General features: G+C 33.8%; 2 protein-coding genes across 2 annotated transcripts; both read right to left on the reverse strand.

Annotated features, from left to right (window-relative positions):
* Window positions 1-11,487: 11,487 nt before the first annotated feature.
* LOC128222658 (migration and invasion enhancer 1-like) lies at window positions 11,488-15,109 on the reverse strand. Its single transcript, XM_052931760.1, has 4 exons — window positions 15,047-15,109; window positions 14,421-14,518; window positions 14,091-14,167; window positions 11,488-12,870 (listed from the first exon to the last, which is right to left on the reverse strand). The coding sequence occupies exons 2-4, from the start codon at window positions 14,479-14,481 to the stop codon at window positions 12,784-12,786; spliced, it is 225 nt and encodes a 74-aa protein (XP_052787720.1). The 5' UTR covers window positions 14,482-14,518; window positions 15,047-15,109; the 3' UTR covers window positions 11,488-12,783.
* Window positions 15,110-17,169: 2,060 nt separating this feature from the next.
* On the reverse strand, window positions 17,170-31,641 carry LOC128221465 (uncharacterized). The gene is made up of 11 exons (XM_052930072.1): window positions 31,523-31,641; window positions 31,134-31,253; window positions 29,813-29,961; window positions 25,160-25,286; window positions 24,555-24,608; window positions 23,324-23,402; window positions 22,046-22,163; window positions 20,467-20,553; window positions 19,441-19,582; window positions 18,440-18,600; window positions 17,170-17,987 (listed from the first exon to the last, which is right to left on the reverse strand). Exons 1-10 carry the CDS (start codon window positions 31,581-31,583, stop codon window positions 18,458-18,460), a joined length of 1,080 nt encoding a protein of 359 aa, XP_052786032.1. The 5' UTR covers window positions 31,584-31,641; the 3' UTR covers window positions 17,170-17,987; window positions 18,440-18,457.
* Between the last annotated feature and the right edge of the window lie 40,448 nt (window positions 31,642-72,089).

The following is a 72,089-nucleotide window of genomic DNA, read 5'->3' on the forward strand; positions in this document are numbered from 1 at the left end:
GATAATATTCACTGTTTTGAAATGTTTGCCCGCTCTCAATTCCAAATTCCAAAATCAATATTGCTATTGATGCTCATACGGTGAGATAAATTACGATATTACACCGAAACAAACAGTTATCCTCTAATTATTTGTTTATTGATGTTTATATGTCTAAATTATGACGAAAATGCGAGTGGTACTCAATTACGTATTGTTTTCAGAATGGTTTTAACGAATAGAAAACCCGCTAGTGTTAAGTAATATATGTACACAAGGTTTGATTTATATATTTCTTCATTCAGGATGTTACCTGACCAATGGCACAAACAGTACGCTCGCCCCAGGACAAGGGTCTCATCTGGGGTCTCAAATCAACTACCAAGCTTCAGGTATGAACATCTTGATTTTTAACAAAGGAGATATTGACGAGCAATTGGTCGTTATCATGCAATTTTTAATAACAAGGGTCTTTCCTTAGGCTACATACAATTTAACAATAGTTTGGTATCGTCATAATAATCGTAACTTGTACAAACCTGGCTATACGAGAATGTATAGGTTAGTGTGTATTTAAGTAATTTCTCCGTGAATAGTAATCGGAAGCGGACCGGAGCGCAGCGACTTAGTGTTATTAACTCCCAAATTGCATCACCTTTAAAAATAAACGAGCAACTGTCAAGAAGAGCTGTTAATAACTGTATGATATTATGACGTCATTTTAATCACCGCTGACACTAAAATTGCATCATTGCATTTGCAAAAGAAGGCGTGGCTGTAAAAGTATGATTAATTATATAGCTATTAACTTAATCATGAAGTTTCGTATATAGCAATTGAAAATGATTCTTCGCAAATAAGAAACTAAACACGTTAATAATCTAGCGCTCCTGATTGGCTGACAATGTAGGGCAAACTCAAAATTGATATTGCAAATCTAAAATTACTTCAAAGTAGATAGAAAAGAGTAATGTTTAGTACGAATAATTGATGTTAAATATCTTATAAAGCATCAGAACGTTGCCTCGAGTTGACAAGGAAGGGCACTATATTCGCTTTAATAAAGCGAAGAAAACTTGCTTTATTTTCGGGAATCGTTGCACACCTTGCCATTATCGTCTGATACAATAATTATAAACAAAGCGTCTACACGGTACAGAGGAAATGGTAGAAGCTAAACCCTGTATCGCATCGTATCTGTGACGTCGTGTGGTAACAGCGTGCTATCGGGTGATAGTAAGGGTCACATTGAAAATTTGTATAAGTAAATTGTATAAAGGAATGAAAGGAGTGAGGTATAATAATCTGAAATAATTCAACTAGACTGTACTAATTGTGGCAATCCTTACAAACAACCGAGTAGTCCTTGTTTACATAAAATGTAGTATGCAATTGCCTCCAAATATTGTACATATTACATTTAGGTAATGATGTTAACTGCTTCAATTGTGAGGATATGACACATCTCAAGTATTGTGACAGGGTGACAACATGTAGGGAAAACGAGGTGGGTGGTTTGATTTATGATACACGTGACCTTTGTTATATGAGTTCATGTTTATTATTGTGCCCGTATGTGTTGTTAATTATATGAAGCACCTTAATTATCATGGTCATATATGCGTTCATGTTATATGCTAGTATACGCGTTTGTGTTGTTATAAGACATGACACATCACGAGTATCGCGACAGTATGACCACGTGTAAGTAAATTGAGGTCAAGTAATGTGTTTTGCGTAAAATTTTGTCAACAAAATAAATTGACATACAGTTGTAATAACGATTTTGACATTCGTTGTGAATGAGTTTAAACTAAACGAAAGAAAAACATGAACCTTATAGCGTTAGTATCAGACATTTTTGTTCGGTTGAAATGATCGTTCGCCCGATATTATCTCGCTTGTCCCGACAGGTTCGAGCCACGAACTATACAATTTAATCTTCAGGTTTGCTACGTCCAGAGCTACTCCAAGAGTCTCAACACCGTTCGCTACAAGTCAGGCTGCACAAGTAAACTGGTAATTGTATTCATAAATACCCATTAGTAGTTACGTTATGCAAAATCAATAAGCTGCAAGGTCTTTTTTAAGATTATTATGATTTAAACGTTTTTCGGGCGTAAGGTTGAGCTTTCACGTTCCTGCATATATAACACATTTGAATTGAAACATTCGTCACAGTATTTATGTAATGTAACAAGATCTCTTACGTTCGAGATTCTGTTCTAGATTATTTTCTTTTAACATCGGCAAAAAGCTTACTACTCGCAGCGCAAGCAAAATAATGACAATGGTTTTAACCGTTTCATGATTGAATGCTTTTGAAGTAACCTCGTTCAGTGCCTTGGGCTACTGCCTTGCGACTTATCACAGAGTTTATACTATGTTCGACTACTTAAATGTAGCTGTAATTTTCATTTAGGATGGAAACCACTGCAAATAGTCATCGAAGCAATGTTGGTTAAGGCGGATAATTGCAAAACTTCTCCCCCAACCCCCCCCCCCCCCCCCTTCCCCAAACACACACATGTTTAACATTTTGAATATGTTTTTAAACCAAATTGATGAATAATGGCCTTTATGGACTAGTTCCATCAGGAGTAATTTTTTCTCCCTTGCAGAATTGCCGGAGTCATGGTTCATCCGGATGCTTTGAATGTTGCGATGGAAGTTACTGCAATTTTCATGGGTGTAGTGATAATGGTAGGTGTTAATTCCACATTTCCACTTACGTCTATTTACCACAAGTCTTATTTCTGATTATGACGGTTCCGGCAAAAAGGTGATATTATTATTTTGCATAGTTTAATTTTAAGAAATTAAGATTTATTACCTTAAATATTAATTGGTGCGTTAACCTTTTGTATGAATTTTTGTATTTAATAAGTATTAATTTATGCCAAATGCACTTCCGTCTTTGCTTTTCAATTGATGTTTTATATTTGTGCAAATGTTCTCGTTCATCGTCCTTAGGGTATATCTTACACGTAATTGGACCATAACATTTGAAAATAAGCATAAGACTGTTCCAGAGGTAGCAGGGAATGCTGAACAAGATTGTAGAGTTTTAACATGTTGCTAACAATATGCGAATAAAAGAGCAAAAGCATTCTCCTTTAAAACAGATCTTGGGAAATAAACTTTCATAAGTTATGAACTCTCTTCCAGTCCAACCCTATAATTTGATATTGTATATATGACCTTGCATACTTTGTCTGTCGTTTTTTTGTTTGTTTTTTGTTGTTTTTTTTAAATAAAAAAATATGTTTAAACCAAAACTGGTGTGTTGGACCAATGTTGTTGGATCCACTCTGAATGTCATCACCAAAGTAGATGGTGAGATCATGTCTGTTTCATGTTCACTGGAATAACATCTATACGTTCTTTAAGTTAAGTGTTTTGATTGATTACAGGTCTGGTTGGGATTTCTCAGAGAGGTCCGTTCTGTTTCGAATGTCGCCACATCGGGGCAGGCGAAGTGTGTGAAACTGTGCAGCTGTGTTCCGTGACTGAGGTAATTTAACCCTTGAAAACTGCATTAAAACTCCTAGAGGGAAACGATGGAGTCTTTGAGTTATTAAGATTTTAACGATTGAGTCTTTGAATTAGTAAGTAAGATTTAAACATGATAACTATGTTGAAAGGCAAAGTTTAGTATATTACTGAAAAATCGGTCAAATCGATTAAAAAGTAATTGTACGTAATTGTACTTGTATTTCAGTACCAAATATACATTACTGTTATTCTAATCCCGCGTTTAAACAAAATGATTATTCTCCTTTTCAAATTTTATACACCAAACTAAATGGTATAATAATAAATTTAAAACGTGAATACATTATTTATAATGTCATTCCCAAATAAATAATTGTAAACTAATGCATTTTATGGTTTTTGATTGAATTCATAATGTTCGATGAAGAACGGTTTTTAGATGGTCATAATTGATTTTCGCTGATGTTCGGCATTAATTGCCCATTGCACAATCAATAATGTTAATACCTTTTTATATCAACTTTAAAAACAAAATAAAATCACGTCTTAATTATTTTCCTCAGACAGTAATTGTGTCCACTTTAATGACAATGAGAATGGTCGTCAACTATTCTGTCCGTTGCACGAACGAATGGTGTGCAACGTTCAGGTTCGTAAAAGAAGAAAGTAACGATATTTTCCAGGCATGCATGGTTGAAGAGTATAAATGGGGCGAAAATGACAGACACTACATCCAGGGATGCACCGACGCTCAGGTGTGTATAATATACCCAAGATCTTCCAGAATATAACATGCTTAATAAGTATACCTCAATATACCTGCCCATGTTAAATTCACATATATCGATTATTGACAATTTTATACTTCAACACAGTGACAGTACGGTTTTGACCATTTGGCATGATACTGTCATAGCATGCGCATCTAAAAATATACATTTTGGTTTCCCGCGTGTGAGGTGGAAAACACTTATTGAAATATGTTGTAATTCTGTAACTTCAGATGTTTGCAACCTTTCCAAACGAAGTATTTACAGAATAAATTGATTAAACCTGAAAGTTGTGAATTAGTGAAAGGACTTACTTATGGTGTAATTGTGTACGGTATCGTAAAATAAATATCGCATGGCATCCCGTGTGAAATAACATATTGTATTGTCCACATTCAGGTGAATGCCATATCTCACGTTTTGACAATATGACCGTTCAAATGAGGGACCTAACAATCTTTGATAAACATACGTAGTATTATATATATAGTATGTATGCAGTGTGCTGTTTGTGGAGTTTTGTGTTGTTCTTTGTGATTTTATATTCTATGTCTTTGGCGTTTACCCCGTGGCATTAATATGTATGCAAAAAGATACAAAACAAGCACAGTATCAAAAAGCTTAAACATTAAACCGGGTTTATGTTCATTTTTTTGCTACTGAGCTTGTTTCTGTAGCATTTCGCATACACATATGTATACTATTTCACCACTCAACTTGTGTCTGAGTGTGAATTAACACTTAGTTGTCTTCATTCAAAACAGTGCAATAATATGCAGTTATCTAATTTTACAGCATTAATATCTACCTTTCCGTTGTCCGTGACACATTGTTTTTGTCTGATATGCAATTGATGTAATAACTTACGCAAAAAAGGTTACCAGTTTAGATCAAAGACACATATGAATGCTATATTGGAAGATCCATTTATTGTTTTGTATGTTTTGAATGGTTCGATACTTATAACTGTCTGTGAAATGTGTAATGAGAAATGTGTAAATGTTCACTTGACTTTGATTGTTATGTTGCACTATGTGGGCAGGTAATCTATGTGTACGTATATTAACACCTTTTCTATGATGTGAACGTTCACCTTTCGAAGTTCACGTTGTCTTTAATCAAGTCAGTCTTTATCTGTAATACTTTTGCATAAAAACATTCGAATAGCTCGTATCTAAAAAAGGTCCTTATGCTGTACTTGAAATGACATTTGTTAAGGTTAATTTGTGTATTTTGTTTTTCTCATGTGGCTTAATAAACCTGTATTCAAAATAAACTATCTATCTATAAGTATGGTCCTAGCTCAAACTGTGCGTGCTCGGGAAGTTTCATTTCTGAATCATTGTTTGGGCAATGCAGTGACACAATTAATCGCACAGCTAGACAGAGAATGTAGAGAAATGTGCTTCTTAATCTAAACAGGCTTCAGTAGCTTATTTCACTTAGCCAAACTACTTACTCAAATTTGATTTCGATAATGAAAATTTGTTTATACAAGATTACAATAAACATCTTTTTTTTCTTTTAAGCCTACAATCTCTAGAAATGAAAATATTACAAAAAATCCTAGGAAAAGAATAATAGTAAGATTAGCTAAACCCTGTTATAAGAAACATAAGAATATTTGGGAAATTGGGCCCAGACTATATTGATATTGATAAATATGTTTCCTTAAAGTTTGATTTGGTTCTGATACATACCACAATTAAAGAACCGGACAAGAAAGAAAGGATTGTGTCGGTCTGTTTACACGTCTGCACCTTTCTGCAACTAAAACTGAATCAGGCACAGCCATTATCATTCCCTTTGTTTTGTTCTAGCTCTGCAGTAGTACAAGAAAACGAGCCGTTGCTGAGCTTGACAGAGATTGGAGGAATGTGCCCGTCTGCTCTCACTGTTGTACAACAGATTTCTGCAACTCAAATTGCACAGCTTCCAGCATCAGCCCAGGAATAATTGGTAAGAATTGTTGATATCCATCAGATATTTCAGCAAAGTATTACCAAAATATAACATGAAACATTGGATATACCAGTTCCCGTTGTTGCTATTACAGGTTATGAAACTGCCTATATATCTAACAATGAATTATACAAAAAATGAAGTGCATCATGGGAGTATTTGTTGATACCGAATCAAATAAAACATTTGAGAAGCCTATCAAGAGGTTTGTATTGTTAAAGATTCATTTAAATCTGAAGATTTATGTTGCAGGTTGAAGGCTGTTCGACATCGCAACAGATTTTGTGAGCTTAAACATATTTATTAAACAAACTGAATATGTACGCATTCATTTTAATAACAACGAAATTAAGAACACCACATTTGTCGTCTCAATAGTTTCGAGATTCTAGCCACTGGCCCTCGGTTGACCGATGATGTGTATGCTATGCCACTGGCCGTTTTTGCGACGTGTATCGGCTGTATGCCGGTGCATCAGTATGCGTGGTTCGTAAAATCATAATGGCGACAATGTCTACCAATATGGTGTCTGATTGTGCTCTATGTCTAGGGTCGGTACATGATGAAAATAACAAAGCAGCACAGAGCCGTTATATTTTCAAACCGAATGACTTCCCCATCTTCTAGCAGCATAGATATTTGTTTAGAGGTTGTAAACCGTACATATACAATCGAGTTCGTTAGAATGAAAATGGCGAGCTTGCTCCGGTTGGATGACAGTTATCGTTGCCAATAGTTGAAATTCGTGCTATCTAGTGTCGTTGTCTTTCGTTATTTTGATTGACCATAAGCATCGTTGCTTGAAAAGGTCGCTAATTACCTCTTAGGCTAATTGACCTGTCCTTGTTAACCTTCGCGTTTAAAAGTACGGATGTGAATCACAACCCACCTAATGAGTTAGATAGGTCACCTACCAAAATTACATTAAGTATTAGAGTTACTATGAAGTACGTATTAGCTGGGAACAATGGCGTACCAGCCGGTAGATAGAATTGATCTCAAAACGTGACCTTAGCATATAAGCTCATGAAAGAAAGGCACACAACGCCTTCCCGATTGCTCTCCAGTTTTTCTTAACTTGAAATTTATTATGACTTACTAACTTATTGCTAAGATAGTATCTACTGGCGGAATTCAGGACAGACGGACAGGGCGATAGCTTTATGCCTCGGTTCTAGGTAAATTTTACGCACCCATGTCCCGAAGACATTGATTCCAAAGTTCTTCATTATGGGAGGAAATAATGTATTGATAAATTGCGACCAAGGGTATTTTTCTTTAATTTGTTACTAGTTGTAAACCTGACATCCCCCATATTAATACACTTCATTTCATAACGTCAAACAGTCTGTCATGCTAAATCATTGCAACTGCAGGAATACAATGGCTCCATTAAACATACACCAACACTCGTCTGTTTTACAGACGAAAAAGGTAGAATCATAACACTGTTGTAATACAACGACGCCAAGCCTATGACAAATATACATCTTTCTTGGAAAACAAGAGCTGTCACACAGACAGCGTGCTCGACTATTTTAGCGCCTTTTACCCGAATCCGAAGTAAAATAACAAAGAGCCCTTATTTGAAATACATGCAACTTAATCTGACTTTATTGGTAAAGCAGTTTTGAATTTATTGCATCAAGTTTCAATGCAATTTTTCAAGTAGTTGCTGATATATTGAATTATACACCAAAAACCTGAACCTGAATTGAAAGTGGATTAATAAACGTCAAGGGTAACAATTTGTCTAATATGCAAAATAGAGTTTTGTTCCTGCAAAACGTTGGATGCATTGAAACACTTATCTACAGATTCAATGCAATATGCGATGTGTTTGCTGAGATATTGACTTAGACGAGATTAAATGCGATATGTTAACCAAGATGTGATGCCAACGCGGACGCCATGATGAGTAAGAATGGCTCTCATATTTTTCAAGCAAAACACATGATCTGACAATACCAGAGGACCAACGGACAAACTAGTGTCATTACAAATACCATTGGCAGAATAGAGCTTTAAATAATACTCGTATAAAAAAGTGACACATACATCTTGAGTATTAAAACCTTTTGCTACTTACTGAATATTGCATTTATGGAAAATATCAATTGCTGATTACAAGATTGAAACCATGCACTTTATAGCTTAAAACGTACAAATAACAAATGATTTGTGGGTCCTAAAAGATAAAACGGCGATCAGCAATCGTATCATAAGGTAGAATGTTCGTGTTGTATGCACCTTTCTTTCAATTAAATCATAGTTTCTTCCTTAAAATCCGTTGTTTTCGATATGTTTTCAATAAATTAAAACGTGTATTATTTGTGGTACTCCTTATAGGGGAAAAAGGGTGCATCTTTAAATAATAAATAGTGTAAATGGTTAAACACAAATGTAAAAGATAAATTAAACAAGAGCTGTCAGTAGACAGCGCACTCGACTATTCTCAGTGATTGACAATATAAAATAGTATCCATCCTGGAGGATAAAGAGTGTAAATAAAAAAGGCTTGTTGAATGGTCAATAGTAAGAACATTATAATAAGATAATAGAAATTGAGGCATATTGAGGTAGTATGCAAACTTTAACGTAAGTTCTAAGTAAACAAGACTACGCCGCTTTGACTTAGAATACAATATCGATGTAATAATACCAAGTGTTGTCTCTTTATGTCAAACCTAACTGAAATTATTCGCTACATAAGGTGACTTTGATGCTGCCCTCCCACCAGCCCACCCAAACAATGACGCAAGTCATTCAAATAACTTGTTTTCCCATTATGAAAATGTGGTTAAGAATATACAAATATGCCTTTCAAAGGAAGTTTAAAAAAAAACCTTAAACAATTAACTTAAGTCAATCAGGGGCCATAACTTGTATTAAGGATATAGAGTTATGTAACCTTATTGGGTGATGGTCCTGAACAATTGTGTGAAGTATTAATTGAATGAAGGGTATAGAAGTTATTAAACAATATCCCAACCTGCCATAAAACTTTAACCTACGTTACATAGTCAATCAGGGGCCATAATTTGTATAAATTATAATATGGAGTTATCTAACCTTATTATATGATGGCTCTGAACATCTGTCTTAAGTATTAAGTCAATTGAATGAATGGTATTGCAGTTTTAAGTGAAAATCCCAACTTGCCCTTAAACTTTAACCTGTCCTAAAACTTTAACCCAAGTCAATCAGGGGTCATAACTTGTATTTAGGATAATATGGAGTAATGTAACCTCATTGTGTTATGGTCCTGAACAACTGTGAGAAGTATTAAGTCAATTGAACAAAGGATATAGAAGTTATTAATAAATATTCCAACTTGCCCTAAAACTTTAACCTAAGTTCCATAGTCAATCAGGGGCAATAATCTGTGTAAAGAATAATATGGATTCATCTGACCTCATCATGTGATGGCCCTGAACAACTGCGTGAAGTATTAAGTCATCTGAATGTATGGTATTGGACTTAAAAGTGAAAATCCCAACTTGCCCTAAAACTTTAACCGGACGCCGATGCCGACGCAGGGGCGATTAGTATAGCCCACCTATTCTTCGAATAGTCGAGCTTAAAAGGGGCATAATATTGTAAATAAGCTTGATACAGTGACATCCTCCTATACACAGGTTGAGATCATGACGGGAACAAGTGTGCAAAGTTTCAAAGCCATATGTCGATGGTCTTTGAAATTATCTGAGGTGGTACGCAAACTTTAACCTAAATTCTAAGTCGAAAAAGGGCCATAATTTTGTCAAATGACTTAATACAGTGACCTCCTCCTGTATACATGTTGGGGGCATGATGGTGAAAAGGCGTGTGAAGTTTCAAAGCCAGATGTCTATGGACTTTGAAAATAATTGAGGTGGTACGCAAACTTTAACGTAAATTTGAAGTCGAAAAAGCGGCATAATATTTTCAAAATGCTTGATAGAGTTACCTCTTCCAGTGTACAGGTTGGGAGCATGATGGTGAACAAGCGTGCAAAGTTTCAAAGCCAGATGTCAATGGACTTTGAAAATATTTGAGGTGGTACGCAAACTATAACGTAAATTCTAAGTAGTAAAAGGGGCATAATTTTGTCAAAATGCTTAATAGAGTTACCTCCTCCAGTGTACAGGTTTGGGGCATGATGGTGAACAAGTGTGCAAAGTTTCAAAGCCGTATGTCAATGGACTTTGCAAATATTTGAGGTGGTACGCAAACTTTAACAAGAGTGGTTACGCCGAGACCCGGGTGACTAGGATAGCTCTCCTTATTCTTCGAATAGTCAAGCTAAAATGCTTACAGTTTATTTTCAATACACATAAGGCATCATGATATGAAATGTGTTAATATATCGAATTTCGCAAGGATAAACTATAGCAATAACCATTAAACGACATAAAAAATTATGTCATCTTTGATGATGAGTCAAGTTGACAAAAACACATATTTTTTGCTATTTTTTAAGGTGCACTCTTACTTCCAAATGGCATTTACCACGATTAATAACATTGTTTTAATATAACAAAAACGATGAATAAATGTCGAAAACAATGGTTGTTATAAACGATGCCGATCTTAATTTAAAATAATGGTGCAGAAAACACGGAATTTCTACCTTATGAGATGGAAGTAGATCACACTATAGCACTCAATAATCATTTAATATTTTTGGGTATCAAGCTATTTAATATACAATTACAATCTGGTCATCCGTAATAAATAATTATCATAAATGCATTATTAAGAAAGAAGTTAAAGGTTCGTCACTCAAAATTATGTTTGTTATACATGTGTATGTATTGATTTTGAATAAGAGTGTCACTTTAAGTATCTTGTCTCTTCAGCTAGAAATCGTTAATTATTTGAAATATTTTTCAAACAATTTTGAATACATTATTATAAGTTTATTTGTAATCCATAGTTTTGGACAATGCGGGGAAGGCTAACTTAATTTTAGGCCTTCATTGCTAAATTCCAGAAAAAAAGTGCAAGTGTTTGTTCATGATAAGTGATCAACGTTATAGTTTGTCCAATTAGAAGGCATCATTTCTTATGTTTACCTAAACATTTATTTTAAAAAAATCAGGTGTCAGCAGTTATAGATATTAATCAGGTGATGCGGTAAATATAAATAGTGACTGACCCCATTTAAGGGAACATGTAGTTTACATAATATAATATAGACCACTAAAAAGAATGTTGGTTTGAAAATCATTACTAATTATCTAAAAACAACTTAATACATGCATGGTCGAATTTCGAAATAGAAACACGTGCCAACATGAACCCTTTGTGTGAGACCGACCCTTCAACGGCAAGTACACTTTTACTGATTAAATATTTGGCAATTACAGTAATTTATCAAAACAGTTATTTTTCATATTGAATCAATCTTTGAAAAACCTCAATATTTATATGAAAAACTACAGAAACAATCCTTGAAGTAGAAAGTTTCAACAGACACCCGTTTAATTGCACAGAAATGTTTGAGAATGATAAATCATAAATCTTTTCTCTTTACTTTTGATTTTCTTACATAAAACATTTATTAAATGCAACTTTGATAGTTATACATCATTTTTAAACACATCATAATAACAAATATCAAAAATAATATATTAATATTGAATCAAACCAGAAAAGGTGGTCTATAAAGAAAAGGAATTTACAATAATAAGGTATGAAACCATATATGTATAATTATTGAAGACAAATATATATACATGTATTTGAATGTATATGAACAACACAATGTAATTGCAACATGAACGTATATATCTTCTGTATAATAAAAATACTTTAAAAAAGGAAATATTGGAATCCCTGACAATCACTCAAATACTAACATCAAAAATATTTATCAAAAATATTAATCAGAAAAATAGCTTCAATTGTTTAGCTAAGTTTCCTCATGCGCTTGTGTAGTATTTAACTGAAAATCTGGATTTGAAATATCCCTTACACACTTACAAGGCCTGTAAAAAGGAGAAACACATCATCTCAAGAACACAACAGTTATTTAACACAATTTATGTGGTACTAAAATGAATCTATTTGTGGAAAATAAAATTGACAATGGCAGTCACAGGATACTGGCAAATGACTCCGATTTTGTCTTGTCTGATGAGAAGCAAATGGCTTATAATTGTAATCTTGACCTTTAGGGTGAGCGCTTGAATGATACGGGCAACAGTAACACACAAATGATGTGGGAAACACAGGTCCCCATGCTGATGTATATTAATCTGGAGTTTGATGTAATTCAAATAAGTACAAATGTATGTTATAAAGTATTTCTGTACACAACATTCCATACATTTATTAAAACTTCCTCTTACATCACTAGTTTATTCAAAATTCATTTAAAACATCAAAAAGGTATTTTCATGTTATGTCTTTTTCCCATGCATTAGCATGCTTCAATTTACTTGACTGATATTTTAATAAACAATTAATGCTGATTTTTTGTTTGTGTCCAACCATCCTCCTTGTAGTTTGTCATCTATACCACTGGTATATTTCAGTGTTCATGTGTTTCTGTTTATTACAGGCTAGGCGTTTGTGTAGTAGGCACACAGGGTTAGAGTAAGACACACCAGGGGGACTCGGAATCCGTTATTTCCTGACATTTCTCCCCTTGTGAAGCCCGCTGGATTTCCTTAATAATCTGAAAATAAAGAATATATATCTATAATTAAGGTTAATAGTTATGACTTCAATTCAACTATTTCCTAGCAGTTCTCCCATTGGGCAGCCCTCTGGATTTAATTTATTTTCTGAAAGTAAAGACAAATGACTGATTATAGTTAAAACCCCTGACTTTGCATCAACTATTTCCTGGCATTTCCTCCCTTGGGCAGCCCTATGAATTTATTTTATTATCTGAAAATTAAGATCAAATGACTGATTATGGTTAATACCTCTGACTTTGCATCAACTATTTCCTGGCATTTCTCCCCTTGGGCAGCCCGTCTGAATTTCTTTTATTATCAGAAAATTAAGATCAAATAACTGATTATGGTTACTACCCCTGACTTTGAATCAACTATTTCCTGGCATTTCTCCCATTGTGCTGCACTCTGGATTCCCCTTATTATCTAAAAATATAAAACACATATCACTTATTATGCTGTATACCCCTGACTTTGAATCTGTAATTTCCAGACATTTCCAAATATAGAAACCAACTTCAACTCAGCACTTTTGGATGCCTTGATAATCTAAAAATAAATAATACATTTCACTATTTGTGATTATTTCTATTGGCTTCCAATTAAACACTTTTTGGCAGGGGTTTGGGCCCTTGTGTTGTTGTTCTTAGTATCCTAAATAACCTGAAAATACATAACAGGTACCACTGAACACTGAAGTTGGTTTATACCCAGATGACTTTAATTTGGTGGCATTTTCCATTGCTTGGCTATTTGTTGAATAATTATACAAACAGAGAGTATACATGTTATCCTGGCTTGTAAGCTCAGTAAATAGAGTGTCATTGTATTACTAAATGCAAATTCTCAGTGTATTATTGCATAATTAAATAAAGATTCCTTGAAGTAAAGTTTTTAGGTTTAACTGCTAATTTGATATTAGTATGTGATCTACTTGCAGCAGTTGTTAAATGTGAAAATTTCTGACATTGTAAACCATCCATATGCATATTTGGTTGTTTTCGAAGGAAAATGCCTGAGGAGTTCTGTCAGCTGACTTGAAAGCTTTGATGAGTGTGTGGTCTGTTGATGGTGTTTATACATTTAGTTCATCTGAGCTTGTCCCTGAAGTTTTCATTGACGACTGAACATAACTATTTCTGTTTATTCTATATCTGTGAGATTTTATTATTATTATTATTATTATTATCATTATTTTTATTATTTATGAACTTACATCTTGTGCTTTGGGGAACCCATATGTCTTGAGTTTTGAGAACACCAGCTGTCCATTAATTGAGACCTCAAATGACTCTGAAAACATAAACAAAGCATTTTTTGAATTTCTCAAGTGTGTTTTGCAGCCAAAACATGAACTAAGTTGTTAATTACAAGATACAAGTTAAAAATGGTTTTATTGAGTAACTATTTAAAAAAATATATGCTAGTATGGTCCAATGAATGACATATTGCTTTGAAAATAACAAGTTAATTTGTACATTAACTCCTCCGACTTTACTCCGGCATTCATACATGAAACTGTAAAACAATGCTCAAAGACACTTACGGTTTCTCCCGACATCTCCAACCACCTCGGTTTCTGGCAACTCTGAGAGGATGTCCTCCATCAGACGCCTAAACCGAGGGAAGTGACCTCAGCTTCCACTGAAAAAACAAACAATACAGCCTTTAATATTTTCGAATGAAGTGTTTCAGGCTTGTGCTTTTTAGACAACAAGCTTATCTAACATCTTACAAGCTTATCTTTCAAAATTAAGTGTAAGTAAGAACGTATGCCTGAACCCTATACGCAATCAATACCATGTTGCTATAAAAGCTAGCTTAACAGCAAGACTGTTTAAAGTGCAATATATATATATATATGGTTGTCAACTTGACACTATAAACAAGTGAAGTAAATCTACCCAACGTCTAGGCTTCATTGTCATACATAATATTGTACATAAAGGAAGAGAAGCCCAATTCCGTTGTAATTATTAAGAACTTACTTTAAAATCTTGAATATTTATAGCGCGAACATTTCTAAAATAACTTAAATTTAAAAGCTATCATGCGTAGAAATCTTAATGAAGCAGACTTTTTTTAATTGTATGAAATAAAAGAAACACATACAACATGGTCAAACATTGCTTCAAAGATAAGAAATACAGATAAATTATGTGTTTTGTTTACCAGTATTCAACCTGAACTTTAACCGACGCCATTTTGTTTGTTTTTGGTAAGTCTCGTTTCAGCGGCAGTCAATGGTTTTGTGACTCCTGCAAGTTTTCTTCTATAGACGCAGTGGCTTCCCCTTAAATATATCGAAACAAATACATTTTACATACGGATATATACCGATGCCTAGCTAGATTTACTTGTATGTGTGAGCAGATATTTAAGGTAGTCCATGTAAATGGTATTGACAAACTCGTATAACAAGTAAACATGTATAGAAATGTCCAAATGAAAAAAATACCCCTTTGTTGCTAACATTTTAAGTTGGACATCGCCAGACTCCCAATTTAAATAGGTGTGACCTAGCTTGCCACTGGTGCATAATGGGGGCACATTTTGTTCTTAATTGTGCAATTACGTCAAAACTGTTCGTCTTTTGCTGTTTTCATTTAATAAGCGCTATTCATTTGATTCACAATGGTACATTTGTTTGAGAAAATACATGATCCACGATCAAACAATAAGTGTTCGGTAACCTTTAAATCTAAATCGCAACCATTCGGCAAGATAACCTTAAGGTAACTGTGTGTTGAGATCGTAACATAGTTCCCCAAATGCGCAAAGAAAGTCAGGCTAGGAAAGATTAATCTTTATAACTGTTTGGTCATATCTAAAACTAAGGGAGGAGGGAAAGAAGTTTTTTGTTTAATTTTCACTCATTTTTTTGTGTACTGTTTTTCGGCAACAATTGTCAATTATTGATAAACTGTTATATTCATAAGACGTTAAAAACATTTAAAATGATTTAAACTACTTTTGTTGTTTATTTTTTGGTTTGGAAAAAATACCAATTATGTGCCGGAAATCGATGGTTTGAGCCCCGCAAATAGTTTGATTGATGCGGCCGGTTTCTCACTCAGCAGGTCATCAAATAATTGGCACCGACTGACTTCTTCCGATCGGCTTGTATGTATGATAGAATCCGGGAATAAAATGTTCATAAATCAATGGGTTACACCAATCAGCTTTCAATTGAGAAGGGTGGCACTATAAGCAATACCATTTTTTCTTTACGTATGATAAAAATACGTAAGTAGCACAATTGTATGTATCCAACAGGATTCGTATTTGCTTGCACTTTAATAGTCAATAAACACAAACACAAACACAAGTACAATCCTCAAACATAGCGTCTTCGATTTCCTGTTTTTACATCTCAGTCTATGTCTGACCTCCCTTGTTCTCGTCCCTCCATCATGCGTTTCTTTCGTTTTGATTGAAACTGTTCTAAAACGATAGTAACATTTGCAACACTGCTAACAAAACAGCAAATGGGCGTTATCACGTTTTACAATGCAATATTGTGATATAAATAATTAATGTGGAATTTAACAGAATGGTGCTTTTTAATAAGATAGGCCGTCGTAAGAAGTACTAGGTTTGCTGCTTATACAGTTGAAAGAAATACACAGAAACGCGTGAATGACGCTATTGCATTAGTCTTACTGGATGAACACAGGCATGAACTGACCCTATCTGATCAAATAAGTATTTGTTGAAAAATTCCCGGTGTTTCATCATTATCCAATATCTCAATTAGAACACTTAAAAACATAGTGCAGCTAAATCATAAATAGAGTTCCTTGAAAGTATGAACATTCGTTGTTAACGGTACGTGATACGGGTTTATGGTTATGGCAATATAGTGTATACTCAGCAAGTTGTCTTTGGGCATAGTTCAATGATATTCTTATCTTTCTTCTTTTGCATGCCTAAGTGATTCCATACAATATATCAGCAAGATATATTAACTGTCCAATCAAAATATGCTGTTCTTTAACTTAAGATTTTTGTTCATCAAACCGGACAAGTGTGTTTTCCACACACAACATAACCGAACTCTTGCATCATAGTGCGAATGAGAGTGATTTAGTATGAGTTAATTCATTTGCTTTCTTCACACTAATTGTAAACTATACAAAGTCTAAACTAATCTTCAGTTATATCTTAATTGGTTATTGAATACGTTCCTAAGAGTCAAGTACAAACAGTTGAACAATAAAACACAAAAACATATGTATTAAAGCTTTATTATATATCATTATAAGCGATGAAATAAAATAAGGCATGTACGGGACTTGCTCATGTTAAATTTATTTTTTTACGAAATAAAGTGTGGCAAATCATGAGAAGTGTTAACACTTGTACAACGAATCCTGGATTCCTTCAGCAAACGTTGACATTTGCTCAAATGATATCCTGAAATACGCCGATTTTATTTGCGATTAAATCGGCTTTGAACGATTCGTTGTTGCGTGATTCGATTGATTAACATCATCACGTGCTGCTATAAATGTATTTATAAAAGGTCAATATATCCCTCTCATTCATATCCCCCGGTGGCCTAGTGGTTAAGGCGTCGATTTTCTTATTTGTTTTTGACTTTTTACCCGCGTGGGATTGCATATCACTAAAACCGATATTAATATTATAATTGTATTTTCATACAATTTCAACATCATGGAGTAAAATAATGATAGCATATATGATTGAAGATGCATAACCGGGAAAACTAAGTTTTGGTCCAAAGACATGAGCGGGTCCCTTTAAGTTGCGTTTTTAATTAACACGATTATTTGATTAACATATCCAAAAATTGGACTAACTCTTATGTTGATTTTTGAAATGGAATATTTTAATAGCATTTTTTTTCATTTTCAGAATAAAATTTATTTGTTAAAAATGTACAGATTAAAATAATTGAGGGAATACAACTATTTCTTCTTTCAGCAATTGTATCTTTAAATGCAAAAAAAATGGTGAACTAGTATTATTTCAAAAAATAACTTCATTAAATTTTAGAATAGAAGATGATCCAATAAAGTTTGTTTGTTCGTAGTATTTTATTATGGAAAATAGAAATGTGTCCGATATTCTGTATCCAATCAAGGTCTCACTGAAACAGAAAACAATTATACTTGTGTTTATATTTACGTTTGTCATATAAAATAATGATTTTTTTTCAAAATTACTCCTTTTTCATAAGTAAATATTTACGTTTGTCACATACAATAATGTTTTTTCTTCAAAATTACTCCTTTTTTATAAGTAAGATATACTTTCTCAAAAACGCAGTCAAGGTAATCCGTTCATGCAAACATCGAGAACGAAAATAAATTCTTGTGAAAATACCTGAAAATACAATTCAATGGGAATGAATTTGAACTTAATAATAGGAGTAACGCATTAAATCACACTTAACTAACAATAAACGTGTTACTTTTACTTTACGATATACTTATACTAATGTACTATACATTCACGACTGGTCGTATGGCCGAGACGGCCAAGGTGTTCCTATTGCTCCAGCTATATTTATTCTCTATAATTTTATAATCATTTATTTACTCGACTGTTCGGGTCCATCTACTGCAACAGTCTCATCACGTGACGTTTGTACCACATCATTCCACCAATCATAAACAGTTCCATCAAAGAGATAGCGCCAAGTCCAGCAATGGATAACCAAAAGTTGGTGTCTTTTTCACATGAGTGCTCGTCGGTTATGACTGCAAAGAAAAAAAGGGCAACTTACAAAGAGAGATATGAGATATAATATGTTTCGTAACGATAATAATTTGGCGTTAACAAAATGTTGTTCAAACAATTATTGGTGTATTCCAACTCAACAAATTCGGAAATTTAAAAATTACAAAACTTTAACTCATTTATTTTCACCCTATATCAATGATACCAATTTACTCCTGTCGTCTGTGGTGGTTTATTATTTCACATAATGATGTTTTGACACTTTTTGAAAAAAATGAACTACTGATGAAAATATAGAACAAGAATTGTGTGATTGATGTCATTATCGTGAATATGAACGAAGTTGGGCTGGTTTAACTTCGCTTAGGGAACTAGTACTCCACGCACTTTAACCAGCTTTCTGTGTTCATACCTCGATAATGACATCACGTAATTCATTTCTTTAATTGTAAAGTAACATGTCAATGAAAAAAGGAAAACAACTCTTTATATGGATTGTTTTTATATGATAATATGTAAATATCAGATACCATGAATGGTGACAGCAGAAATGGAATGTCTACCGAACAAATATAGTTTACACCGGTTTCGTCTGCGAAACGCTTAGCGCCAAGTAATTCGGATTTCAAACTACAATTTATAAGCGCCTAATGCGCTCGGACGCTTGAGAAAGCATGAACGCGAGGGTCGTTTAAAATTTATAACATGAGACATTACAAACAATTATATATTTACTAAGTGTTATAAAGACATGTGAGATATAGTAATATGTAATATGATAGCAGTTGATTCAATTTTTAAGGGACATAACTGTACACTGTTTAACTTTTTTCCCTATTTTTCAAGGCATTATGATCTACCTTTGCTATGTTCCTTTGTATTTGAAGAACCGTACTCATCCGTCCTGTTCCCGCTAATTGACACATGAACAGAGGCAAAGTGTTCAGAGATGGCGCCAGAAATGTCCCTTCTTTTTCTCTGAGCCGAAGCGCATGATGCAATCTTAAAGGGAGATGAATAGATCAGAAAAGAAAATAATATTAATTTTTGTTGAAGCAAATACGATGATAAGATATAATCACATGTTTGTTAACGTACGCCATCCATCTTTAGGATGGCAATTTGTGTTATGCCAATAAATATATCATCATTGAGATTATTTCACTGTTCAATTGATGCTGATTAACCATTACATATTTTTGCATCGACTACATTTTGGAATAATACTGTACTGATTCTGCTACTTTAATGATATGATGAATTAAGGGAGTTAATAAAACACCAATTTACTATGACAATATAGCAATTCAATAAATTGGTTTCTAAAAAAAAATTAAAAAAATATAGATGTATTCAAACTTAGCCATTTGTAACGTCAAAATAGAATATACCAGTTACACTTCTTCGTTATTGTGATGATTTAATTATCTTAATACTTTTATTTCAAATTGGAGTTACTTGAAAAGCAGGATTATGGAAGACATTGAATAAAGAGTGTTGAAAAAATGAATGATCTTACTGCTGGCTAAGTCAGATATATTTACTTATGTTATGCATGCTAACCATAAGGTTAGTATTTTAATCTTAAAGGGCGATTAAAAAAACTCCTTTAAAGGCTTGCGATAAAACAAAATGTCAGTTTACTCTACGGGAAATGTGAATAGGGTATATAAAACATTCGATTGAATAGAACTTATACTATGTCCGCTGACTTTCGTCACTGAATTGAAAGTGAGTGTGTTATATACAATTGTAATTATTAATGAATTAGTTAATCATTTATATTCCAACTGTTTGACACTTTTCCTTGCATGCGAACGAAACATTCAAACGTTTTGTCTAAAATATCCATATGAATACATGCATTGAAAACTTAAAATGCATACCGTGGGTTGGGCACACGTGGTTGGCAGGTCCCCGTCGTAACACACTTCATATTTCACTCCAAAGAAAAGGGACGGTGCATCGGCTACCTGATATCAAAGTAACCCCTACAATTACTTATGAGGATATTTGGGTACAATAAGGTATAAATTGAGATTGAGCTTTATCATATTGGTGTCAATCTAAATACGGTATATATCCTATTAACGGCACCCTGTGCCTGTTTTTTCGAGAATCCTGCACGCTCAAAAAGAACTATTTTCCCTATTCAGCATGTTTTTAAACTGCACTTGGAATTGGAGTCGAAATAATGAATTACGATCAGTTTCTGCACCGTAGTTATAAACATTACATGCTGTATAAATTAATAAAAGGATCCACAGAATACACGGCTGCAATACATCAATACCCTACTTTCGGCAATTTAATCGTGATTGTCATTATGCGCAATAGGGTATGGTTTTCCGTGTATGCATGACGTCAGCAGGTGCAAGAAAATGGCAGTAGGAATAATTTTCGTAGGAACTTTTCGGATCATAAGGAGACAAAGGTTAAGGTTAAACTTTACATTGTTTATATCACAGAAATGGTTAATAGACCCTCGAAAAGGCCCCTGACACGTCTATTTGGGCATAGGATATTTTCCGTATATACATTTACTTTTACATGTACAATTTACCAATGGACATTCCTGTAAATAGCGCGTACAGGTAGTTGTAAATTAATCAACTGTAGTATAATTATGTTTGTTTAGTGTATTTTGTGTCTACTGTTTTGTTTCTTGTCTGTTTTTTTATCAAAGTGCTTATAAACTACAGCTTACTAAAAGTTCAGCCTGCTTGGTTTGTCCCTGTATTTTCCATTGTTTTAAAAAAGTGCAATTCCTTCAACAATGTATGTTATCGAGTATTTGATATAAAGCGGAACTAATTCACCATTGTGATAGCAATGTGAAATTGCAGGCCGAGAGTAATGTGTTCTATCCCTACCAGAAGCGCAGAGCATATTCGTTTATTTTGTCATTCGTGCGTTTACTAATTCGGTTTATCATGGACCGTATATAAACACACTTTAGCAAAAAGGAAAATCATTTGTGTCGGCGTTAGGGGTGTAAATAATACCCGACCCATATTCGTCTATATAGATACATTCAATGTTCTTACAAGGTAGCTGCTGACAATAATATGAATCATGCTTTACGTGTGCTGTTTTCTCTGAGTTGCTCCCATGCCAAAGCTATCATGACTTCTCAACTTGAGATAATTTAGAACATCAAAAACAAAGGTATAATGTTAGGCGTTTTTGATCGGATTGAGATATTCGGCATTGGTAGTGCAACAATGTAGTCACGCTCATTAGCACCGTCCAAAGCGGTAGAGCATGTGGTAAACAATCAGTACGCTGATCATCGAAACTCAAAACATCTCTAATGACGATGTATTAAAACCACACGTACATGCACATACATGTACTTTACATTGTAACAATTAATTCAGGGCTTAAAACGACTTAGAATAATTTACACATAGTTTATCATCGACGCGGTGTCCTGGCGGGCCGCGGCTTACAATGATGTCTTACCTTAAAAGCGCTGAATGGGTTAGTTTCAATAACCCAGTAGTCGTCAAAAACATCGCTCAGTGCCGTGTTCAGAGTAAAATGACCAATGCTTTCAGTTACCGGTTTAAACTCTTGACACCTGAAATAATTTAACCATGGTTATATGAATCTAACATGCAAAAAAGTGTTCCTAAACTATAACTGTCTAACCTCAACTATTTAATGAATTATTAAACGAAACATAATATCTATAGCCTTTTGTTTCCAAGTTTACCCATTTGCTTTCCATGACAGATTATATCACGACAAAATAAAGCAAAACAATACGTATCAGAAATATTCACTATCGTCCGAGATCTATTTGTCTGATATATACAAATAATGTAGTGATTTAAAAAATGAAATGAAATTTTTTTGACATTAATTGAAATAATATGACCAATCTTAACAAAAGTGGAAGAGATTCTAGACGTCATAAAACAGCATCACGTTATGTGTAATATGTTGTTTGGTATGCCTTCTTCCGTTTATATTGTAGTCAAATATCGATTTTGTTGTATTTAATGTTATTTCTACTTATGAACTGCGTTAATTTCTGAAACGAAATACGGTTTTGAAATCGTAATTTTTAATGGGAGATTGTCCGAGTTACTGAGAGAGAAGTATGGCAGAGTTACTAAGAGAGAGGTTTGGCTGAGTAACTGAGAAAGAAGTTTGGCAGAGTACCTGAGAGAGAAGTTTGTCCATGTTACTGAGAGAGAAGTTTGGCAGAGTTACTGAGAGAGAAGTATGGCAGAGTTACTGAGAGAGAAGTATGGCAGAGTTACTGAGAGAGCAGTATGGCAGAGTTACTGAGAGAGAAGTTTGGCAGAGTTTCTCAGAGAGAAATTTGGCAGAGTTACTGAGAAAGAAATTTGGCAGAGTAACTGAGAGAGAAATATGTCCATGTTACTGAGAGAGAAGTTTGGCAGAGTAACTGTGAGAGAAGTATGGCAGAGTTTCTCAAAGAGAAGTTTGGCAGAGTTACTGAGAGAGAAGTATGGCAGAGTTTCTCAGAGAGAAGTTTGGCAGTGTTACTGTGAGAGAGGTATTGCAGAGTTACTGAGAAAGAAATTTGGCAGAGTAACTGAGAGAGAAATATGGCCATGTTACTGAGAGAGAAGTTTGGCAGAGTTTCTCAGAGAGAAGTTTTGTCCTTCACATCCAGTTCGAGCCAACGAGGAAATCGAGTCAAGCTAATTCGAGCCAACGGGGTACGACTACATTACAACAGCTTGGTGAAATATATGAATGTCTTACCCATCGACTATAATGAAGTTTTTAGCATTGGACGGGTTGGTTGTATCGTAAAATAGTTCATTAACTTTTATACCTCGTTCTGGAAAATAATGCAATATGGATTAAGGCAATTCATGTCAGAGCCCAATCTTTCAAAACTTCGTAAACTTATCAGGCTTAAGAACATGCAACTTATTATAACTTATTTTTATAAGCAAAATTCATACGTTAACTGAACTTTGATATACGACAAATGGTAATTCTTATCTAAAATATAATAAGGAATAAGTAGTATACAAAGTATTGAAAACAAATTTAAAAACAGTGTGTCGGTAAATCCTGTTGTAAGGGACTAATGAAGGTTTCAGAGATAATAAAATTAATAATAATAATAATAATAATAATAATAATAATAATAATAATAATAATAATAATAATAATAGTAATGATAATAATGAAAATAATAATAATAATAATAAAAGTAATGATAATAATAATAATGATGATAATAATAATAATAATAATAATAATAATAATAATAATAATAATAATAATAATAATGATAATAATAATAATAATAATAATGATAATAATAATAATAATAATAATAATAATAATAATAATAATAATAATAATAATAATAACAATAATGATAATAATAATAATAATAATAATAATAATGATAATAATAATAATAATAATAATAATAATAATAATAATAATAATAATAATAATAATAATAAAATAATAATAATAATAATGATACTAGTAATAATAATAATAATGATAATAATACTACTAAAAACCTTAAACTTAATAATGTGTCTTCACGGAAAATATTAATAACTGATAACAAGATTGGAACTTGAAGCAATTCTATTAATTGTAGTACTGTTTATTTTGGTATGAAGAGTACATCTTTCAGCTGATATACCAACAGTACCTTTGTTCGAAAGCCGAAGCTCGTGTGTTTTTTTAATTTCGATTTTAATTTCGATTTCACATCTATAAACTCTTCTTAATTTTAACTTATAACACTTTTTTCAGAAATATGGCTAATCCATATTGCAATAAATGAACTGTTTAATTCATTGTTGTGTAATCGTGTATTCTAATCATACCCATATATTCAAACCTAAAACCACTATTTCATGGAGTTAGAAATAGCAGGTATCTTCAATACTACTTCCCATAAGACCTTAAACTCAATGTTAAAGCAAATACATGTAAACTATATTTCTGATTATCTCACCGAATATTTCCCTAAGAGCCAAGTCTTCATCGATATCGCCGTCACCATCATCATCTGAAATACAAACAAAATTCTCTTTAAATAGTTGACAATACCTGGTCAACATTTGTCGAACAGTCTTAACAGTCTTAGGTAGCTTATACGGAATCAAGCTGACCCCTTAATTAGGTTTATGTATCATTTGTGTGTAATCTTAATTTTAAAATTTTAGACATTTAATAGACATTAGACTGAATCTAGTAATTATCTTAGTTACCGATGTATTACATCGCTTACGACACATGCACCTTTTGTAGTGTGTGCGCATGTTTCCAATTCGAAATTGACTGGTGTTGTATTCCAGGTAAAGAACAGTAAGATTAAAATATCAGTACTTGTAATCAGATATGAATTTAAGTAGGAAACTATAATGCGCAATTACTAAACGGTGAAACACAGATGAGACAGAAACATGAATGTTGCGTTACACAGAAACATGCCACGGTCTTACCTTCTCTATTCAACAAATTTTCATCCGTGAACCCATCACAGAAGGATGCCCTGGTCTTACCTTCTCCATTATCTTCCCGTCCGTGAACCCACCACAGAAACATGCCCGGTCTTACCTTCTCCATTCAACACCTCCTCGTCCGTAAATCCATCACAGTCGTTATCTAATAGGTCACCTGGCTTGGAGGAGAAGGATCCCGCAAATCGGGAGGAAAAGGTATGATCACTTGTTGTGTCTGTGCACTGTAAAAAGTTGAGGGGGAGAACCAATTATTAATGGAATAAGTGTATAGTTGAGTTCTTAAAAACTAGCTTTAACTCACTTATACCTCATGTTCAGCCGACCGTTCTATGACGGCAACAACATGATTAATTAATATTCGTCAAGCTACAATATAACATACTTGTATATTATATAGCTTATGCATTTACCAGCTTTTTAAGCTGCATTATGGCTCTTTGCCAATACTGCTGACCTCGGACAAAAAACCCGGCCAATATGATGTCACCTTATTAATAACACTATAATATAATATTATTATTAACCAGCTATTGCGTATTTGACGCGATACAGGGAAAATCGTGGTACCAGTACCAGACAATTGAAGACAATATATTCCAAAACTCGCCCAATATCGACCAAACTCGGCGTATACGAGTTTTCTTCTTGTTGATTGTATACAAAACTCACGAAATAAAGAATTTGAGAAATGGACCATTTTCATTGGCTGTCGAAACTTGCCTAATATGATAAATATGCTGGAAATTATTTTAAAAGAAAGCAATTTTGTTTTTCGCTTTCCGACTGTTCTGAAAATGTTTGTGTTTGTTTAATTTTATTTGGAATTACTAGCCTATTAAATTATTTAACCACTTTGTACGGTTTGATTTAACAGTTGTATTTAACCTGTTGGTGTTTGTTTTCTACTATAATGTTAGTGTACACTGAAAGAAATGGACGGCGAAGGTGAAACATTTGATGTTTTGGCATACGATTTACGAAATAAAGACGAAAGAGACATGCTTCCGTAGACTGCACAAAACTTCATTCATAACTATGTACAATGTCACTAAAGGATGCATGTCAAAATCAGCAAAGGCAAGTCTAGAAAAGCAGACACAATGAATGAATCGGCTATAAACAGGCTTCATATATATTCTGGTATTGGAAGTTTAGGTGCTGCTGCGAAAGGGAACACTATACAAATGCAATTTATATTCGGGTAAGGGTCGGTAATGTACAGCTGCGAAATGGACCAATATACAAATGGAATATATATTCATGTAATGGTCAATTATATAAACCTGCAAAATGCAACAATATACAAATGGAATCTATATTCATGTAATGGTCAATTGTATAAACCTGCCAAATGGAACAATATACAAATGGAATGTATATTCATGTAATGGTCAATTATATAAACCTGCAAAATGGAACAATATACAAATGGAATCTGTATTCATGTAATGGTCAATTATATAAACGTGCAAAATGGAACAATATACAAATGGAATCTATATTCATGTAATGGTCAGTTATATAAGCTGGGAAATGGATCAATATACAAATGGAATCTATGTTCAAGTATAGGTGGGTTATGTGCTGCTGTGAAATGGAACAATATAGAAATGAAACAATATACAATATAATCTACATTCAGGCAAGACGTAAAATAAACGCTCATGTTATATCTGTAAACAATCGGATATGCTCGGCAGTTTTTTTATTTGCAACATAAGTGATAAGCAGGACATCAGAACGATGCATACCATACCTAATACGGATTTCGCGTTTGTTTCGTTAAAATAACAGTTTAACGAAAATTATAAACTGTTTCCTACCTTGAAACTCGACCAGGCCACATTCAGTCCGATAGTCGTCAGTGTTAGTCACTTGGAAATCTGAATGTTCGTAATATTCGAACCTAGACGGATCGGTTTCGCCTGAAAATAATATATGAACACAATTCGTAAGTGTAAGTTCTCTTCGGTTTCCAAATTTTCGCGGTTCGCTTATTTTTGGGTTAGTTTTACGATATGTTATTCATTCTCAACGGCATTACTGAATCGGCTTTGCAACGGTGATTGAATATATTATTATATTTCGCTAGGTTGTCAGATTGAAACAATGTAAACACTCGTTAAACAATTAACTGTGCTTAAAAACATTCGACGACACATATTCAGTGGTACTGAACAAAAACTGCCATTTTAGTCATTCAAATCAGTCTTCTAATCCACCGAAGTTGTATCACCTAATCTTTGATTCCATGAAAACATTTTGGCAGTAGTTGACGGTCACTATTCCCTGTCACTGACACTTCCACTATTAAAGTCAGCTGTGACATTCTAATAGATCGCGTATTAAATCACACGATTGCCCCATGTAAGTCCTCATCAAAGAATTATGTTTATGACACATGGCGAATGTTTCGATCGGAATTATTACAATAAATGATCATGATTAGTTATTTCAATACCCATTATTAATTACGAAGTTAATTATCAAATACCGACAAAGAACACCGATAAAATGAATTTCCAGTTTGTATTGTCCCTTGAAGCGGCGAAACGTGTTGCGATTTGTATTAATTTCAATATAAATTTTTCAAAGTGCACTGACATCTGTTTTACCAACCAACATCCACTTTGCATTGTGTGCGATTAACGCTTTAACTTTGATCGATGTATGTCAAATTTCAGTTGAAATAGATATCAAAAATACAATCTGCATTAACTTTCAATTAGTAACACAATTATATACATCAGGCACGAACATTAAACATTATCTCTTTTGGCCTGATAAAATGACAAGCTTATTCGGACATCTGTTACCTTAATTAAAGTATGTACTGTTTTTTTATCTCCATATGTCATATATAGCATGACCCATTATAGGAAAAAATATATCTCTAATCTGGTGTTATACTTATAAATACACCGTTGGCAAAAAGACAAACTTACCCATTACTCGCGTTACTTCTGTCTTGGAGAAGCCGGTCTGTGAACTCAAAGTAGAGCCAATGAAAGAGGTTGTGATGGACCCAAGCTTGATCTTTGAAAAGAAACAACAACAACATCGATAAATTCCAAAATGACAATTCCTAATCTCAACAAACTTAAAGGTTACTTATGCATTTGTTTGGAAATTAACACCTTCGAAAAACATATGTCATAGCTTGGTCATAAGTTATATATAGCCTTTGTAGCTTATTTTAAAGCTCGTTAAAAAGCAAGACATACTTTATGTCATAGCTCGATGAAAAACCATACATTCCTAATGTACAATATCCGGCAATAAATAAATATTCACCTGAATCAAGTTGTTATATTTTCGATATAAAACAACTTACTTTGCAAAATCCTATCGGAAAGTTTGTTTAAATGGATATTAAGAAAGAAATAAGTCACATGGCGTGCATGTTAAATTATTTAATGAAATCTGATTGTGACAAAAAACAACAACAAAACCCCCAACATGATACCTTTTTAAAATCGCATTTTCTTATGCGTACGTTTGAAAACATGTTTGCTCAGTATTCTTAAGAAATAGTTTTTTTAAAAGCATAACAGTACTTGCCTTATGAATGAAAACTTGATAAATTGTACACTAGAAGCGTTCTTACTCGTTGGAATACTGACATTATGATTAGATCAACATGCTCTAAAATCAAATCAGATTTATATTTTTTATTCCCCACCGAATAAAATGTTTTGGGAGAGGGATATATTTGGGATAATTTCTGGTGTTGCCCGTCCGACCGTCATTCTGCCCATACATCTTTCTGTCCATACGTCCATCCAGGTGCACGTACGGGTGCTTCGGGGGTAGGTTCATTAGGTTAAGGTGGTTATTTGGGAATTCGGAGAGGGATCGGTTGAATTATGTTCAAACTTGGGTAGAAGTGGGTGACATGTGGTGAAGAACTAGGTCAATAAGTCAAGTCTAAGAAAAGCCTTGGAACAAAGTAGATGCATTTTATTTTGTCCAATATTGTCCAATATAATGTTACACTTGATAAAATATAACCGAATTTTGAAAGTGGGTAACACATGGTCAAAACCAAGATCAAATCTTAAAAAACAATTTGGGAACATAAACTGGGCAATATTCCAGGTCCTATACTTATGAAACTAAGTCAAAATCTATGAATTGATAAAATCACTCACAATTTTAAAACTGGGTCATATGAGGTCAGACACTAGGTCATTAGGTCAAATATTTAAAAATCATTGCCGGAGACAAATTCTTGTATTGATTTGTTAGACCTTTTCAAACTGTTGTAAGATTGCTCCCCTTGATAGAATTGAAATCGTATGGCGTAAAAAGCTAGAAAAAATAGGTCAAATCTTAGAGAAATCTTGGGAACAATATATCCGCTCCATTTTTCATGTATAGTCTTAAACTAGGTCACATGGGGAAAAATATGTCAATAGGTCAAACCTTAGAAAGACTGAGCAAGCCAATGTAATTGAACAATACTATCACCGGAATAGTTAAGGTCCCGGTTCTAAACAATGAAATCGAGATTCGAGCTGTTTCGAAAAGGATGAAAAAATGCTATTTTGGCTTGAAGCCCGGGTTAAACGGTTTCTGAGATAATACGTTTATGATTCATATGTTGCCTATCTTTATTGTTTGGTAATTGTTGTGTGTCTCTCGTTGCCATTATAATATTGTAAATTACTACGATTGTCCCTGTAGTTCAAATTTGTAGTTATTGCTTCAAACAAAGCAATAGCAAAATAACGTTTATTATTTCTACCTTTATATCATCCATGTCGCCTTTGTGAGAGACGAAAATAAGATCGTATTTCTTTCCTTCCATCGCGTAGAAATGTTGTCTAGAGGACCACTGTTCAAGTGAGGGAAGACCAAAGCCCGCTCGACCATTACCAGCTTGTGTGGATTGAGCTGAAGCACAAATGTGGCATACAGTAAAACAGCATATTTCACGAGTAATCATTTGATTATAACTATGAGTATACCTCAATCACATTATAAATGCAACATTTCCCATACGGTATTGGTAAATATCAATACTGTAAAAAAACTGCTCTCCATTTTAACAATCGGAAGGTGTTTTATTTTCAAAAAAACACACTATGAAATGATATGGACATGTACGAAGGTTATAAAAGTGTTTGTGCATAAGTGTTATTTATTATTTTGCATCGCTGATGTTATCTTCCATTCGCTTGCATAAACGTTTGTAAAGTTAACGAAGAAGATTTACATTATCTCGCTCAAGGAGGAGGCAGTACAAATAATAAGTGTGTGGTTCAACGGGGATATTCACTATTTAGTGAATGGTCCATTAACACATAAACATGTAGGCAACTTATTTATCTTGTAATTTTGAAAATAAACATATCGTGTAGATCAGTTAATACTTAAAATAAGTTTATAAATATAATTAATAAAAGGATATTAAAATTCAGACAAAAACATATTTTAGCATCATAAAATGATGTTTTAAATGAAACATTCAAGTAAATTATTGCCAACTATTCGCAAAAGCAATTTCTGACAATAATTGGTTAACTCTATGATTTTGTTAAAGAGGAGCCTAAAAAGCTAATTGGACAAAATCTGGTCAATAATTTCAATATACCATTATATCGCTTTCATGTGCAAACCTAATGGTTATTCTCAGGTTTTTAACTGACTGTTGGCCAATAATATTGAAGTTGGAGACGCTTGTTTATTTTCCTTCAAACATGTAGTTTGATTTTGTCAGCTAGTATATCATGTTATAATGTAATTTAAAGCCGTAATGCATATATTAAAAGATTGGTGCCTCAAAAAATCCAAATCTTCAAATGTCCACTCGATTATCGAACACAAATCCGGATCTAAGAGCAGTATTGGTAATCCTATAATACTCAATGTAATGAACTGTACGTGATGTTCTCCTTCCAAAATGGCATTATACATACTTTTAGGAGTTGTGTTAAAAATAATGGCCAAATCCGATGCGATTCAAATGATTCAAAAAGCAATTATTAGATATGTTTAAATTTCTTCATCATAACCCCTAAAAAAACAATAATAATATAGAAATGTAAATGTGTTCCAAAACTTACTTGGAACAATTCCGTGAACATGTATTGGGTTGGCTGAGATTATTTCAAGCGCATCCGATGCACCGTTCAAATCTCCCTCTACAAACACCGGTGCACCTTCTGCTCGTGTCACTGTTGCACCTATGATAAAACAATACATTTGAGCCTCTTAAATGCAACGGACTTGCTGGGTTATGAAAGGTAGCCACATATATTGTTCGATTTACTTTTGCGCTGGTAATAATGCAATAGATCTTGCAAGAGCACTACATGAAGCCGCTTACATTGCTAGTGTCACATTTGAGCCTCTTATAAAACAATTCATTGTGCAGGGTCATGAACAGCAGTAAAATACTTTGTGATAATACCTTATATGTGTCCGTCTGTTATCTGAATATATCGTATCTTACCTGGATTTTCAATGGTGTATCCTTGGTCATTTACGGGATCATCAAACTCGTACTCGAACATGTAGCTGCTGGGAAATGGTAGAACAAACCGCTTAGCAGCTGTGTGTTTTGGTAAGAACTGAAATTAATTTTAATAATGATAGTAAGTTTTTACTTTATAAATATAAAAAAACCTATGGTTGAAATGGGGACCCCATATAAAGTATCATTTCAAGCTAGTATAATCAGATTCCTTTGATCTTGAGTGCATACCAGGTAAAGAGTTCCGGTCATGTAGTCGGTGATTCAGAATTCAATGCTCCACGGAAAAAAAGACAATAAGGCGTAATATGATAATATTGCAATGAATAACACTGTGTGAATTCAGCTGTAGTATTTTAGAATAGTACGATCGATTATTAAATATATAAATAATTAGGAGCTATTTGACGCCAGTTTTAGTTGTTGTATAACTGCTCAATATAAACAACTATCCACTCGTGTTTGGAGATATAAGTAGACAATTCAATTTCGTCATGTTTTATCAAATATGTCTGTTGTTTAAGATGCAAGAAAATTATTAATCATGTTATTCCCATTCAAGCGGAAGAAAACAAAGTAGCTTATGGCGATATTTACTCATGGTGAATTGAAAGTTTGTAAGAATCATGTTGAGGGTCAAACATACATTTAATCCATTGTATATATTACATATAACCGATTGTATACAGCGCTATAATTGTTGACAACTCTTTTACACAAGTATGATGTCGATAACCTTTCTTAAATAACATGTTCAGGAATGTTTAGATATGTATTCTGCTTGTCAGGGGAGATCACTGTGTAGGAGATTGGATAAACACTCGAGAACGGAATACGATTACTACTTAATTAGACCTAATAAATATCTGAGGCCTGAAAATAGAAAGGTAGAGAAGAGACACGGTTTGATTCTTTTAAATCTAGTCAAAACATCAACGCAAGTCAAAATTGCTTACCATGATATTTACGGTATATTGTTATTAATACGAAACCATAGCGTTGACCCTAACCTTTAGCCTAAAATACTAAACCTGTATTAATTTCAATCAACACAAATTGATGTCATGGTCAACAACAACTTCAAAATGGAAAATTGGATGATTTTATTATAATGAGTAGGAAAAATACCTCTATGACCAAGGATATTTGGCAGGTAGAGTGTAGTTGCACTTAACATAGGCATTTTAGGCCTTACCTGTAATCCTACAGAATTGACCGGTGAAGCGACGGTAAAATCACTTTCCATGAAGACACCGAAGGGTTCTGAAGTAACAACAGCATATGTCAATGGTAGTGGGGATACTTATATACTACAAGTGCTTGTAATTGTTATGGAAGAATAAATGAGTTGCATTAATTCCAAACGTATTGGTCAGTATGTTGGCAATAAATTGTCATATTGGTTAAAATGACTTAAATAATCCCAATTGATGTGATTATAAGGAATATCCCACCCTTTGTCCTCATTTATATACATAGCGCTATGGCAACCTGAGGTCATCATGGGAATAAATACTTTGGCTTTAACAGGGAATATAAATCCTGTCTGGTCGAAATAACTATAATTCATTGGAATTTAACACGGTATTATCCAGGTGTAGTCCCCTTATCGATATTAATAATGCGGCTTTGACAAAAGAAATATTTCAAATATGGTCCTAATTGTTATGATTTTGTGGCTTTAACAAGGGAAATAATTTATGTCTTTTCCTCAAGTATATATATTACATGACTTTAAGAAGAGTAAAAGTTCAAATTTGATCATCATTTATAAGAATAATGTGACTTTGATTAGAGTAATATTTCACGTGGTCTTCATTGATATGAATTAATTGGCCTTGACAAGAGTAATATTGCAAACGTTGTCCTCATTGGCATGAATTTTCTGGCTTTGACAAGATTAATAATTCACATTGTTCCTGTCCTCATTAATATGAATTATGAGGCGTTGACTAGAGTAACAATTCTAGTGTGGACATCATTGATATGAATTATATGGCTTTGACAAGAGTAATAATACGCATATAGTTTACATTGATATGATTTTGAGTTTTTAACAAGAGTTAAAAATTCACGTGTAGTCGAAATAATAGACCTCATTGGTAAGCATAATTGAAAATTGTCGGGTGAGCTTACTTATTCGTGTGCACTTTATATGTATGTAATTTATTTATATAAGAAGAGAAAGAGCTCACGTGAGGATGCCATTGATATAAACTATATAACCTAGAATAGGACTAAAACTCATGTTCGGATTACATTGGTCAGAATTAAGGGCTTTGACAAGAGTACTAAATCTCGTGTGGTCCGTGGCAGGGGTAGTAACTCGATTTTGGTCCTCGTTGATATAATAATATCAATAATTCACCTGTAATTCAAACCCGGGGTTTGCATTCTTTCTCTGATTGAAAATATAATATAGAAAATTCAGGCATTTTGTCGGTATTTTAACATTTATACGGGCCCTGGTCACCGTTTCAATAACGATTGCATGGCTTAAGATCGTAAATTCTTAGGCTTATCACTGCAATAATACAATCACATGAATATTTTGCGGATATATTCTGCCCGTATTATTAAGGGTGACTCCGAGCATCCTTAAGCAGCGTAACGTTTTCGATTAAGTATCGTATTAAAACGGGACCCTGACCCCATTTACAAAATTATGGGAAACCACACTGGTGCTACACAAGATAGTATTTCTTGTTTATATACTTATTTGTGACGATTCATATTGACCCAGTTGCGGGAAGAACCTGAACATTTGATATGGTTTAGCTATACCCCTGCGAAAAAAAGAAGACACGGTTTCGCAACGACCCCTGAGAAATGAAGAAGACATGGTTTTACCACGTCTTCTGAGAAAGTACGAAGCTATGGTTTCACCACGCCTCCTGAAAAAATTCGAAGACATGGTTTCACCACGCCCCTCCCTCCTCTGCTATCAGACTTACTGTCTCCTTCTAGTATGATTTCACCAATGGTTGATCCTCCTTTCATCATTAAAACCTGGTATTCGTCTAAAGAAACGGTATCGGTTGGACCGCTAGCAGGAGCACCATCAATGGTCTGTCAGAAGGGATGGAAACATATTATCACATTAGTTACTGGGGCTAATGATAAATTCTATCACGTTTATTACTTTAAATAATAGCATTTTTGACATTGTATAATTGTTTTTACATTAAATAGTAGCATATCTTACTGCTGCCAGTGTTTAATAGCTCATATAAATACATTTGCTACTTTATATATCAGCGTGTTTTACTGTGGCAAATGTTATCTATTTGACAGAAGTACATGTGCTACTTAAAATGTCAATGTGTTTTACTGTGGCTAGTGTTAAATAGTTGACATAAGTACATTTGTTACTTTATACAGTAGCCGTTTTCACTGTGGCTATTGTTAGGTAGTTGACATAAGTACATTTGTTTCTCTAAATAGCGGCTTTTTTACTGTTGCTAGTGTTAACAAGTTGACCTCTGTAAATGTGTTACTTTAAATAGTAGCGTATTTTACTCTGGCAAGTGGTAAGTAGTTTACATAAGTACAATTGTTTCTTTAAATAGTAACGTATTTTACTCTTGCTAGTGTTAACTAGTTAACATAAGTTCATTCGCTACTTTATACAGTAGCGTATTTCACTGTGGCTATTGTTAGGTAGTTGACATAAGTACATTTGTTTCTCTAAATAGTGGCTTTTTTACTGTGGCTAGTGTTAACTAGTTGACCTCTGTAAATATTTAACTTTAAATAGTAGCATATTCTACTGTGGCTTGTGTTAAGTAGTTGACATAAGTACATTTGTTACTTTAAATAGTAGCGTTTTTTTTACTGTAGCCAGTTTTTAGTAGTTATTATGATAACATTTACTTTAAATAGTTGCGTACGTTATACCGTTGCAGGTGTTAATTAGTTCATATTATAACATTTGCTACTTTAAATAGTAACGTATTGTACTGTGTCTTGTGAAAATTTATAGTAAAACACATTCATAAACATAATAATGTTAGGCACTAGAAGGACAGTGCAACAATTTTCTAGCGTAAACTTGATAACATATATCAAAATCTTCATTCCAGTATTGAAATATTCAAACATAGTCATGAAATAAAATATCTGTCGTGTATGTTATTGTCTTCATGAATTAATGTGTATATATAAGTTGTTCTTTTAAAGATGCACAATATAGGGTGATGTAAAAAAAATATTTTAATGTAATGTCATGTTTAATTGTCATTAATGATTAAAAACATATAATTTAGGAACATATTAAAAATATTATGTTTTTAATGTAGCTGCGTGGTCATAAATTCTTCACTTAAAACAGCACCAACAATCGCTAAATTGTTTTTTATCTGAACCTTTAGCAAATGCATTTTTTTATTTTTAAACACAATAATGCATGAAAATGAAAAAAAATATTCATCAACTTATATTGTGCGCCTTTAATATGAAATGTATTTCGTGTGTTGTAATAGTGAAGTCATAACCAATTTAATATACCTTAATATACCTTAAACATCTCAAATGTATAGCCGTAGGGTCATAAACAAATATTGATTTAAATACCAGAACAATTTCAAGTCATTGAGACAAGCAACAAATTTGTCTATAGTCATCGGCTTTTTTGCTCCGTTTTCACTAGCGGTTCATGAGATTGGGCGCTACCAGTTCCTCCACATTCACAGAGTTTAGAGGGCCTTCCACGATTGTGTAGAAAAACCGTCCACGGTCATATCCTTTGTTAAAAGTTGAAAATTTGCTATAAAACAATTGTTGAATTAATCGTGATTGGGTTTACTCTACGTGTGCATATTGTCATCTGCAAAATGAACTCGAATTTGTTACGTCGAGAGTTCTAGACGAGAGCACAATGAGCTGTTTAAGTTTAAGCTGAGGTTGAACGTTATCTCACCTCCGTACTGACTGTATACTCATTGTAGTTTATAGTGATTGCTGTTGTGTCCTCAAACGCTACAAGTCCAAATTGTGCCTGTTGAGCTGTAAGATAAAAGGAATCAAAATATGCAAATACACTTATCAAAACGAATTATTGATCAACTATTGAATTGGTGAAAAATTAATATCGAAAAAGTAAATTTTGATAAAAACATACTCAGAAGGTTGCTAATATATATTTTGTAATGAATCAAGCATATTATAATACACACGTTTTATATGATTCTGAAACAATATATGTTTGACAACAGGGCTCTGTATTTTTCAATGTATTATTTGCCTAAAATCACAAAAAAGTAATACTTTTGACATTATTACTACCTGAAATAAGAAAAATGATATCGTGAAATGGTTAAATCCAGAAATAGTGAATTCATGAATAAATTGATATATATGTTTGAAAGTAAAAACCACTAACCTGTGAATTCATGACGTCAAAATCTTAAATTAATGAAATGGCGAATTGATCGAATTCAAATCATGATATTGAGAATTAATTGAAATGAAATATTGAAATCGTGATTTATTTATGAATCTAAAATATTGAACTGAGAACATTGCATATTCTTGATATCGTGAAACCAGTAGCTACAATTACAAACTTTTCGTAAGGCTTCACTTTGTTCATGGTTAGTTGACGCTGGTTCTAGTAAATTAAACGTGTACCGTTTGAGTTGTGTAAACTGTAGACATATGTTGAACCAGTGGCCAAGGTTGCGATTGCATCGTCTGGTAGGACTACCCGACCTGCATCCAGAGTGGTCCCAGGTCGTCTATGGATAACCTTTATTAAAACAATGTAAACAACTAAAGGCTGATACAGAGGTTCTATATAGTTTTGCTGAACGGTAGAATTTAAAGTCTATATCACGTTAAAGGTTATCATCACTATATAAACACCTCTACGCAAGTCTTTAATCATTATATCACTTAAGTAATTATATTGAAGTAAAATCTGCCCACGTCTATGAATAATTCTAACGTGTTTGCAAGCTTTATGAAGTTCTGGCCTTCGATTAATCAATTTCGTGCAAGCTATATAAGATAAAGTATTGTGTATGCACTGTGAAGATTATAAGTATCTTCCATGGAGAGAGTGTAAGATAGGTTCATTCCGACCCGAGCGTAGGGTGTTTAGCGGAAACGAGGTTTACCGAGTCGGGATGAACCTATCTTACACGAGCGGCTTTGGTAGATGCTTTTTCTCCCACCTCAGTTAATCAAAATTAGGTAAAAATGATTTTTTTGCTGGAACTCTTTTGTGCTTAGTGAAATTAATTGCGTATGGATATGCGATAATTCGTGGTTGTCATGGAAATACGTGCAGTTATTCAGATTATGTTAATAGTCAAATCTGTATATAAATAGTTCTAAGGAGAGTGAAGCAATATTTTAAAGGTGCGTGAAAACTGTTTTATGGTGACATTTGAAGCGAGAAATAAATAATTAGCGTTCTAAATATTGCCACAAGACAAGGAGTCCATGATGCTACAGACGACAGTCTTCAACAAGGGAGGTAATTACAATGTAGTAACCATTAAAAAGGAGTTCCATACGGGCATTTTTCTTCGCTTGTGGGCAAGATAACAATTTCTAGCATGGTTAAATTATTGGATCTACTTATCTGAGGTGGGAGAAATGTGTGTCTCTTGTGAAGAGGCTCTTTGGCCTGATATTGTGTCTTCTGTTTAGTGTATGTTTTTTAGTGAAGTTGTATTTCTCTCATTTAGTACCTCTCAAGCACTGATAAGTGTGTCTTTATAGAGTATATCGGTCTAAATTAAGGTAAAATGTTTTGTACGTTTTAGTTTTCATTTCTATGTTGTGTATGCATTGGCTAATGACGTTATTTGTCTCTATTTCGGTATTTGTTTAAACGGATACGCGTTTACACATCGAACTCGACGTGATGCAGGACGTCAGATAAGCGTCATGTCACAATATCCACTTTATATCTCAGGAACAAGCCCAGGAGTCAAAATTCAAATATATATCCTTTTAATGGCACACTTTAAACACATGCTAACGTACCACTAGTGGGAATACAACCATTAACTTCATCGATAAAAAGCGGGGGTTTTATTCCATTTTACCACTTTTATCTTTACGAAAAGCAAAGCGTAAAACATCACAACACGAACACGGACAAGCAAAAGTAATGGGTTTTATCCTCTGTATTTTACTAGCATACCTTAACACCTATGCGGTCATGAAATGAAGTCACTTTGATCCCGCCACCTGAAGTGACCCATTCGGTTAATGTTGCACTAGACGCATCGGCATAGGCCTTCGGTATGGATATTTCAACCTAAAATAGTCATCTTTTTTATATAAATATATATATTCAAATGAATTTAGCGATATCTGTACAGTACATTAAAACTTTGAAGTAATGAATATGATATTTATAATATTTGCCTGTATAATGCATCGTTATCGAGCATGACCTTACAAAAAGATGTTGCAAATAATAAATGCAAAGTTTGAAAGATTGAAAACAGTGTTAAAATGGACTGGTTAAAAAACTATCAATCATTAACTTCCTGGTGTTCTTGCTTGATTTGTTATTTCAGTCACAGTTTTATGAATATTCCATAACATATTTATTGTCGTTTCATATGAATTCATATCTATGTCGGTGTATATGAAACACTCTAAACAAAACTTGTAATTAAAATAATATAACAATGATCAAAGAAATTCTACACACAATATTGACTGACTTAAGACAAAAAACAAAAAAATGGTTTTAGAACTTGGTATTAAGATAAATAAATAAATGTCTGTTAAACTTTGAAAGTGTAATGTACTTTGAAACTTTGAAACATGTCACAACATGGGCGTTACCATTTACAGGCACATTAGTCTATGACTTCATTTGTCGAGGTTAGTGTACAGCCTACATGTGGCTGTCTTGGTACAGTTATCATGCTCATTTCATTAATTAGCGAGTGACTCACACTCAGTCATGACATGAAGACATGCAACTTTGTTGGGGTTTTTTAAATGGAGGTTGCATGCATTTAAGATATTAGAGTTTTGGTAAGAATATTCAGAATTTATAGAATAATTAGGATCTTACCGCATCATCCCTCTTCACCTTTGCGTAACAGGTAAATTCCGACGTAGGCAATTGCCCTTCGACCTTGACCTCAGTGCCCAGTCCTGGAGTGAATATTTGTAGCAGAAGTTCTGCATCTTCCTCAAAGTCCTTTGAGATTGCTGTGTGAAAAATGTATCCCCAATTGTCAGGTCCTGAAAAAGCGAACCAAACACATGGAAATCATGGAATGAAACGGTTGAAATGGTTTTCATGAAATAGTCCAATACCTTAGTGAGCTAACTGTCTTTTCTACACTGATTATTTAAAGATAAAAGCTTTACCTTAAACTGTTGTCACTTACCAAAACTTTCAGCGCCTTTGTTAAGGATTAGCCTAAGCTTAATGTCTTGGCCAATGTAAACATTATTCGTTGGCACGTAGCTTCCATCTGCTTCAACGACCTACGCAAAACAAAGAAGGTTACTTATATTTCATGTTTATCTTTCGTGTCAAATGATAAGGTTCATATATCGTACTGCACAAAACAGCATTTCGTCACCACGACCACAGGTCTTTGCAATGAAACCGTAAGTAAAAATATAAGTCCTTAAGAAGCAAAGTTGAGAATCGGTATTCCCTGCCTAATAATAGCATGCACTGCATAAGTCTAATTCATAACTCTCATGCAAGCAAGTGAAGTATTAAAACGGAAATAATTATGAATATACATATATAGTTATAAATTCAAACGAAAATAAATTTGAATGTATATAAATATATTATTTTAAACGAGGTTGAACATGTCAATTATCTTCATATTAACTCATATCAATTAATATCACAGGATTATGCGTTCATCTGGCAATACAAAGTCATACATTGTACATAGTATACCTATAAAATTCATTCACCTGAAAGCTGACCCCGAGGGGGTTAGCTCGATGGAGCAGGTTAGACTTCACAGCCCTGTAACATTAACCGGATTCATTATGGATTGAGCACGGGCCTAGAGAACGAATGGTCCGAAGTTTAAGTATAACTTCAGACTAACACAACACTTTTTCTAAATTCTGATCATTCGTGTTCTTTTTACAGAAAAAAAATTGTGAAACGTTTAAGAACCAACATAAACAGCATGTACCCATTCTTCCTGATTTTTTTTTTAAATTGTGTAGGCGCAGTTTCTCGGACGATCTTAAGTAGACAAATTACTCCTGTAAAATACTATATTATTATATGAATTATATAATTATATTCTTTTAAATATTGTTCAGACTAAAATGAGAAATTTTATTTAAGAGCATCATGTTTTACTATTGTTTTCATATTTAGTTGTATTTGGCCGATAAAGAAAACAACTTACGTGGTCTGGAACTTTGCGGATGACACTCCATTTGCTATAAGAGAATTCGTATCACATTTCAATGTGTAATATTGTATAGTCCCTTCGGCTCGAAACAGAAACATGTACTCGCTACCCTGTAATAATGAGAGGTGTATTTAGTAATTGTCAAATCATGTCAAAGGTGTATGTGGAGGATCCAGAGGTCTGTAACCGCGCTTGTTTGCGAGAAGTTGTTCTGTAGACCGGGGCTATGTTTGTTTCGCGAAGAGTGTACTAGGTGTATGTGGAGGATCCAGAGGACTGTAACCGCGCTTGTTTGCGAGAAGTTGTTCTGTAGACCGGGGTTATGTTTGTTTCGCGAAGAGTGTACTGGGTGTATGTTGAGTGTATGGTCAGCGGTCGCCCGTTCCCGGAAAAAGTTGCGCTGCAGATCGGGCAATGTTTTTGTACTGCAGATTGTACTAGTTGTTTGCGGAGTGTCCGTATACTTGCGGTCGTCCATGTTTAGGAAATGTTACTCTGAAGACCAGTGTTATGTTTATGTACTGAAGAGTTTACTTTGCGTAGGTGAAGTTTCTGTGGACCTGTGGTAGTCCTTGCTTTTGAAAGTTTGCTCTGAAAAACGTGGATAAGTTAATGTACTGTATAGTGTTCTAGGTGTATGCGGAGTGTCTGGAAACCTGCGGTCGCCCTAGATCTTGAAATGTGCTCTGCAAACCGTGGTTATGTTTCTGTACTGTAGAGTGTAATAGCTGTATGCGGAGTGTCCGGAGGTCTGCAATCGCCCTTGTTCATGAAAAGGTTTTCCTGAAGACAGAGAAGTGATGATGTCTATGTACTGTAAAGTGTACTAGGTGTATAGGGAGTGTCCGGAGGTCAGCAAACGCCCTTTTTCGTGAAAAGTTGTCCTGAAGACAGGGATTATGTTTATGTACTGTATAGTGTACTAGGTGTACGGGGAGTGTCCGGAGGTCTGCAATCGCCCATATTCGTGAAGTGTTGTCCTGAAGACCTGGATTATGTTTATGTACTGTAGAGTGTATAAGGTGTATGCGGAGTGTCTGGAGACCTGCGGTCGCTCAGATGACAGAAGGTTGCTCTGTAGACCACGGTTATGTTTTAGTACTGTAAAATGGACAATGTTTATTCGGACTGTCCGTAGACCTGCGGTCGCCCTTATTCGTAAAAGGTTTTATGTTTATGTACTATTGAGTGTACTAGGTTTCTGCAGAGTGTCTGTAGGCCTGTGGTTGCCCTAGTTCGTAAAAAGTGTCTTTTAAGGACGGGGTTATGCTTATGTACTGTAGAGTGTACTAGGTGCATGTGGAGTGTCTGGAGAGCCGCGGACGCCCTAGATGGCAGAAGATTGCTCTGTAATCCATGGTTATGATTCTTTATTGTATAATGTACAAGGTTTATGCGGAGTGTTCGTAGGCATGCGGTCGCCCTATTTCGTAAAAGGTTGCTCTGAAGACCGGAATTCTTTTTAGGTACTGTAGAGTGTACTAGGTTTTTGCGGAGTGTCTGGAGACCTGCGATCACCCTTGCTCATAAGAAGTTGCTCCGAAGATAGGGATTATGTTTGTATACTGTAGAATGTATGAGATGTATGCGGAGTGTCCGGAGGTCTGCAATCATCTTTGTTTGTGAACAGTTGCTCTGAATACCGGTGTTATATTAATGTACTGTTTAGTGTTATAGGTGTATGCGGAATGTCTGGAGACCTGCGATGCCCTAGATCGTAAAAGGTTGCTCTGAAGAACGGGGTTATGTTTTGCTGTAGAGTGTCCTAGGTTTATGTGGAGTGTCTGGAGACCTGCTTCCGCACAAGTTCGTGAAAAGTTGCTCTTTATACCGGGGTTATGATTCTGAACTGGAATGTACAAAAGGTGTATGCAGAGAGTCTGGAAGTCCGGGGTCGCCCTTGTTTGTGAAAAGGTGAATACTAGGGTTATGATTGTGCCGTGTAAAGTGTACCAGGTGTTTTAATCAAGATAGTGCAGTAGACATAATATCATAAACACGTACTATTTCGTGATACATGCATGTTTAGAATTTGTTTAGATTTTGGAAATGAAAACGGATGTTTCTTTGTTTTGTTTTTTCTTTAAAGGGGCTAGACACTAAATGGTCGAAAAATCGGCAAATACAGTATTTCCTCATAACAAACATAGAAACCAGTCAATGCGAGCTACTTCATCTGTGTTTTCTTGTTTAAAATAGCATATAACAATGGTTTCTCTAATTAAATCATATATGTTTACGAGTACAGATAAATATACCGACGTATTTTTTTAAACTTACTGGTATTTACCTGGTAGAGAACCCTAGTAAATTTCGTATTGAAAAAAAATGCGCAAACACTGCAAAAGATGTATGTGTCGTAAGCGATGTGATACATCAGTAAGTTAAATTCAATGCTGTGTACTCAACGATGTCAGTTTTATGAGAGCATTACATCAAAAACGTTCTTAATGGAAGAAAAAAAAATAACTGTTTTAAGATTTAAAGTTGAGAAGTATAGTTTACAATTTAAAATTATTTTCATAATAATGCAATGCAAATTGAAAAAAAAAAGTTTAAGAGACACTTGTTGTATATGAGTGAACAGGAAAGTTATTAAATTCAGTATAATATTATAGTTTATTTCACAATTTTGCAGTCAGCATTTCTGAAATGACGTCAATTGAAATCGTGATCCTGATGTAAGACCAGGAAATAAAAGCGGGTGAACATTTTTGAACAGCGAATATATATTTATTTCACTTTTTAAAATGATGAAAATACCATTTTTATTTTGCTAATAAATCACTGTTTTATTGTATTATAATACATATATACATAAAACACATGAACAAGTTATAAAATACTTTCAGGGAACACTGGAATAAATTAACTGTAAGCTCACCGTATTTGTGAAGCCGCACGTTGTGTCTGCCAACACAATGTCAGTGCTTACTTCAAAAATGCCATTGACATGAGAAGTGGCCTCACATGCAGGGTTATCTGAATAAATGTCAAAATACATGTGAGTGAAATAAATATATGCCCTCCCGCGAGCCAGAGTTAAATACGACATTCCAGATCAAAAATAATGAAGTGATAAAACCCTGTATTGTATACATTACTGTTTTAATCAATAAATTAAACATATCTAATTCTGAAGCAAGTCAACATTCCAAATAATGGCATATACGCTTAGAGTCGTAATAAAACAATGAATGTGTATTCCACTGATTCCTTCGATCACGTATACCCGGAAAGTCGTGGAGTCACAGCTGTTTTATCATAACTACTCATATAACAAAATGACCGATAGAGAACTTAGTCACTGATTTCTTTCATTACGTATACCCGGAACGCTATGACGTTGTCAATGAAAGTTTTTCACATGTAGCAGCATTATCATCATCGAAGTAAGTCATTAATTTCATTTATTACGTATGCCCGAAGCGTGAAATTCCTAATGGTTGTGCATTTATGACGCATATAACAACATAACTATCTATCCGGAACTAGGTTACCGTTTCAGTTAGCTATGCATACGTAGAAGGTCATGACGTCATCAAGAAATACGCCAATGTGACTCAATGAATAAATTAACTTCTTTAAAAATAAAGATGTATATCTTAATCTACCCGATAATAGGTTACAGTTTCCATCAGTCACTATTCCCAAAGAACCTTGACGTCATCACCGCAAGTTAACTGTAACATATATAACAACATGACCAACCCGGAACTGGAACATCATTTGCACCAGTCGTGTATGCCCGAAGAGCCGTTACGAGAGTATCGCCTTGTCTGTTCAACCGAAGTGCGAGTCGAAAAAGCCCTGATGCTGATTCATGGCATGTGTACGACACTGCAAAAATAAAACAAAATAAAAATCAGTTAGTAATTCAAAATACCGGTTGTGTGTGCATGACACTATTAGGATTTTGCAAATATTCAGTAAATATTTTGGTTCATACATATGAAATCGCATGAATCGCATGAACATGTAGTCACTTGTTTGTGACATTAAATCGTAAGTTTTAGATATTTGTGTTTGATATAAAGAAGGGCTGACAAGAAGAGTATGTTTATGTATGTGTATTATAGCTTATGGCTTCATCTTAAGCTTTGCTTAGAAGCAGTAACAATAAGATTCTCTATAAATATGACCACATCTTGACGGTAGTTTAAATCAATTTTCAAAGCTTTGCTTAGAAGCAGTAATAAACAGATGCCTTGAATGCAGTGCTCGAGTCTACCCTGAAAGCTGACTCGATAGTAGTTTAAATTAGTTAACAGCTTTGCTCACAATCCGTAACAAAATTATATCTACTGGTCGCATGGCTGAAATTTAACGGCACAGTACACCCGACTGATATACGCCCAAATGGAATGAGACATATCTTGTCTTATCGTTTCACTGGTGTTTAATGATATTAATGGAAGGTACATCTTATCGCGTCGGTTCGCTGCGCACGACTTGTTATGCATTATAATAATAAACGAATTAACATGTATCTGTATTCAAACGAAAGGTTTAAAAGTGGTTTTGAAAATATTCATATATCCCTTATCGCTTTCACTCATCAATAGAGCTGTCTTTTTGTAATGATAAGGGTACACTTCGATTTAAAATTATATTTAGTTATTTCAATTAAATTTGAGTATAAATATTTCCCTTCGTTTAGTAAAAATATAATAAACGGACAACAATGAATGTGAAAGCTCAAACACTAAGATATGGCTTATTTAACGTTAAAATACAACTAATAATAAACAAACATGAAAGGTAAGACTTGTTAAAATGCTAGACCACACTAGTATGATAATGAACAGAACAGTGGAAATATTTTAGTAAAGAACTGATTCTACATGGTCACGAAGGGAGATAAATTTTAACATTTATACAAACCATTTACACAGTCTATAAATGTTCTTGCAATTTGTTTTCAGTGCATTTATTAAAAACTCATACTCCGCTTCTTTAAATGAAGCAATGCCCGTTTTATCCCATAATTTACTTGATACTTCGTCTTATGCTGAATGACATTAACACCTGTGATGTGATCAAAATAGTGTTGAAACAATCAAAACAGCCTACTACTGTTGTGTTTGCTTAAAGGCCTTATAAGTAAGGCGTCGGGGGCTTGGATTCGCACCGCAAACAATATTTTTTTTGATACAGTAATAGAAAATATTCTGCAAATTTAAATATCATGGAGTTAAAAGATAATAAATCAAGTGCGTTTCAGAGGCATATTGTTGATGGTTGCCTTCCTGCTATTTCATTGGCTTAAAATGTTGTTTGTATTCTGAAATAGCTAATGGTTCAAGTGCAATTGATATAGTCCTTTTTATTCTGTGAATTTGTTTTTGAAACCTTCAGCAACTGACAATAAGGTATTATTGACATCGAACGAGGGATAAACATCGTATCGTTAACACTAATATCGAATGAAAAATAAAGATAATATATCCCTATCGAACCTATATCTATTTGGGGCAACTTAAAACTATACTGTGTCACTTATAACTTTTAATAAATGTGTGAATGCTTTTACAAAAAGAGTGTTCAATGGGAATTCAAACCAGTTGTTGAGATCTCTTATAACAGGTCTCTAAACTGCTCTTATAAACTTGTCTAGCTAAGGAAGTTTCTTAAGCGATATTAAAGACTTAGTTAGTTAAGGAAAATTGAGAAAACGTCAATAATGGGATATGCATTGGTCCTGGTTACCTTCGATAGACGACGCGTGTTGTATTGCAATAAGCAGGACTAGGGCTGGTGTCCATAGCGCCATCTGAAAGTAATATGTTAAAGGTGTTATAGGGAAATCGCATATGGTTAGAACACTAAGAAAAGTGAAAAACAGTATTATTTTTATTTTACTGATCAACCTCTATAAATAACCAGAAAACATAGTACAGACTTTTAGTACTCAAGACTTCAGCCAAAGTTATATACATTCTTAACATTTATTTTATGTTAAATATTCGAAAGCGTTCTAATTAATATGTTAAATGTGCCTTTTGGATTATATCTGTTTTCCATCTGTCATCTTTTTTTGTTTATAAATTTAATTAAACACATTTTTGCTTCTGAACTTGTATTTAGAAATATGATAATAGTCGTTACGCATAATCATACAGCGTAATCCTAGTTGTCATAGTTGGTCTGCATACATTTATGATCAGAGATTCAATTGTGATGTTAAACTACCCGCAAAATGTTAGGAAGTATTCATATTTCAATATATCAGACACTTGTTTTTATATTATATCGTCAACTGATGTAGGCATTTACGAGTCATTTACGATATATATTTCTATGAACAGAAGTATTTCTTTTCCCTAACGTATTGACCAGTTGGCTTGCGTTTATTCCTGATGACAAATTTCGTTTCAACATTTCATAATTTCTAAAATAAACAGCTAGCAATTTCAATTGAGCGATAGCAGTAATATGATAAGAACTAAACGCGAATATATAGTATAAACAATGTAAATACAAAACAAAACGTGAATAACATAAAATAGGTGATAATTAAGGATATATCATAACCGTGTGTTCATATATTAGTTACTTATTTAACACACCATAATCCTATCATGATAAGATATTTTATATAAATTGTAAATAAAGATATCAGGAAAGGTATTTACCTTGTAAATATCCATAACCTATAAATGCAGAGTCTATAGTTAATTCAATTACCAAAAACCCTACGAATCAAGCGAAGCATAGCGACATATTTCACCCATAGCGTGAAGCGTTACACCCAATAGTATAATACTTATTAAGATTAATTCCCGCAGCTGAAATGTCATATAAAATTAATTTATTCATTGAAAATGTATTTGAAACTTCAGTGATGAGCCTGGCTTTTAAAATATAGTTAAGCCACTGTAGATAGTGAACAATAGAAGACATAAACATATCATCGGATATGTATGTTTTAAGTCCAGCCATATGATCACAGATACATATTATTTATCACGCGTATCCGGAGGACAGAACATAAGTCAGACCCAAACATACGCGCGTAAGCAACAAGGTAACAAGTCTCGTTACCGCAGCGTGTCCGAGGGTCTGATTGTTCTATCGTGACCATAAACACATGATTGATAGTTTACTTACATACCTAAAAATAGGAGGTTAGGGTTGTATAAAAGGCATTTTTGAACATTTCAACAAAAACTGCGAGCTAAGTTGTTCACTTACGTCTGGAAGTAATCTTGGGTTAGTATTTACATCAATGATAGACATAAACACCATAATGAACACTTTTATCAAAGGCGGTATACACAACAGGGAGACAAATGTCAAAATTCAAATTTTATTTTTTCGAGGACATGTTTTTGCCATTTTTGTACCGGTCCTTGTAATTGTTGTGTTCATAACGACCTCATAAAATGAAATGAAAATCATTCGACCAGGGTTGGTATTCCATATGCAACTCATATCTAACGATGATACATCAATGTCTTTATTCACTGCAATGGTTTGTTATTTATACTACATTGTCAGATATGCTACACCAATCCAATCGTACTTCCAATTAAGACCAATATTGGGCTTTTACACCACAACTTCGATTCCTAAAATGAACGGTCTTTCGGAAATCGTGGAATTCATTCGATCAACGCAACATATTCAGATATGCTTGGATCGCATATAAATATACGTGTACATTGAAACGTGTTTGTTTTGCTATTGTTTTAAAGGTGTCAGCAGAAAAGGTTAAATCAACATTGTTTATTGATGATTGCCAAATATTTTGTCACAAGCGTTTGACTGAAATACCTGAGGTCGAACTATGCATGATTTGTCGCTAACTGGAATCTCTGTAACAAAAATACAACCACGGTTGGCGACGCCTCTGACGAGTTGATAACCACTCTCTCATAAGGTCCCACTTCTATAGCGCGTCTATTCGTAGACCGCACTGGCAGGGAGCTGCTTGTCAGAGCGTTAAATTTTGTCTGCCATGATTCTGGTATAGAATCTTGTGTTGTTTCCTGAAAAGAAACTGCCTTACACCGGCGAATAACATTTGTACCGATAACTTCAGGACTCGGGTTACCATCGGGAACAACGAGGACAGGCACATCAATGGTAAAATGTGTTAAACACGGAACTAAAATAGTTGCCTCAATGTAGCCCAACACTTGCAGCTTGGCACAGTCAGCAACGCTAACGTCAAGATTAAAACTTTTGACGTCAAGTAGAGGTGGTTTGTTCTGCAAGGAATCATAAAAAGATTTAGCAAAAAGTGTAACTATACTACCTGAGTCGATCAAGGCCGAGGTTTTTATTCCATTGAATCAAATATTATCAACATTTGAGTGACCAACTAATTTACCTCGTACACTCTGTTTCAGACGTATACTTACCTCGAGGGTCTTTTTCTGGTGGCGCGGGCCCTCGGTCCTCGCCGCTTCCGGTTGGCCAAACACAGAAGCGGCTAACAGTTTGGGTAACTTTCACCATACTTACCTTGGTTGCTATAGCTACCTTGTTGAGTAGGCTGTTGTTGAGGCTGGAAATCACCTCCTCTTCAACGTCCACGACCGTTTCCTCCACGACCACCACGACACCCACATCCACGAATATCACTACCAGTAGTATTAACAGAGTAGCCGGAATAACCTTTAAGTTGTTCCATCAACTTTTCTAGCTTTTCTAGCAGACATCTATGCCTGCAGGTCACTTACCTGTTTGCGTACCTCATCTGAAGTAGATGGCATTTGGGACGCAACGGTGGACGTATGAGCTGCTCGGCGTGGACGTGTACTGGAACCATTACTAGGTCGTGGCTGAGAACGGGTGATCTTTTCTTCAACTTGACGCAACTCTCGTACCAACTCGTTGTAATTTCGTACTGTGTCATACTTATGCCTAGTCTGCAGCCTCAGTGTTTCCGACGACAAACCTGTCTAGACCTTATGCCTAAGAAGGTCGTTCCTGGCAGAATACGGAATGTCGCCCTTGTCCATGATAATCTGCAAATGAATCTCTAACCTACAAGCAAATGTAGTAATGGACTCACCGGGTTGCTGAGTCGAGTTAAAAAACTGATGTAAGAGTTCCTCCTTAGACGACGCATTAGAAAACATAACATCTAACTTATTCATTACAACGGACCATGATCTCCCGCGCCCTACCCAGTAGCGACGCACGAATTACCTTTAATATGTTTACCTCTGACAGATCACCTGCCCGTATCAAGCATTGTACCTCGTACCGCCATACCATATATTGTACCTCACCTTTGAATATTTCCGGAAAAAAACTCGGAATCTGGGGTAATGATGTACTTTACGCTGCAAACATCGACGGATGAAATCCAGAAAACCTGCGGATTAAAACTTAAATGACCCGGCATTGGTGGATAGCCCGGTGGCGTGAGTACACGGGGTTTAACTTGCGGCTGCGTTATCACAACTTCCTCCAACTCCGCATAGGTTGATGTCTTGGACTTGATATCAAAATGGCTCATCATAGCCCGGACAACATCCTTCAGAAACGTGCCATTCTGCAAAAAAATATATAAAAATACACACAAAACATGTTAAACAAAATCAAACGTCCGCATACACCTGGAAATGAAGATAATTGACTAATTATTCTCCTTGAAGTGAAACAACACACCAATTAAGTAATACGAATTGATATACGAAAATGCTCAATACTAAAATGTCTATATCTTACTTTATGAACTTTTGGAATAAAGATATTGTTGAAAATCACATAAATATTACAAAGTATAAAAAGAATATGTCAACTGCCAACCTGTTATATGGAAACTAAAAAAGTGTGAACCGTGCGAGCAAATGTATAAATTCAAACGTCAGTTTACAGATATTTCAATACAAAATCAATGTAAACACAGAACTCAATTGTATGTCACTTTTATAAATATAGGTCAAAACATGTTTAACCGTGGGAACGTAAACAAGCTACACTCATACTATTCTATAAATGTAATCTGCACGTGGAGTTTGCATTCGGTTGCTTTAATAGTGGAATGTCGTCTGTGAAAATGAATATACCACAACAAGCAGACAAAAGCTAAACCGTTAATCAACTGATAAATGTAAAGTGACGAAATATCTAAAGTATTGGCGCTTTGCCAAAAAAAGAAATCCCGAAAACAATATTTTATAACACCAAAACAATAACATATCACTTCCAAATTCAACCACCCCAGAATATTATTATGCTATCACATTATAACGGAATTGAAATACTAATTACAATTCCACACAAACTCAAAATCACAAATTTCTGCTTGTTTAGTCATAAATATGCTGAAAAGTTGCATACTGCCAAAGTAAAGCAAACCCAAAAAATAAATGAATAAAAAATGGTTGAATTTGCATCAAAGAAACGTACACGAAATGAGATGAAATGCAATTATGAGCGCAAGCAAGCAGGAAATACGCAACACGAAACAAAAAGCATATAAACACACAATACAAGCAATTATTAACCCTCTAATATATCTTCACATACGAATATTTCATCTTGAGCATAAGGCTTGTTGAGCCGTTGTAAAACATGTCTTCTCCGAATACCAGTTACTGTAAAATAAGTAACAACACCGATGGGTAGAAAGGAGAACTTTGTAAAAAAAAACACGGACCCTATCTCGGCTCATTCAGAATTTTCATTTCAGCCTTACGCAAAGTGTTTGACATTTATTGTTGAAAATATCATTAAATACATGACAAATTGGCAAAGTTACCATAAAAGTCAAATGACCAATGTCTTTAAGTGTGGTAAAAAACTTGATTTGCATTACTAGACAAATAATACTGTTGCCGAGCATATAATTACCCAAAACTAGTTATTCAGTTTATAGAAGCAAATTTTAGTAGATTTCCTTAGCTTGTTATATTAACACCTTTTCTAATTTCGTCCTGATATTTTACTATGTTCATGTTTTTAAATCAAATTAAAAGACATTACTGTGATAAACATATGCCGTTGAAATATTGTTGTAATCAAAATCAAACTACAGGTGAAAGTTTAAAATGTGAATGTGTTTTTGTTTTATTTTAATTTTAACAATCGTGCTGTGTCATCGTGTCAGAGGACAGAGACACACTTTACCATTGCTGTCAATAAACGATGTCGATCGAACCAGAGGCCAAACGTATTTGACCTCTTCATGTGATCCAAATCCTCTAAATCTTCGATATTCCTGTGATAGCAAAGTAGCATATTGCAAAGGAAACCATAATGCCCTCAACGTTTTCTCTCTACGTTTCATGACTTTTCGACGAGGTAAAAATACAAATGAACCGTTTTCCCAAGTCCATATATATCATTAGAGATAAAACATTGCACAATGTATCTTAAATGTGAAATAAGGGAATTCAAAATAATTGCTATATACAAACAAATATTCTTTGAAATAATGTTGATCAAGTGATTATATATTAAACACATACATTTATTACAGTGGATTCATACATCAGTGTCAACCGTATAGTCATTACCTTTATTTCAGATAAGTGTTTGCCAAAGTCGCGTATGTACCTTTTAAATAATAAGATAAATTCGAGTGTTTGTCTTTCTATATTGTTTTACGATCACGTAGTTTAGGAACCCAACGATCAAAGGTTGATCATATGTCGTCAAGTTGAACCAATTTGTCAAATTAATTCAATTAAATTATCGTAAAGTATTTACGAATATTGATAAATTAACTAGAGGATTGAAGGTTATCTATATTTTATTAATAGTAAATATATTCTGCAGTGTCCATTGTTTTATTATCAACTGTGTTTATACATGTTTAGCGCACCCAATATATTTTTGCTAACGTTAATTATACAAGTACGCATTCAACTACATATGGCAATATTTTTTTTATAAAAAAAGTAAGATTAGATGTTGCCATACTTGTACATACGAGTATGCATTTCATTAAATGTTGCCATGTTTTAATATACGAGTATGCATTCCAATAATCCATTTATGACAATCAAGTTTGCAGTCCATCATATGTTACTATGATTTAAACTACGATTATGCATTCAAGGAATAGTTGCCAAATTTATAAATTAGATAACATAATAATAAATAATATTAAACTTCCAGTGTATTGAAGATTAATTGAAGACATACAATAAATGTGATATATTTCCGTGTAAGGTCCTAATATATTTCACGGAGTGATTACCAAATGCTATAGTTTAGGAGTATCGTAGCAGGTTTTATTTTATAACTAACATGATAAAAAACAATGACTTGTAGCTTACAGAATAGCGTTTCAAATGTTATGCGAACGTTACTTAAAAAAGAAATGAAAATAATGTCGTTGCTGTCTTAAACATTTATTTCACTTAATAATATCCAAAAAAACACTTCAATCATGCATTATTTAGTGATATTATGAAACATTTTTTTTAAAAATGTATATATGATATACTAAGACATGGGTATGTGTTTCAAGATGTATAAACGAAATACCAATCCATCTTATAGCGGTTTACTAGCTACGACCTTCTTAAGTTATGGCATCTTTCGATTGTTAAACCGTTGCAGGTATTTATAGTCATAATTATGCTGCATTTGGTTACCTTATGTGATACTCGATCGAATGAAGCCTATTATGTCAAAAATATAACAAAATGTAAAACATTCTTAAAACAACAACAGTTTATGAAAACATGTTTTCTTCGATCTGACACAAAGATAGTCGGAGCATTTTCAGTCAGATATTTCGTAATCCAGGCCAATGACGCCCGCAAATGAAATGTAGTTGTGCTAATGACCTGTCTTGCAGAACAGACCACTACAATAAATTTGTCTCGTTTATAAGATCAACGTATTATATTTTGCTTTCATACATGGTAAATGTTGATTATTTCGTGTGATTTATATCAATATGTAGCAATTATGCTCAGGTGAATCGACATCGTCAGATCTAGAAAATTAATGTATATCATCGCGTACGGAAATACAGAAGCATGTACATGAAATAAAGCTGGAAATCATGGCTGCGAGTATTAATCGTTTAATAAGTAACAGCGATATATCACCATCGAAATGTTATTATAAGAAATATCAATTGGTGTTTGTGCTGGAATGAAGATTACCTTTGGTTGATATTTATCAATACAAAATAAGTGTTACATCCGAAAGGAAACGAAGTTCTATTTATTGTTTCGTTTTGAAATTCAATCTATGAAAACGGTCTCATCGCGTGATTCTTGTACTTAAGTACATAGTTATGAATTCATTCTTCATAAATAAATTCTATAAAATATTTAATTTCGAACATCTTTTCAAAATAGAATGTCATTAATTTATCATTATCTTGATATTTTATCAAAATAACGTAGTTTGTGTTCCAAACAATCCACATATTCCGTCTACACTTATTTCGAAAGCAATCGTAGTGTCTGCTTCTGACAACATGAAAATATCAAGCCAGAACTAAATCAATTCAACTGACTTAGTAGTAGGTTATCTCTAATTTATGTTGTCGCCATGATAACCAACTTGAAGGTATACTCTAATAAAAAATAATATATATATATATATATATTATATATCGAAATACACAGTCTAAAATCATGCGATTGATGTAAGTGCGGTTACCTCTGTAAGCAGATCCGGATCGGGAATTTAACGCTGCCTGGAGTTGTACTACGATAATGTCTTCGTGCTAATCAGCTCTGTGAAAGTCGATTTTCCAAGAAGTGTATGTGTTGATGCGAATGCACGGTACTATGCGACTCATTTCTGTTCTTGCTAATGAAAGAAACCAATACTTATTAGCGGACTGTCTTCCTCGACATTCCGTCTTGTTTCACAGAATACGCTTTAAGAATCTCTTTAAAAGATTACTCAGTTTAATTTAGTGGTAGAAATACGATATTTGACTAGGATACGGATTTATGAAGATAAAATACATGTTACCGGTTTTGCCACTGTAAACGTACGTATATGTATTTAGCACAAATTTTCTTGGACTCGTTTTCATGTTTTGTAGCCTGTTTTGAAAATGTTGTCGTTTTGTACTTAGTACTTCAAAAGAACTTCTTTAAAAATATATAATGACATTTATCTGTGAATTAAAGCTGGTATAACAAAATTTCATGTCATCAATATTAATTAGATGGTATAACTGTTTTGAAATGTTTGTCACCTGTCATTTTTAATTTGAACGGTTACGTGCACAATCAGAAATAATTTCACGATAACAGATATTTTGAGCATTGTTCTGAAGATCTAAAATAAACTACCATTTTTTTCAAAATTTAAGAAAATGCTAAAAAGCGATTGTTTGAGCTGTATAAATTCAAATTTGTTACCCTACTGAACACCAAATCCTTATAGTTCACTAGTTGATTTTGGTGTTCGATTACCTCTGGCACATTAAGCCCCTATATAGTTTATTCTATGAGTTTTGAAAATGTATTACATAAGTTTCCTATTTCGAGCTTCTGCATGCATGGTTGAAGCAGTCCGCCGTAGGTGGTAGCCTGCAAGACAACCCCCGGTTATGTCTTAAAGGAACAAGTAGTACGTCTTAAGTGTTGGCCTAGAATACACCCTTGTTTATGTGTTTAAAGATTCAAGTAGTCCGCGGAAGGTGATGGCTTGAAGGTAACCCTCGTAAATGTGTTAAAAGGCACAAGTAGTCAGTCGTAAGTTGTAGTCACATGACAACGCTCGTTAATGTCTTAAACGGCACATGCTGTCCGTCGTACGTGGTAGCCTGCAGGGATATCCTCAATAATGCATAGTAAGATATGTATTCTTTAAAGGCCACAAGTACAACGTATGTGGTGGCCTGCAAGACAACCGTCCTTATTGTGTTAACAGGCACACGTAGGCCACGGTTGGTAGTGGCGTGCAAGACAACCCTCGTTAATGTGTTTGAAGGCAAAAGTAGTCCGCCATTGGTGGTAGCCTCTAGGCAAACCTTGATAATATGTTAATGGTCACAAGTAGTCTGTCGTTGGAGGTTGCCTGTAGGCTGTTTATGTTCGATGATTTGGTTTGCAACTATGCAGCTCAATTCAATTTATAATACTGTGTTACTTCCAATGATAGTGATATTTGAACAACACAAACTTAATGTGGTAAATAACATGGAGAAAGTAAACTTTGATATAATGAAACTTAAAACAAACTATTATTATATTAATGTTTACACATATGATGTCAATATATAGAAATTATTAAACTCAACCTACATAAGTTGTGTTATGAATACATATGGAATCAGTTGTTGTATTTGTTTTATTTTAAAGGACACCGATTACTGTTTGACCCTTAGATTACACAATAGTTCTGTCCTGCATTTATAAAAAAAGAATCTCACTGATAAACTGTTATAATAATCACTGAAACATGCACATTGGTACACATGGTATCTAGTGTTATATTTGTCTTCCTGTTATAAATGGCCAACGTAGTCAGGTTTGAAATTTTATTTCTCAAGTAACCTGGTTAGTTGTGTTGCGCCCTGCACAATGAAATAGACTCATCACCAATCTTGTTAAAGGAGTTTTAATTGTATTATCAAAACACATTATAAAAGGGTTACCAATTATTTTTCTAAAAGTATGACAGCATTTCGATTTCGATGAAACGCAATTTATCCAACCAACTCTGACTTCTTTAACCGTAATAAAATTATGTTTTCAAAATACTTTTTAAAAGAGGTACCCAACAACTCCTGCCAAAGCACAAAAATGTATTTGTCTTGAACATGATATCAACAAGATGAACAATCGACGCCCTCTGAAGGCACCCGTAATCTCGTGCAAGATTTGGTAGTTCAGGATCATTGAGCAAAATGTAAATTGGTTTAGCTCTGTGATGCAGTAATAATGCTGGGGGATTACTTAAATCAATGATATATTCACTACATCTTCATATCTTCAGATGATGGCTATAATATTATATATAAATATCAGTAAGGTGTTTGATAAAGTTTTGGACACTGGCTTACTTTTGAAGCTTCAGGAATCTAGTGTTCATGTGACCTTATTCTCCTGGTATCACGATTATCTCAATAATCGTAGGGTACGTGTATTTCTATCTGGCTCTATGTCTTGTTTCATCTTATTTGGGGCTAGTGTATCTCAATTTATTTCTAATACAGAACTAATGCACGATGCACGAGGATTATTCAATGGTGTTTCAGGGCAACAAAAATATTTCCACAATTATCTTGCAAAGAATCTTTCAGGCCCCAATTTCTCGAAACTTCTTAAGCTTAACAGGCTTAAGTAGCTTATTTCAATTAGCCAAAATACATACTTAAATTGAATTTTGATAAATGAAAAATGGTTTATAGTGATAATCATATTGATAATTCCTATCTAATGCATAAAAATTCTTAAAGAAGTTAATATTATGCAATTTATTGAACACCAAAAATAGTGAGCTTAGCTTAATCCTGTTATAAGGGACTTAAGAAGTTTCGAGAAATCGGGGCCAGATCAAGAAATGATATACGTTGATTAACCGATGTTGTTTCAAAGACTCGTAATTACGTATGTTGATTAATGTAGGATTTCATAAACGAGCAAATACCTTTTTCCTTAAGGCACGTCAACCATTTCGAACATTTGTTTAGTAGTCATGATACAGAGGCTGCTGTTTACCAACTTGACTTACATTGTAAACTCTCTCTTTATCATTTTTATATCAGTCTTGTTAAATTGCGAAGCTAAATTCATTGAATCGTTTTCCAACCATCCTTTTCTGTATATGATTTGAAAATCAATAAAATGAATGAAACAGAAAGTTGGCATTTAAAGAAAAGCCTTAAAGTAAGATATTTATTCCAATATGACAAACATAGTAAGATATGTACTCATGAAAGGTGAAATTCCTGGGTGAGGTTCATATTAAGATATGTATTTCTGAAATGTGGAATTCCTCGGTGAGGTCCATAGTAAGATATGCATTCTTGAAAGGTGGATTTCCTAGGTGAGGTACATAGTAAGATATGTATTCTTGAAAGGCGGAATTCCTAGGTGAGGTACATTGTAAGATATGTATTCTTGAAAGGTGGAATTCCTAGGTGAGGTACATTGTAAGATATGTATTCTTGAAAGGTGGAATTCCTAGGTGAGGTACATTGTAAGATATGTATTCTTGAAAAGTGTAATTCCTAGGTGAGGTACATAATAAGATATGTATTCTTGAAAGGTGGAATTCCTAGGTGTGGTACATTATAAGATATGTATTCTTGAAAGATGGAATTCCTAGGTGAGATACATTGTAAGATATGCATTACTGAAAGGTGGAATTCCTAGGTGAGGTACATAGTAAGATATGTATTTTTGAAAGGTGGAATTCCTAGGTGAGGTACATAGTAAGATATGTATTACTGAAAGGTGGAATTCCTAGGTGAGGTACATAGTAAGATATGTATTCTTGAAAGGTGGAGTTCCTAGGTGAGGTACATAGTAAGATATGTATTACTGAAAGGTGGAATTCCTAGGTGAGGTATATAGTAAGATATGTATTACTGAAAGGTTGAATTTCTAGGTGAGGTATATAGTAAGATATGTATTCCTGAAAGGTTGAGTTCCTAGGTGAGGTACATAGTAAGATATGTATTACTGAAAGATTGAATTCCTAGGTGAGGTACATAGTAAGATATGTATTACTGAAAGGTTGAATTCCTAGGTGAGGTACATAGTAAGATATGTAATACTGAAAGGTTGAATTCCTAGGTGAGGTACATAGCAAGATATGTATTACTGAAAGGTTGAATTCCTAGGTGCGGTACATAGTAAGATATGTATTACTGAAAGGTTGAATTCCTAGGTGAGGTACATAGTAAGATATGTATTACTGAAAGGTTGAATTCCTAGGTGAGGTACATAGTAAGATATGTATTCCTGAAAGGTGGAATTCCTAGGTGAGGTACATAGTAAGATATTTTATCCAGAAAGGTGGAAATCCTAGGTGAGATACATAGTAAGATATGTATTACTGAAAGGTTGAATTCCTAGGTGAGGTACATAGTAAGATATGAATTACTGAAAGGTTGAATTCCTAGGTGAGGTACATAGTAAGATATGTATTCTTGAAAGGTGGAATTCCTAGGTGAGGTACATAGTAAGATAGGCATTACTGAAAGGTGGAATTCCTAGGTGAGGTACATAGTAAGGTATGTATTCTTGATAGTTGGAATTCCTAGGTGAGATACCTAGTAAGATATGTATTCTTGAAAGGTGGATTTCCTAGGTGAGGTCCATAGTAAGATATGTATTCTTGAAAGGTGGAATTCCTAGGTGACGTACATAGTAAGACATGTATTCTTGAAAGGTGGAATTCCTAGGTGAGGTACATAGTAAGATATGTATTCTTGAAAGGTGGAATTCCTAGGTGAGGTACATAGTAAGATATGTATTCTTGAAAGGTTGAATTCCTAGGTGAGGTACATAGTAAGATATGTATTACTGAAAGGTTGAATTCCTTGGTGAGGTACATAGCAAGATATGTATTCCTGAGAGGTGGAATTCCTAGGTTAGATACATGGTAAGATATGTAATACTGAAAGGTTGAATTCCTAGGTGAGGTACATAGTAAGATATGTATTACTGAAAGGTTGAATTCCTAGGTGATGTACATAGTAAGATATGTATTACTGAAAGGTTGAATTCCTAGGTGAGGTACATAGTAAGATATGTATTACTGAAAGGTTGAATTCCTAGGTGAGGTACATAGTAAGATATGTATTCCTGAAAGGTTGAATTCCTAGGTGAGGTACATAGTAAGATATGTTATCCAGAAAGGTGGAATTCCTAGGTGAGATACATTGTAAGATATGTAATACTGAAAGGTTGAATTCCTAGGTGAGGTACATAGTAAGATATGTATTACTGAAAGGTTGAATTCCTAGGTGAGGTACATAGTAATATATGTATTCCTGAAAGGTGGAATTCCTAGGTGAGGTACATAGTAAGATATGTTATCCAGAAAGGTGGAAATCCTAGGTGAGATACATAGTAAGATATGTATTCCTGAAAGGTTGAATTCCTAGGTGAGGAACACAGTAAGATATGTATTACTGAAAGGTTGAATTCCTAGGTGAGGTACATAGTAAGATATGTATTACTGAAAGGTTGAATTCCTAGGTGAGGTACATAGTAAGATATGTATTCTTGAAAGGTGGAATTCCTAGGCGAGGTACATAGTAAGATATGTATTCTTGAAATGTGGAATTCCTAGGCGAGGTACATAGTAAGATATGTATTCTTGAAAGGTGAAATTCCTAGGTGTGGTACATAGTAAGATATGTATTCTTGAAAGGTGGAATTCCTAGGTGATGTACATAGTAAGATAGATGTTCCTGAAGGGTGGAATGAACAGAAAAGACCAACCACATTCAAACCCCACCCAAACAAACGAAATAATAATGATAATAATAATAATAATTATAATAATAATAATAATAATAATAATAATAATAATAATAATAATAATAATAGTAATAATAATAATAATAATAATAATAATAATAATAATAATAATAATAATAATAATAATGATAATAATAATAATGATAATAATAATAATAATAATAATAATAATAATAATAATAATAATAATAATAATAATAATAATAATAATAATAATAACAATAATAATAATTTTAATAATAATAATAATAATAATAATAATAATAATAATAATAATAATAATAATAATAATTTATTTTTATAATTAACTTTTATTTACCTTTCCCTGTAATGTCTGTTACCATCGACTTGATCAATGCTATGCTAAGGGATAGCCGGTGCAGCACTATTTGTCTTTCAAAACAATCTTTATTGGCAAAGAGCCAGCAAACAATACTCAGAAGATTTGACAAAATACGCCGATTAATTAAATGTCCAAATTATCTTTTCTTTTCAGAATGATTTGCAACAACTAATTAGTAATATATTGTAGAACAACGTATTCGATTTTGATATCCTCAGTTTATCCTGCTATACTGATCTTTTCATATTATTGATTTAAATTTGTAGCAACTATACTCTGGGAATAAAACGTCGTCAGATCTGGAGAATTACCGTCATATGTCTTGTTCGGAAATACACAATAATCTGTCTCATTGAAATCTGTAGCAATTATACTACGAGTATAAAAAATTGATGTCATTAGATCTGGAAAATTAAAGTCGTGTGTCGTGTTTGTTAATATGGTATTATTTGAGTGCATTCATGCTAAAACCCATGGTTAGGAGTACTTATTTATCAAGTAGTATTTGTTCGATGTTATCTGACTGGCATGGACATGATGTTATGGTTTTGTTCTACGGGGAGGGTATACCATGTTTATTGAAATGTGAATTATTTTTCGAAATTCTGTATTTATATAAAATGGCTGGAATATACGAATAGTCCAGAAGTTTAAAGTTCAATCTCTTGAAACGGTAAAAAGCATAAAGCCTGGATCGCGTGGTTATGTGCCTTAGAACATAATTATAGCAATTTATAGCGATGTTTCTTTGGTCTTCGAGACCAAGTTAACGGTAAAAGGCATATCGCTGCATCATATGGTTCCGTGCTTACATAATTATTATAAATTTATAGTGGTGTAGGTTTGGTCGTCTATACAAGGTAAACGATAAAGGCATATGGGCTGTATCGCGTGGTTTTGTGATTCAGAACATACTTATATCAATCAAATTTATAACGACGTTAGTTTGGTCCTATGGACCAAGTAAACGGTAAAGTCATATAGCTGTTTCGCGTGGTTTCGTGCTTTGAGCATAATTATATCAATTTATAGCGAAGTAAGTTTGGTCTTCGAGCCAAGTAATCAACTACTTTAGCATTAGCATTACGTTTTAAGGTTATTGAAATGAAATTGCTACAAATTTAAACATAGCATCAGAAAAATAATACCACAAACGCTTATATTAAGAGTTGTCAAATGAAGATTCTAGAGTCCTCTCTTCTTAACACTTTTAGATATGATCAATAATCCAGGCGGTGTACTTTAGTGTTAGGATTTAATGGCTATAAATTTCCCTTTAGAACTTCAAGATGTGACCAACGATAATACAGTTACCAACTATCTATGTGCTTAAGAGCTATCAATTTAGTTTATTAACAATCTTTATATTGATATATTCCAGGTTTAGCCAACGATGATGCAGAATGGCCAGAGAAACGCTGATATTGTTATTTATTATCGCGAATTCTTACTGCTTAGGCATCAATGCGCGTAAGTAATATAATGTGCATACTTTTATAATGCAAGTGTAATAAGTAACGTCATTATTTTATGCAGCCAAAACTAGAAGATTTCGACTCGTCCTCAAAGGAAAAAAAATATTGTTTGTTTTAAATTATGAATAATTTACAACCCGGAATACTGGCACAATACTTGAGAAAGTAGAAGGGACACAATAGGCTATACAAGGAAAGGAAACACGTATTTTGTCTGACTGTTGCCCCCTGGTGCCGCAAACACGCTAACACGCCGGAACAGCAAACAAAGTGCGCCGAAAAGAATAACAGCTTTTTTCTCCCGCGTGTTGCGTGTTGGCTCCAACTTACCAACCACGCCAGATGACAAAAAGGGCACCGAAACAATTAATTTAATAGTTGTCATGACAAGTGTGTTGGCGCCACGCGTGCACATCAACTGTTCAAATCGGCGAAGAAATAGCGTCACTCTCTGTATAAGAAGATCAATCCTTTATGTTTTCAGAGGTTTCAGATGGTCGGTCTGATGGTGCTCGGGACAACGAAAGGTTAGTGTATACATATTGTGAAACCAGTCAATACTCACTCTATTCGGAAGGGTGACCTAGCACCCTGAAGAATAATATATTTATCATTTTCCTATCGTTGTACATAAACAAAGCAAACTGTATTGATATAAATATATTAACAATATACTTATAAACAATTCTGCCTTAATGTTATAGTGCGTCATGACTTCATGAGATCATAATCATTAAAACATGAGCTTTTACATCAATTTAACAAAATTGCTGAAGTCCTAAATTCAATATAACAAACATACTACAGTCCTGACATCATAATACCAAATAAACTAACGTCCTGACATTACTTTTACAAAGATACTAAAATCCCAATATCAATACAACACAAAAAAAACGTAACTGCTTACATCGACATCATATAGATACTAGAGACCTTTCATCAATATCGCATAAACACTATCACAACACAACACTACTTAAGTTCTTACATCACTATCACAAAATACTAATGTTATTACATTTATATCATTAAACTTAAAATACTTAAATGTTTTGACTCAATTATAGTTAAATCATATAATTTACGGAAATATCGCGTTTCGTCAATATGTGAAGATTTATATTTCAGTACTGCTCAGACGGCGATTCTGGTGACCGCCATAGTCTGCGCAATCGCTGCCATGTTGTGTGTTGGTGCGTGTGGATTTTGTTGTTACCAGAAATGCTGTGTTGGTAAGTTATGTCGTATAAGGTATAGTCGATGTAGTTGGGGGTAATAAATTAAACACAATCAGCTTAAATTACCAATAAAACTTGTAAAAATGATAAAGAACAACTGACAAATGACAGAAAGCCTGCAATGAGTATTTTTCCTTGAGCAGCTGTTCCTTTATTAGATATTTTTAACATAAAAAATAGTTTATCGTGATAATTACACGTTTTGTCGAAATGATCAGTGAGCTCATGTTTCTTGTAATCATATACCCGACTTTAAATAAAGAGATGATTGCATATTGTATAGCCTCTTTCAACTGGCTCAACACTCTACACAATTTGAGAGACACTCATTTTGTTAAAATTAGATAAACTAACTTAGCTTAATACTATTATAATGGGATAAAAATTGTTCGAGAAATCGGGACCGGAATTCCATCAAAGCACTACAATTAAAAAACTTGGGGCTTAGGTAGATGCTTTAATGGGATCTGAATGTTAAAGAAGTTTTATTTTTTTTCAATTGACGCTATATAAAAGTTCACGTGACTATAACTTTATTTTAGCAATTAAACGACTGTAATAGCTCATTCGCTTGTGCATTTCTGCGTATCAATGATTGGACTCATTTTATCTGGTGTATCTTACAAATTCTGTCTTATGTTGCGTGCACACAGATACTTCGTTATACCGGTGTCCAATTCCTGCGGTATTTCACAAATAATGGTAAAAAATCAGTACATATAATGGCGTACGATAATTAATTGTGGAATGCGTCTAATTGTATGTGTGAATGACCGAAGCCCCTGTTTAGTGTTTGTAATTGTGATGTTGAGATATACCCTGCATGTCCTTAAGGAATACATAGACCACCTGAATGTGACTTGGTGCTGCCTGGTGATCTATTAATTTAGGTAGACAATGTACCACAATGGGAAATGCTGCTGCCAGGTGATCTATTAATTAAGGTAGACAATGTACCACAATGGGAAATGCTGCTGCCAGGTGATCTATTCATTAAGGTAGTCAATATACCACGATGGAAAATGGTGCTGCCTGGTGATCTATTCATTAAGATAGACAATGCACCACAATGGGAAATGCTGCTGCCAGGTGATCTATTCATTAAGGATAGTCAATGTACCACAATGGAAAATGGTGCTCCCTGGTGATCTATCCATTAAGGCAGTCAATGTATAACAATAGGACATGGTGCTGCCAGATGATATATTCATTAAGGTAGTCAATGTACCACAAGGGGAAATGGTGCTGTCAGGTGATTTTTTACATTAAGGTAGTCAATATACCACAATGGGAAATGGTGCTGCCAGGTGATATATTCATTAAGGTAGTCAATGTATCACAAGGGGAAATGGTGCTGTCAGGTGATGTTTTACATTAAGGTAGTCAATGTTCCACAATGGAAAATGATGCTGCCAGATGATCTATTCATTAAGGTAGTCAATGTACCACAATGGGAATTGGTGCTGCCAGGTGATCTATTTATTAATGTAGTCAATGTACCACAATAGGGACATGGATCTGCCAGGTGATCTTATCATTAAGGTAGTCAATGTACCACAATGCGAAATGGTGCTGCCAGGTGATTTATTCATTAAGGTAGTCAATGTACCACAATGGAAATTGGTGCTGCCAGGTGATCTTTCATTAAGGTAGTCAAGGTACCAAGGTGGAAATGGTGCTGCCTGGTGATCTATTCATTATGAGAGTCAATGTACAACAAAGGGTTATAGTGCTGCCAGGTGATATATTGATTAAGGTAGTCAATGTACCCCACTCGGACATAGTGCTGACAGGTGATCTTTTCATTAAGGTAGTCAATGTACCACAATGGGAAATGGTGCTGCCTGGTGATCTATTCATTAAGGTAGTCAATGTACCACAATGGGTTATAGTGCTGCCAGTTGATCTATTCATTTAGGTAGTCAATGTTCAACATAAATTAACGCGAATTTTACACTTCGAAAGTTGCCAACATGCCACTGATATTAGTAATGCGACGGGTTTCTTGTTGCTAACCACAAGACGAACAATGATCGACGACTAATAGTTTTGTATGTAGATTGTTTATGTTGTTTTGTGTATCTAGTAGTATCCTTTAAATGTCTGTAATTCGGTATTTGATTTAGTTGCAGCTAAAAGATAAGAAATGTGTCCAAAATCAAATTAAATCAACGCAAATAATCAGTCAAGATATTTCGATAATGTTTCGACTGTGTTTATCGAAATCAAAAGGTCATTTTTTAATGCTTAGATTAATTGAATGAAACAAAATGAAAACAAACGCAGTCTTTGATGTTGAATGAAATTGCCTTCAAAGTTCACAGAAGTTTTACATGAAAAGCCATGTATTGTAAAGTTCGAAAAATGGCACAAAGATCAGATAATTTCAAGTTGATTCATTATTGATTCCACATTGATTCGACATTGACTCCACGAAAATTCCTCATTGATTCCACGTTGATTCCTCATTAATACCATGTTAATTCTTCATTGATTCCACGTTAATTCCACGTTAATTCCACGTTAATTACACATTGATTCCACGTTGATTCCACATCGATCCCACTTTAATTCCACATTGATTCAACATTGATTCCACATTGATTCCTCATTGAGTCAACGTTGATTAATCATTGATTCCATGTTAATACATCATTGATTCCACGTTAATTCCACGTTAACTCCTCATTGATTCCGCATTGATTCCGCGTTAATTCCACATTGATTCCACGTTAAATCCACGTTGATTCCACGTTGTATCCACGTTGATTCAACATTGATTTCAGGTTGATTCCTCATTGAGTCCACGTTGATTCCACATTGATTCCAGGTTGATTTCACATTAATTTTACGCTGATTCCTCATTGATTCCACGTTGATTCCGTATTGATTTCACGTTGATTCCACATTGATTCAACGTTAATTCCACGATGATTCCACATTAATTTCACGTTGATTCCTCATTGATTCCACTTTGATGTTTTTTTTCTACCAAAGATTTTTATGAATGGTAAAGAAAGCCATATAGCAATAATTGTTTCCGATATTTTACTATCGATTTTCAGCGATATCGATTTTTTGGTATTATTTACACTTGTTTTTCATCACATTGGCACTTACACAATAATAGTGTACATTTGGCTGACCTTAATTGGGAAAACAATCATCTCATATACATTTGATATACTTCATAATGTCCTAGAGGTCAGCTTTCGACAATTTTGCATTCTGATAAATAACTGACTTTTGTTTTCCCTATGTAAACTTGCATGACCTCTATAATAACACTGGCTATTTATTTCAAGATGTTTGTTTATAAAGGAATGTGTGGTAAAACGTATTGTATGATTTCTTGCCATGTCGTATACTTACATAATGAATGAAATTAATTAAGAAACTGTTGTTGGAACACTGTCAGTATTTACGCAGTTCTTTAAACATAAGATTTGAATACAATATCTCAATATTTTATCAGGGTCAAGTACATTAATAAACACACGTTTAAAAAGCAGCATTGTCTTTCCTTTCTATACTAATATCGACATATAATGGAAAAACATAAATATTCAAGTAATTTTCTAAATGATCCAAATAGTTGCTTGGCATTGATACGTGGCATTATTCTATTTAACATCATATTTCTATACCCTGTCATTTAAATTGAATGACTTTCACTTTTTCAGAGGATTGCGTGATATAGCGTTGGTTGCCAACACTACAGAGACCTACAACGAAGACAGTATGATGCCAAAGAATTTTCATCGAAATACTGACACTACTCTAGTCATGCTATTTTAATATTTACTATTCTCATTGCAAATAGTTTGATGAAATTATTGTATATATCAAGCGTGATTTACAATAGAGTTGTTGCTAAACACTATTCCACAGTTACGTGTATATATACGGACGTCTTTTTTACACTAGGGCATACCAGTACATATTTTGATTAACATCTACACTATCACGAGGAATGTGATTTATACAGAATCAGACAGAGACAAAACATGCACGATATCACAAGAAACGTAATTTATACGATAATTAGCGAGACTAGACACGTACGATATCACAAGAAAAGTAATTTATATGAGAATTAGCGAGACTAGACACGTACGATATCACAAGAAAAGTAATTCATATGAGAATTAGCGAGACTAGACACGTACGATATCACAAGAAAAGTAATTTATACGAGAATTAGAGAGATATGACATGTACGATATCACGCGAAAAAAAATATACGAGAATTAGCGAGACATAACATTTACAATATCACGAGAAAAGTAATTTATACGAGAATTAGCGAGATATGACATGTACTTTATCACGAGAAAAATGATTTACGCGAGGACCAATTGTCAGGGCATAGCTTGATATATTTCCATGTGTCCGCATAAATTAAAGTCTATAATGTTTCTATGGCATTCTTAGGGAAGTGCTTGTTAAATATGTTTCCATAATTGACAATATTGTTTTGAGTTTGAATATTTTAAACGTTTCGATTATTGTGTGTTGCTATGTTATGTTGTAATATAGTTTAAAATGAGTACCAAAAGTCGTTCTCTCTCTCTCTCTCTCCCCCCCTCTCTCTCTCTCTCTCTCTCTCTCTCTCTCTCTCTCTCTCTCTCTCTCTCTCGCTCTCTATCTATCTATCTACCTATTTGTCTATCTCTCTCTCTCTCTCTCTTCCCTTTTCATCACTTTTATTTTACCCCTGTTCACTCCCCTTTTATCATCGCCTTTTTACCTCTTCTCATAAACAACAGATCTATCCGTCTCATTTCTCTCCTTCCTCTTTTTATTATTTTGTTTCTGACCCATTTCCACATCCCACATCCTCCAATAACCTTTCCTTAGGTTTTTCATTTGTTTTATCTTTATACTCACTTCTGTCCGAATCCTACTTTTTCCACTAATGTCTTTTTTTCGACATTTCTCTTCTAATCCACTATCTTCAACGTCCATGTACAAGTTTGTATTATCTTAATCTTATTCTTCGACCTTCTGGGCTTCTGATGTACTAGAAATTATATGTCATTTATATGGATGTATATTTTCAATTTCGGTGATCATAGGCTGATTCATGAAATGATTAAACCTTTTTCGTGCGTTTATGCAGTAGAAAATCTCTGCCGCGAAATCGCACACGAGCGCTGCTACTGCCATAAACACCCGAAAATAAGAGTCAACTATTATACATGTAATATCATTTCCCCATTTGATTGTTTTTGTTTGATAATAATGATTTTGATTTAATGGTATTCGTGTTTTTTTTTAAGAAATTATTGAGTTCTTTCATTTCGTGATTTATATGAGCATGACCCAGGTCTTTCTTACGAATCGTCCACTACAAAACTTACTTAAGGTCGACCTGTTTATGCAAAATTATCGACAAAACTTATGTAAAAACAACAAAAACAAGCTCAGTAGACAAAAGTTTAAACATAAACCCCGTTTAATAGCACTGGGCTGAACGCCAAAGACATAGAACACAAAAACAAAAAAAATCACAAAACTCCACAAACAGCACAGTGCATATATACTATATAAAAATCTATGTATGTTTATCAAGGATTGTTAGGTACCGCCTTGGAACGGTGGTAAAATATAATTTTACTAGGGGTTTAAACCAGTTTACGTGCACAAACCTCACTCTTATCCCAATAATCGTACAAGAACGGCTATAATTTCAAAGATATGATACTCACTTTTGAATTTTCTGTGTCACGAAAGCTCACAAAGAGTATATTGCAATTTATGCAGAAAATAATACAAAAATCAACTTTTTGCTTTTTCTACCTTTTGGAAGCGTTTATTTATTTGTATGAAGCTGTTTTTTTATGACAGGTAATTACGGGCCTGATTGTTCTATTTGATTTATATAAAGTGCCATGATTCTATTTAAGTAGTTGTAATAAATGAGAAATAATATATTTTCTAGTTGTGTATTTTTCAGATGTGTGTATGCATTGGGAACGAAAATTGCAAAAACAATGTCGTTGACAAAAACAAATGACGCATCATCCTTCTAATCAACTGTTGAGATGCTTAAAAATATATAATTTAAAACTACACACCCGATTGGTTATATGGTTTTACGTCTAGGCTAGAATTTCAGCTCCTCTTTTTATCAAATTAATGTCGAGGTATTCTCATATCATCGTCGACAGCATCGTGGGCATCGCTCTGCAAATGTTTTAGCATAGCCATAATTTTATACTTTCCGAATATACAAATAACTCTGCCTTTAATAATCGTCGAATTATATCCCTTTTCCCAGTGACAAAAAACAACTCAAAAAGACAAATGTTAAGTGTTCCTTAATTGATGGAAAACATTATAGATATGAAGGAACAAATATCAATCTCTTTTTTTTCGGTTCAGACAAAAAGCAATCCGATTCTTTATAAACATTGCTACCGGCTTTCGAACGAGCCTTGGAGTCGAACGTTTTAATTCGTATTTGAAACATATATATAGTATACTTAAATAGCCTTTAGTTTTCACTCTTTAACTCTAAAAGATACTTCTAGTCTCTGTAATATCCAATGTTTTATTATAAAAGATACTTCTAGTCCCTGTAGTATCCAATGTTTTATTATAAAAGATTCTTCTAGTCCCTGTAGTATCGAATGTTTTATTAAAAAAGATACTTCTAGCCCCTGTAGTATCCAATGTTTTCTTAAAAAAGATACTTCTAGTCCCTGGTGTATCCAATGTTTATTTTAAAAGATACTTCTAGTTGTTCCTGTAGTATCAATCTTTTATTATAAAAGATACTTCTAGTCCCTGTAGTATTCAATATTTTATGATAAAAGATACTTCTTGTCCCTGCAGCATCCAATATTTTATTATAAAAGATTCTTAAAGTCCCTGTAGTATCCAGTGTTATATTATAAAAGATACTTCTAGTCCCTGTAGTATCCAATGTTTTATTATAAAAGACATTTCTAGTCCCTGTAGTTTCCAATTATTTATTATAAAAGATACTTCTATTCCCTGTAGTATCCAATGTTTTATTAAAAAATATACTTCTAGTCCTTGTAGTATCAACTCTTTAAATATAAAAGATACTTCTAGTCAATACAGTATCCAATGTTTTTTTATAAAAGATACCTCTAATCCCTGTAGTATCAATATTTTATTATAAAAGATACTTCTAGTTCATGCAGTGTCCAATGTTTTATTATAAAAAATACTTCTAGTCCCTGAAGTATCAAATCTTTTAATATAAAAGATACTTCTAGTCCTTGTAGTATCCAATGTTTTATTATAGAAGATACTTCTAGTCCCTGAAGTATCCAATGTTTTATTATAGAAGATACTTCTAGTCCCTGTAGTATCCAATGTTTTATTATAAAAGATACTTCTAGTCCCTGTAGTATCCAATGTTTTATTATAAAAGATACTTCTAGTCCCTGTAGTATCCAATGTTTTATTATAAAAGATACTTCTAGTCCCTGTAGTATCCAATGTTTTATTATAAAAGATACTTCTAGTCCCTGTAGTATCCAAAGTTTTATTATAGAAGATACTTCTAGTCCCTGTAGTATCCAAATGTTTTATTATAGAAGATACTTCTAGTCCCTGTAGTATCCAATGTTTTATTATAGAAGATACTTCTATTCCCTGTAGTATCCAATATTTTATTATAAAAGATACTTCTAGTCCCTGTAGTATCCAAAGTTTTATTATAAAAGATACTTCTAGTCCTTGTAGTATCCAATGTTTTATTATAAAAGATACTTCTAGTCCCTGTAGTATCCAATGTTTAATTATAAAAGATACTTCTAGTCCCTGTAGTATCCAATGTTTTATTATAGAAGATACTTCTAGTCTCTGTAGTATCCAATGTTTTATTATAAAAGATACTTCTAGTCTCTGTAGTATCCAATGTTTTATTATAAAAGATACTTCTAGTCCCTGTAGTATCCAATGTTTTATTATAAAAGATACTTCTAGTCCCTTGTAGTATCCAATGTTTTATTATAAAAGATACTTCTAGTCCCTGATGTATCCAATGTTTTATTTTAAAAGATACTTCTAGTCCCTGTAGTATCCAATGTTTTATTATAAAAGATACTTCTAGTCCCTGTAGTATCCAATGTTTTATTATAAAAGATACTTCTAGTCCTTGTAGTATCCAATGTTTTATTATAAAAGATACTTCTAGTCCTTGTAGTATCCAATGTTTTATTATAAAAGATACTTCTAGTCCCTGTAGTATCCAATGTTTTATTATAAAAGATACTTCTAGTCCCTGTAGTATCCAATGTTTTATTATAAAAGATACTTCTAGTCCCTGTAGTATCCAATGTTTTATTATAAAAGATACTTCTAGTCCCTGTAGTATCCAATGTTTTATTATAAAAGATACTTCTAGTCCTTGTAGTATCCAATGTTTTATTATAAAAGATACTTCTAGTCCCTGTAGTATCCAATGTTTTATTATAAAAGATACTTCTAGTCCCTGTAGTATCCAATGTTTTATTATAAAAGATACTTCTAGTCCCTGTAGTATCCAATGTTTAATTATAAAAGATACTTCTAGTCCCTGTAGTATCCAATGTTTTATTATAAAAGATACTTCTAGTCCTTGTAGTATCCAATGTTTTATTATAAAAGATACTTCTAGTCCCTGTAGTATCCAATGTTTTATTATAAAAGATACTTCTAGTCCTTGTAGTATCCAATGTTTTATTATAAAAGATACTTCTAGTCCTTG

Source organism: Mya arenaria, chromosome 16 (genome assembly GCF_026914265.1).
Source record: "Mya arenaria isolate MELC-2E11 chromosome 16, ASM2691426v1".
Lineage (NCBI taxonomy): Eukaryota > Metazoa > Mollusca > Bivalvia > Myida > Myidae > Mya > Mya arenaria.

What these genes read in the sequence shown, in the direction of transcription:
- LOC128221465 (XM_052930072.1), bottom strand. Translation starts at nt 31,583, where the DNA reads ATGTTCGAGTACGAGTTTGATGATCCCGTAAATGACCAAGGATACACC. An exon ending in AACTTCATTATAGTCGATGG is followed by an intron (nt 22,164 to 23,323) that starts GTAAGACATTCA and finishes AAATTATTTCAG; the next exon opens with GTGTCAAGAGTTTAAACCGG. An exon ending in CCACGTGTGCCCAACCCACG is followed by an intron (nt 19,583 to 20,466) that starts GTATGCATTTTA and finishes TCTCCCTTTAAG; the next exon opens with ATTGCATCATGCGCTTCGGC.
- LOC128222658 (XM_052931760.1), bottom strand. Translation starts at nt 14,481, where the DNA reads ATGGAGGACATCCTCTCAGAGTTGCCAGAAACCGAGGTGGTTGGAGAT. An exon ending in TGGAGATGTCGGGAGAAACC is followed by an intron (nt 14,168 to 14,420) that starts GTAAGTGTCTTT and finishes TTATGTTTTCAG; the next exon opens with AGTCATTTGAGGTCTCAATT. An exon ending in GGTTCCCCAAAGCACAAGAT is followed by an intron (nt 12,871 to 14,090) that starts GTAAGTTCATAA and finishes CTTTATTTTCAG; the next exon opens with ATTATTAAGGAAATCCAGCG.